At 43.4% G+C, this 71,402-nt stretch overlaps 3 protein-coding genes across 7 annotated transcripts in view; 1 reads left to right on the top strand and 2 right to left on the bottom strand.

Moving 5' to 3' along the window:
* Window positions 1–8,087, top strand: part of RAB6A (RAB6A, member RAS oncogene family) — a 79,026-nt gene extending 70,939 nt beyond the window's left edge. For all 3 annotated transcript variants that reach the window (XM_044919208.1, XM_021704609.2, XM_021704607.2), the window contains 2 exons: window positions 4,788–4,854; window positions 6,072–8,087. In XM_044919208.1, the coding sequence (XP_044775143.1) occupies window positions 4,788–4,854; window positions 6,072–6,136 (132 nt within the window). In that variant the 3' untranslated portion in view covers window positions 6,137–8,087. The remainder of the gene's footprint in view (window positions 1–4,787; window positions 4,855–6,071) is intronic.
* A 22,134-nt stretch (window positions 8,088–30,221) lies between these two features.
* PLEKHB1 (pleckstrin homology domain containing B1) lies at window positions 30,222–44,941 on the bottom strand. Of its 3 annotated transcripts, none has more exons than XM_021704626.1 (8): window positions 44,924–44,941; window positions 42,362–42,437; window positions 40,845–40,997; window positions 40,149–40,251; window positions 39,031–39,070; window positions 36,362–36,466; window positions 32,126–32,225; window positions 30,222–31,565 (listed from the first exon to the last, which is right to left on the bottom strand). In XM_021704626.1, the coding sequence occupies exons 1-8, from the start codon at window positions 44,939–44,941 to the stop codon at window positions 31,429–31,431; spliced, it is 732 nt and encodes a 243-aa protein (XP_021560301.1). In that variant the 3' UTR covers window positions 30,222–31,428. The 3 variants fall into 3 exon arrangements, with proteins under 3 accessions (XP_021560301.1, XP_044775184.1, XP_021560302.1); XM_044919249.1 differs by lacking the exon at window positions 44,924–44,941 and adding an exon at window positions 43,665–43,720; XM_021704627.1 differs by lacking the exon at window positions 36,362–36,466.
* A 22,289-nt stretch (window positions 44,942–67,230) lies between these two features.
* LOC123326215 (10 kDa heat shock protein, mitochondrial-like) lies at window positions 67,231–67,527 on the bottom strand. Its single transcript, XM_044919634.1, has one exon. It carries the CDS (start codon window positions 67,525–67,527, stop codon window positions 67,231–67,233), a length of 297 nt encoding a protein of 98 aa, XP_044775569.1.
* Window positions 67,528–71,402: the final 3,875 nt, after the last annotated feature.

The following is a 71,402-nucleotide window of genomic DNA, read 5'->3' as shown; positions in this document are numbered from 1 at the left end:
ATTCCATTCAATATTTCATAGCAAAGTAGCCTATGTGGGCACCTTGGTGGATGAGTCAGTTAAGCATCCAACCCTTGATTTCAGCCCAGGTCATGATCTCAGTGTCCTGAAATCAGTCCCCATATTGGGCTCTGCACTCAGCAGGGAATCTGCTTGAGGATTCTCTCCTCCTTTCTCTGCCCTTTGCCCTGTTCTCTCTCTCTCTAAAATGGATAAATCTTAAAACACACACACAAAAAACAGATAGCCTGTGGTAAATATTTTAACCCTTATTTTTCTGTTTTTTAAAATGCAGTAATATTGCTTTCTTTTGTGAAAGTGGTATGGTGCTTAAATTGCTGAGGGAAATGGTAATGAGAAGGTAATTAGTTAAGGCTTCATCTGACTTTTCATCTGAGAATTAATACACTCTTTTAGTGAAGTATTAAGTGTGTGGATGTCACCTTTCTTATTATATTCTCTAATTTTACAGTACTGGCAAAATTTTACAGTACTGGAAAAGAAGAGAAACACTTCTTGATCTTTAACTTCTAAAATCATCAGTGCTTGTCAGAAGAAAAAGATTTGTTTGAAAGAAAATTAGTGATAGCTGATGTACATCAGTACTAACAGATCAATGAAAGCTTACATACATACAGTGGGGTTGTGCACACATGCACATGTGTGTGTAAATTATGTTATACCTGCTGAGAAGCATATGTACTTTAAGCATTGGTAGGGATAGTGACTTTTCTACACCATTATATCCCATGTCTGCCATAGTTCTTGGCTCATAACAGTTCTTCATCTTATACTTTTATCATGTTCCTGAATTCACAAGTATCAATTACCTACAGTCTGTAAGACCATTATGGTTTCTTTGGAGAATTTAAAGTTATGTAAAATATGATTGTTAATTTCTAAAAAGCTTATGCTATAGTTGAGAAGAGTCACATTCTCATGAAAATCATGTAGTAAAGGGTAGGTAATACATGATAAATGCTTAGCCAATACTACAGAGACAGTAAGATCCACAGAAATTGGGATATAAAGTCAGTGCTGTCACAAGGAGGTATATTTATTGAAGAAATGAATAAGATACATATAGATAGGATGATCAGGGGAAGCCCCATCTTAGTCATCTGTGTTCCTAATAAAGCAGAAGCTTCTGTTAGTGTATCATTGGTATTTAAGAAATGGATTTTCCTCTAATGATTATTTAAAACAACTTAATCCCCTAGGGTCTTTTCCTTCCTGTCTTACATATATTTCTGTAAGGATAGAACTTTGCTTTTTGTAAAACTTTTACTTGGCTCATTTTAGGGTGTCCTGGTTGAGTTTCGGTTAGTGGCGTTGATTCCTTTACTCTAATTGAAATATTTTGAGGGAACACCAAGTTTTTCAAATATACTGGTTAAAGCTATAGATAAAATGTTTAAGTCCTAAGAAAATGGATTAAGTTTTTATGTCTGTGATTTGTGTGTGTGTAATAGTATTTCACAAAGCAAATTCCTCTTACCCAGGATTGTTAGCTGTTTCTTCACACAGGCCTTTCCGCAGTGCTTTTCCATCTAGAAAAAACTTCCATTTATACTAAGCAGTATAAGGTAGTAGAAAAAAATATGAACTTTGAAATCTCAGTTCTGCTATTTATTTGGTATATGGTACATATTCTTTTTAGCCTTAGATTTCTATAAAATGAGGGTATTAATATCTTCCTCACAAGTTACTGTGAGGATTAAAATGAGAAAACGTGAAGATTCTGACAAAGTAAGCACTCAGTATTAGCTTTTTGATTACTTTAAATTAGTGTTACAGCATAGGTCTTTGACCATGGCTGCACATTAGAATCATCCAGAGATCTTTTCATGAAACACTAAGGGCCCCGCCCCACCCCAAGTTCGTTAAATCTGTCTTTGCACGTGGGACCCAAGTATCTGGTATTATTGTTTGCTTTTAGTTTCCTGGGTAATGCTGATGCATGGTAGGTATTGAGAACCACTGGTATAGAGGGAAGGACTTTACACATAACCATTCAAGGAAACATCCCTAAAATATTTCTTTCTGATTACTTTCAAAGGTAAAAATAAGTTGAACTTCACAACTATAGCCCCCTTTTTATTAAGAAGAATCTAAAGATTAGGGAAATATCCTTGAGGTTACAAAGCAGAGCTATAATAATGGGGTAGTTAGTACTACAGTTTCTTGATTAGAATTTTATATTCTTTCTAGAAACACATTAAATACTGTGTTATATTATGAGAATAGGTAGGTAAAAATATAACAATACCATCTCTGAAAGACCTCTTTATGTACTTTTTTTAAAGCATCAAAACTTGTAAACCATTTTATTCCATTTTCACAGAAAGTAAACAAACCTTCCCAATGCCTCCATTTTTAAGCTAGTCTATAATAAACTTTGATATCCTTAAGAGCTGAAGATGGTGCATTTTTAAACAGTTTAATAAATATTTAATGTCAGAAGCAAACTATGAGATCTTGGGAAGATTTCTAGATATTCTTAAGAACATTTCAGTTCTGCCCTAATATTTTCAGAAGGTTTTTCCCAACCCCCACACCTTTCCCAACAGTTTTAAATAGCTTCTTAAAGCAGAATGTTACACCTATTGGCATCTTGTTATAGTCCTATAATTCACTCCATTTCATAACATTTGGAAAAATTTTCTTTTCCCCTAGCCCACAGGACCATGAGTTATTATGACTAGTCTTTAGTAGAAATAGAGCTACTGTTTATTACAGACTTTCTGTATAACAGATCGGTTCTAAGCAGTTTACCTCATGATCTCCCTTAATTTTCACAATAATCTAGTCAGTTAAGTATACTATTATTGTAAGCCCATTTTACAGATGAGAAAACTGAGAAACAGAAAGATGACCTGTCACCTAAGTGGCCTGCCCAGAATATAAACTTCACACTTCACCTTTTAGTTTTTAGGTTTTTGCCATTCTGCCCTATATTTAAAGCACTTTCAATATGTGATTTGTAGATCTTTGTAGCCATAGTAAAACAATTAGAATCACCGATAAAAGTCCTAATGCAAACTATTGTTTTTAATGCCTTCCTTTGCCCATAGGACAAAGTTTGTCTCCTTTCCAGGTCTTTCTTAATCTGGCCTTTAATATATAGAGCTTCTTTCTAATCCTTTTACATATTTTGTACTCTAGCCAGTCTGGACTACCTAAACTGACTATACCTTGTGCTTTTCTCTGAACATGGTTTGGGCATTTGATTGTCTAGTAGTGACAAATGTGGCACTGTGTCCCAGATGGGATACAAATGGGCACTGTGCATCCCAGAAATTCATTCTATAATAGTGATATTCAATCTTGGCTTTAGTAATTTTAACACTTAGGCATCTAGCCATAATGTACAGTCAGCACATTTCTGATTTCAGTAGTTTCAAGGACAAGGGAAAAGAATATTGAAGCTAATGACTAACTTTGATACATCTCTAAAATGCTACTAAACCTTGTAGAACCAAAACAATTACACTTTTTCTCAAATCTTCCCTAATCCTACCCCACCAGGCTACTGCCTACAGATAAAAACTTGCTCCTTTTCTATATTCCTTTCCCTTAACAGATTATGTAGAGTTCTAGTTTTCATCAATAGATCTTCTATTGTTTCTATTCCTTCTCATTTTACCTCAGCAACATTTGTTAAGCACTTAAGTTCCGAGCACTTTTGCATAGTATGTTTTTCAGCCAAGTGAAATTTTTAAACTGCCTTTAAATCCCAGCTGAAATGTCACCACCTAAAGAATTTTTCCCAGTGTCCTGAGAAGGGCCTTCTTATATCTGTGTTCTCATATCATTTTGTATTTCCTTGGTTTATGGCACTTATCACACTGTAACATAATGAATTGTTTGCATCTGTCTCCCTTACCAGACTGCAAGCTCCCTTGAATTAAAAAGCTACATCTTGTTCATTTCTCTGTCCCTAGAGAACCTGAGACAGTGACTCAAACAAGCAGGTATTTAGTACAAGGGAGTTATATCACACGTGCATTTAACTTGTAGGAATTTTATACTGCATGCCAAAAAGAGAAATGATTGAAATAATCAGCCAATTTCACCTGCCATTCTACCCAGTGAGTATATGCCTAGTACTGGACACATAATAGGGGCTATGCGTCTGTTGTTCCTTCGGTCAGTTTCTGTTCCCACATGCCTCTCAAAGTGACCATCTCGTCCTTGAGTGTGAATCTCCGTTTAAAGAAACTTCATAAGTCATACCTCAGACACGAGCCAACTACTTCCACTGGTACTTTTTCTATTGATGGAGGAAAAGCCATGTGCATTGGATTTGAGAGGTGGTGTGTTGGTCTCTAACATAGTGATTTCCTAAGGAATTACCCAGGGTAATTTTGACTAGACTGACTTTTACTATATATTACTGACTTCAGAAACTGTTTATGAAAGATAGGAATGCCACTTTATACGGTTTTCCTAAATGAGCAATCTTCTGTCCTTACTCTGAATTGTTATAGTAGGTTTTTATGACTCAGATCACATTTTTGCTGCTTATTTCTTAGCTGTTTGTTCATGTCTGATCTTACCAGTTAGAAAGTAAGGATCATATCTTTATACCTCTTTGTATATGGCATACAGCATATAGTACTTATAAAATAAATAGACATTTTAGTATGCTTTCATTATGCTAAGGTCTAAGTGAGAAATAATCCAGAAGCCATATCTTTTAACTTACCATCTAGTAGTCATCCACTTTCACTTGATACCATTTGCTAAATTTTCCCTTCCAATTATCACATTTCTTTTCTCCACAGCTCTTTCGACGTGTTGCAGCGGCTTTGCCTGGAATGGAAAGCACACAGGACAGAAGCAGAGAAGACAGTATCCTTTTTGTTTCATCAGAAAATTTTATTGTTAACTAGTCTTTAGAGCTCCACTTGGTTGGCTAAGGATTATGCTATTGCCTTTTACAGCCAGGAATTAATGGCTTAGGAGCATAGAAGCTCCAAGGTTTTCTATGGCAAAGAGATCTGGTAGTTCACGTGTACCCTTTGCGGCCTGTTTCTCACAACAATTAATCAATGAGAAGGTTTGTGTTTGTTTACTTGCTTGATTTTTTTTTTAAGATTTTATTTTATTTATTTATTTATTTATTTGGCAGAGAGAGCAGGAGAGCACAAGCAGCGGGAGCGGCAGAGGGAGAGGGAGAAACAGGCCCCCTATTGAGCAGGGAGCCCAGTGGCGGGGCTCGATCCTAGGACCCTGGGATCATGACCTGAGCCGAAGGCAGTCGCTTAAACAACTGAGCCACCCAGGCACCCCTACTTGCTTGATTTTTAATGAACAGGAAACTTAGAATCCAAGCCTTCTGCCTTTTAATTTTGAGTCCTGTTGGCTCTAGGCTTTTTCCCTACAATATATATCATATTTTCCTCCCTTGCTTTTTCTAACATTCAAGCTTTCTGCTTGGCACAGGCAGGAAATAACTCAGTCTGGAGTTTTATTGTGGCCTCTGCTTTCAGAAACAGGACATAATGAAGCACATCTAATAATAGTTATTTTAAAGGATTTTTAATTTTAATTGTTTTATATTTACCTTTAGTGTTTTTCCGTATACATTTTTATTAAGCCATAGAATTCATAGCACTTTGTGTTCAGCTTTTCCCACTGCTAAATGTTTTATGTTTTCTAAGCCTTTATTACTTTTAATAGGATAATATGTTCTACAGAGTTGAAGTCCCATCATCTATTAAATTCTCTTCCTTTGCTAGAACTCTTTTTGTAGGCTATTTTCAGATTTTTATTATAGATAATTCTGTAAGGAGCATCATCTTTCATCTGGTTTCTTGCTCCTGTAATTTCCTTAGAACAGATTCCCATGAATAGGGCTTAACCTTATTCTGACCCTTGTTGCATATAGTAGATATAGGTGAGTTTATTTCATTTGAGCACCTCGTACAGTGAACTAGCTGTATAGGAAATAATGGTTGTATCCACTCTGAAACCAATAGGAATTGAAAGGGCTTGCAAGAGATGTCAGTGTTCGGCAGAATTGGAATTGTACTTTCCCATTTATAGCTCCTTAACTTTTGTTTCAGTGATTGACATAAAACTGGAAAAGCCTCAGGAGCAACCAGTCAGTGAAGGAGGCTGCTCCTGCTAATCCCCCATGGCATCTTTAACTTTTCTCCAGAAGCTCACTGCTTTGGCCCCCTTACTCTTTCATTGACTGCAGTGTGAATATTGGCTTGAACCTTTTCCCTTCAGTAATAACGTATTGCAATTCATCATTGCTGCCTGTCTCGTGGAGATGATCTATTAGCTTCACAAGCACAAAAAAGTCAGTGTCTTCATTATTTATATTTTACAAAAAGCCAAATGATTCCAACATATTCCACTTTAAAAATTAGATACATTTTCTCAACTTTTTTTTTTCCTTTTCAATGTTATGATAATGTACTTTAAAATGATGGAAATTTTAACAGTATATGGTTTGGTTAAGGAACAGTTGTTCATAGCAGCACTTGCCTACCTACTTGATCTCTCTGCTTTTCTCACCTCTCCCTTACTGCATTCCCTATTCTTTCTCTCTCTCCCTAAAAACAGACGAGGTATGACAAAGCAGCAGTCAGACCAAGCCCATTGGATCCTTCAAATTTAGCGATACCACTTGCTCGAACCTTGGGCCAGAATGTCCAAAATTATTATTGAGCAGTGATATAAATTACTTAGACTTTATTTGAGGTCAAAACTCAACTATTACGGTAGGCAGTGCTTGAATAAGACAAGGGTTCTGTTGCATCTTCAAAATGAGTCCTAATGAACACACTGAGTACTTAATAAGTTAAGTGAACATAAAATGTGTTTCAGACCAAATAGATGACCCTTTCACATGTTAGTCTCTGGGAGAGAAGGGTAACAGTGCTTCAGAACATGTTTTTAATACTGAATTCTTCTCTGAACTGTTTCTCCCAGGATTTAAAATTGTCAAGATAAAGTTATTCTCTTTGTTTAAAAAAAAAAAGAAGAAAACTTTTGTAAGCAATAGATTTCTCTTGGGTTTTCTTTCTTCAAAAAATGCTATGTAGGCAAGGCACTATAGAAATCAAATTCCTTTAAGAAGAACCAGTGGAAGAATTTAAACTTGGCACCTTGATCAAAACTACAATAACCAGTAGAAACAATGATATCTAAAGTTTACCAACAGAAGAATCCTCAACAGAATAGCAAATACTTTGCTCAGGACATTTGAGGTCAAATTGAAAATAGAAACAGGTTTCTTATAAGCCCCTAGAGGCAGATCTGGAAAAGCATACATAGAAGAGGGAAAGGAGAGAATGGAAATAAAACTCAATATTATGCAGATTTATGCCTTATTTTTTAGCTTTTTTTTTTAATGTTGGTTTTGCTTTTTATTAGGTCTGTGTAGTTTGGTAATTAACCAGTGATTTAGTTTTATATTGAAGCTAAAATTAATCTTTTTTCTTTGGTGATATTTATTTCTTTGCCTTCTTTTTTTAAAACTACTTTCAATTTTTAGATGTTTTGTCCAGTCTGTTTAGAGCTTCATCACCATGGCAATATATATTTCCCTTAAAACACGGTAAACAAATATACTAGGAGTGCACCATTTTAATCTTTACTAGTTATTGTGAGATTGCTGTGTAAGTTAATAAACACATTTGTAAATACATTGTTTGCAGGAAGAAAATTTCTGAGTTACAGCTCAGGAAAAGCCTGCTGAATTTACGTTGTAAGCATTACTTAACACAGTATAAAGATGAAAAGACAACAAAAAATAATTCATACTTCTTCATCCCCTCATTGCAACAAAACCCTTAACTGGGAGAACCTTATTCCCCTCTCTTTCCTCTTCCTTCTCCAATTCCCACTTATTGTCACCTTGTAATATTCAGAGAGCACTTGGATTATGGGTCTGAATAGAGAAATGCTTTCAGATAATCATTAGCCCACATACCACTAACTTATACTCAAAGATGGGATGGAGTTGTAAAGTGCTTTTATATAATACGATATTATTGTTAAAGGCGAGGGTTGACTCTTTTGTTTCATTTTGACATGGCATGTCCTGAAATAAATATCAATTCAATATGGCAGATGGGTCATATTCTTTATTTGGAAGAAGTTGTGATTTCTGACATGGGGGTGATTGTCTTCCTACACTGTAGTGTTTGACTCTTTATGTATCTATAAAACAGTAACCAGTTATGCTGCTTTTTAATATTGGTCCTTTTATTTGGCTTGGGGTTCTTCAACTGAAGCAGTGAAGTGTGTTCATAGTCCAGATTTTTTTTTAATAAACAATTTTGCTGCCAAAAATATATAAATAAAACACAAACGAAAACAATTACTGACTTGGTTTTCTATTCCTGCCAAGGTAGTAAATTAGCATGAGTTTCCTACTTCCTCCTTAGAACTGTAAAGGGAACTTGAAATCCAGAAAAATAACAAAACAACAATAATAAGAAACCCCTGGGGTTTCAGCTGTTCAGAGTGAGGGAGAGTGGCTACAACTTGAAAGACAGGGCCACTGGTGGAGGCAGTAATATAATATATTAAGAAACTTGGTTTATGTTCTGCTTTTGCCTCCTCCTAACCCACTTTGTCCTAGAGACAGGGACAGCAAACTACTGCCCTCCCACGAAATCCATCTTGCTTCTTGTTTTTAAGTTAGGTTTTATTGGAACTCACTACAAAGGTGGAGTTGAGTAGTTGTGACAGACCTTATTGCCCCAAAAGCCAAAAATATTTACTGTAAAGGGCCAACTCTTGCCTTGGCACAAATGATAGCTGTTGCCCTTACAGAAAGGGAGGCCACAGGTCAGACTACTGGTATAGTGTCCACAGGGGTAAAATATCAGGGCCGTGTAAAATCCCTGATAAATGAGGAGTTGATGAAATAGGGGGGGAATGACCTGCCTGCCTGAGACCTTCACTCTCTTAACCCTTCCCTTTAAAAACTTCAGTTAGTGGTCTGTAATCTAGGTCACTGCCTCCTGCAAGAGCTGCTGCTTCCCAGATTAGTTTAAAGGTAAGTCTTTCTAAAAAAACAGTGTGGTTTAGTGGGATGTGACTGAATGGGAGCAGTTACATGTGGTTTTGTGGTTCCTGCAACTCTGTCCCACTGTTGTCCCCTCCCTTCCTAAAACACTTGACATTCTGGTCTTTGACCTTTGCCTAGTATACCTTCCCAGACTTGTAACACATACCCCCAGGAGAATTTGGACCCACAAGCCAGAATAGTTGGCTGAAACTGTCTCAAAAGAAAAAGTGAATATCATCTGAAGCAGAAATACTTGAAAAGACCAAAAATTTTAGAGAAGGTATTAGCAATATGGAACAAGAATCATAAAATAAATATAACTATTAAGTGTGAAAAATATAATAGTTGAAATAAAGAACACATGCGATCAATGGTAGACTACATTCCACTGATTAATGAGAACATTAAAATGAGGAGCTCTTTCCCTAGAAAGCAAAGAAATAGAAAAGATTGAGGATAATAGTATACATAACAACATCTGGTAGCAATTGCAGAAAGATAAAACAAGAAGAACCTCAAGTACTGAAAATGAAGATAGTATTTATGATAATCATCTGCATATCTTGTGAATGCAGCTTCTAAAATGGTTCCTGATCCTTGCCTCCTGGATTTCATGCCTTTGTACAGTCCTTTTCCTCTCAGTGTAGGGTGGACCTGATAACTTGCTTCTAAGGAATAGAATACAGCAAAAACAATAAGATGTCACTTTGAAGATTGTGTTATGAAAAACACTTGTTTTGTCAATCTGTCTGACTCATTTGCCTCAGTGCAGCAATCTGCTATGTTGTGAGCTGCCTGTGGAGAGGCCCACGTAGTAAGGAGCTGACAGCAGGCTCCAGCAAGTGAGGAACTAATGTCCTCAGTAAAACAGACTGCAAGGAACTGAATGAAAAACAAGCCACAGACAGAAAATACTTGCAAATTTCATGCTTCATAAAGGGCCAGTATTCAGAATATATGAAGAACTCTCATACTTGACAGGAAAACAATCCAGTGAAAAGGTAGAAAATTTGACCAGACACTTCACTAAAGAAGATATACAAATGGCAAAAAAGACATGAAAAACGTTTGACATCATTAGTCACTAGAGAAATGCAAATTAAAACCACAGCAAAACACCACTATGCACATATTTAGAAAGACAAATTTTAAAAGACTGACCTTATCAAGTGTAGGTGAAGATGAGCAACTGGAACTCTCATACACAGCTAGTATGAGATTGTGAAAAAACAGTTTGGCAGTTTTTTAGAAAGTTAAACATACACTTAAATAACATAGCTATACATGCTTAAGTATTTACCCACAAGAAATGAAAGCATGTGGCTCAGTCGTTAAACATCTGCCTTCGGCTCAGGTCATGATCCCAGGGTCCTGGGATCGAGCCCCGCATTGGGCTCCTGCTCGGCGGGAAGCCTGCTTCTCCCTTTCCCACTCCCCCTGCTTGTGTTCCCTCTCTCGCTGTGTCTCTGTCAAATAAATAAAATCGTTACAAAAAAAAAAAGAAATGAAAGCATGTGTCTATACGAAGACTTGCACACAAATATTCATAGCTTGTATTAGCCAAGAACTGGGAACAACCCAAATGTCCATCAAAAGGTGAATATATAAACATGATACATGGCATATGCAGTGAAGCAGAATAAACTGTTGATACATGAATCTCAATATAACCTAAGTGAAAAAAGTTGGACCAAAAAGTACATATTTTATGTTTTCATTTATGTAAAATTCTAGGAAGTGTAAATTAATCAAAACTCTCAATTTCAGCCCCTAGTAATCTCTATTCTGCTTTCTGTTTCTGAATTTGCCTATTCTAGGTACCACGTGTAAATGGAATTATACAGTATTTGTCCTTTGTATCGGGCTTCTTTCACTTAACATGTTTTCAGTGTTCATCCATGTTGTAGCATGTATCAGAATTTCATTCCTTTTTATGGCGGAATAAAAGTCCAAATTATGTATATACTACATTTTGTTTCCACATTCATCTGTTGGTAGACATTTGGTTTGTTTCCACTTTCTGGCTGTTTTAAATAATGCTGCCAAGAATATTGGTATACAAGTACCTGTTTGAGTCCCTATTTTCAGGTTTTTTTTTTTTGGTACAAATCTAGAAGTAGAATTGCTGGATCATATAATTCTATGTTTATGTATCTTTTTGAGGAAATGCCAAACTGCTTTCCACAGCAGCTGCACCATTTTACATTCCCACCAGAAATGACTGTATCAGGGTTCCAATTTTTCCACATGCTCATCAACACCTTTTATGTTCTGATTTTTTTGATAATAGTCATCCTTATGGGTGTATAGTGATACCTATTTCATTGTGATTTTGATTTGCATTTCCCTAATGATTAGTAATGTTAAACATGCTTCCTGGCCATTCGTAGAATTCCTTTGGAGAAATGTCTAAGTCCTTTGCCCATTTTTAAATTGGGTTGCTTATTGTGTTGTTGAGTTATAGGAGTTCTTTAGATATTAATTCTGTAATAGATCTATGGATTTACAAATATTTCATCTTGTTCTGTGGGTTGTCTTTTCACTAGAGTCCTTTAATGCACAAAAGTTTTACATTTTGATCATTCAGTTTGTTTTTTTTTTCTGCCTGTGCTTTTGGTGTTATATGTAAGAAATCATTGCCAAATCAATGTCATAAAGATTTTCCCCCAAGTTTTATTTTATGAGTTTTATACTTTTAGCTCTTGGGTTTAAGTCTTTGATCCATTTTGAGTTAATTTTGTATACTGTGTAAGATAAGGGCCCAACTTTATTCTTTTGCATGTGGGTATCTTTTCCCCAGCAACATTTGTCAGAAAGACTGTCCTTTCCCCATTGAATGAATGGTCTTGGCACTCTTGTTGAAAATCAATTGTCCTCACATCAGGCTCCCTGCTCCTTGGGAGCCTGCTTCTCCCTCTGCCTCTCTCTCTCTGTCTCTCATGAATAAATGAATAAAATTTTAAAAAAAAATTAAAAAAAAAAAAAAAGAAAATCAATTGTCCATATATGTAAGAGTTTATTTCTGGGTTGTCTACTCTGTTCCATTCGTCTCCATGTCTGTCCTTATGCCGGTACTATACCGTTTTGATTACTGTCGCTTTGTAGTAAGTTTAGAAGTCTGGAAATGTGAGTACTGTACTGCAACTTGTTCTGATTGCTTTGGGTAGTATTGTTATCTTGCTGTTAAATCCTCCAGTCCGTGAACACAAGATGTCCTTCTGTCTTAGTTCATTTGGGCTGTGATAAAATACCAGACTGGGTAACTAATAAACAACAAAAATTTATTACCCATATAGCTCTGGAGGCTGCAAAGTCCAAAAGCAAGGCACTAGCACGGTCACCTTCTGGTGAGGGCCCTTTTCCTGATTCGTTGCTAGCTCCTTGCTGTGTTCTCATGTGGTGGAAGGAGCGAGGGATCTCTCTGGAGCCTGGAGCCCCTTTTATAAAGGCACTAATACCATTCATGGGGGCTTCACCTTTGGGAGGATTTCAGTATATGAATTTTGGAGGGACACAAACATTCACACCATAACATTATGCCTCGGACCCCAAAATTCATGTCCTCATATGCAAAATACATTGATTCCATCCGAAAGGCCCCCAGAGTCTTAACCTGTTCCAGTGTCAACTTCAGAGTCTCCAAAGTCTCCTCTAAATCAGATATGGGTGAGGGGTGCCTGGGTGGCTCAGTCGTTAAGCGTCTGCTTTCAGGGCTCAGGTCATGATCCCACAGTCCTGGGACCGAGCCCCGCATTGGGCTCCCTTCTTGGCGGGAAGCTTGCTTCTCCCTCTCCCACTCCCCCTGCTTGTGTTGCCTCTCTTGCTGTGTCTCTCTCTGTCAAATAAATAAATAAAATCTTCTAAAAAAAAAATCAGATATGGGTGAGGCTCAAGGCAGATTCATCCTAAGGCAATGGGTCTCCAGTTGTGAACCTGGGGAAGTCAATGTGCTTCCAAAATACAGTGATGGGACAGGCATAGGATGAACACTCCCAATCCAAAAGGGAGAAATAGAAAAAAAGGAGTAGTAGGTTCCTAGCAAGTCCAAAACGTTAAGGCACACTGAGGCAGGGTTCTGCATTCTGGAATAATGGGTGGCTCTGCCCCAGTTCTCATAGGTTGGAGTCGGGTACCTGTGGCTCTCTGGAGGTGGAATCTCACCCCAGTGTCTCTACTGGTTTGGTGTTTTGAACGTAGCCCTGCCCCCATGGTTCTACTGGGCATCGCCCTAGTGGTAGTTGTCTGCTATGGCCTGACTCCAAAGCAGACCTCAATCTGGGTTGCATACCACAGGCTCCTGGACGATCCATCCTTTGGAAATTAGGTGAAGATAGTCACATCTGGCACTGTGGATGCTACCAAGATTTATCATTTGTGCCCTCTGAAGGGGATGCCACTGAGCCTGCCCTACTCCTAAGGCAGCTGAAGTGCTATGCGCTGGAATTTGGGGAGCAGAGCCTGCTATGTGAAGGGGTGCCCGGCATTGGAGATCTCCTTTGAAATCCTTCTGCCCTGCAGGCCCATGCTATCTGCAACTGCAATGGGAGGGCCAGCCCTGAAGATTTCTGAAATGCCTTAGAAGTCATACTTTTATTGCTTTGGAGAATAGGTCCTGGCTTCTGTTTAGATGGCCAGCCAGTTCTTAGCTTCTGTGAGATGGTAGTCTCACACCAATCTTATCAAATCTGGCCACACCCTTCGTGTACTCTCCAGAAATTAGCTTTCTTATTCTTTCAATACTGTTAGGCTGAGAATTTTCTAAATTTTAAATTTCTGTTTTCCTTTTGATTAAGAATTCCACCTTTAGGAATTGTTGAATCATTACTTAGTGCTCATCACAATAAGTGTACTCTGAAACTAATATAACACTATATGTCAATTATACTTCAAATAAAAAACAGAAGTAGATATAAATGTAGAACAAACTTGTTTGGGGGATAGGCAAAAGAGTTGAATGGGATTAAGAAATACGAACTTTATAAAGTAATTCACAGGGATGAAAAGTACAGGGTAGGAAATATAGTCAATAATATTGTAATAACTTAGTATAATGACAGATGGTAACCACATTTGTGAGCATTTTGTAATGCATATGATTGTTGAATCACTATGTTGTACACCTGAAACTTATAATAGTGTATGTCAATTCTGCAATTAAAAAATAATTCCACCTTTAAATCATTTCTCTCTTACATTTTACTGTAAGCATTCAAGAGAAGTCAAGCTACTCCTTCAGCATTTTGCTTAGAAATTCCTTCAGCCAAATATCAATTCATCACTCACAAGTTCTACCTTCCACAAAAAACTAGGACATGAACACAATTCAGCCAAGCTTTTGGGCACCTTATATTAAGGATTGCCTTTTCTCTGTCAGAGACCTCATCAGAATGGCCTTTTCCATCCGTATTTCTACCACTACTTTGGTCACAACTGCTTAAGTGTTCTCTAAGATTGAAGCTTTCTCTATAGCTCTCATCTTCTCCTGAGCCATCAAGAGAATTATCCTTGACAGTCCATTCACGGCAATCAATGTAAGCTTTTTCTAGCATGCACCTCCAAACTCTTCCAACCTCAGCCCATTACCAAGTTCCAAAGCCACTTCCACATTTTTAGGTATTGGTTTTAGGAACAATCCCACTTCTTGGTACCAATTTTTCTTAGTCCTTTCGGGCTGCTCTAAAAAAATACCACAGACTGGGTAGCTTATAAGCAGCAGATATTTATTGCTCAGAAGTCCGATGGAGCCCAGAAGTCTGATGAAATTAGGGTGCCAGCATAGTCATGTGAGGCCTCTTTTGGGTCACAGACTTCTTGTGGTATACTCACATGGCAGAAAGGGCAAGGGATCTCTGTGGAGCCTCTTTTATAAAGTCACTAATCCTGTTCATGAGGGCTCCACCCTCATGATTTAAGGACCTCCCTAAGCCCCACCTAGGAATACCATCACCTTCAGGGGATTAAGATTTCAGTGTATGAGTTTTGAGGTAGACAAACATTCAGACCATAACACATTGCATTTATTCACATCTTTAACTTCTTTCAGCAGTGTCTTAGTTTTCAGCATACAAGTCTTTCACGTCCTTGGTTGTTAGGTTTATTCCTAAGTATTTTATTCCTTTTGGTGCTATTTTAAGTGGAATCTTTTTAATTTCCTTTTTGGATTGTTCAGTGCTAGTGTATAAAGTGCAACTGATTTTTATGTTGATTTTATGTCCTGCAACTTTGCTAAATTTGTCTTGTTAGGTCTAACAATTTTTTTGTGGAATATTTAGGGTTTTTAACATACAGTTGACCCTTGAACAATGCAGGGGTTAAGTGCACTGACTCTGCAGTCAAAAATCTGCATATAAGAAACAAGTGTTGGTGAGGATGTGGAGAAAAAGGAACCCTCATGCACTGCTGGTAGGAATGCAAACTGGTGCAACTACTGTGGAAGACAGTATGGAGTTTCCTCAAAAAGTTAAAAATAGAACTACCCTGTGATCCAGTAATTGCACTACTGCCTATTTACCAAAAGAATATGAAAACACTAATTCAAAGGGATACCTATGTTTATTGCAGCATTATTTACAATAGCTAAACTATGGAAGCAGCCTAAGTGTCCATCGACGAATGGATAAAGAAGCGATACATATGAGATATATATATGTATATGTATATATATATATATATATACATACACACACATACATACAATGGAATATTAGCCATAAAAAGAATGAAATCTTGCCATTTGCAACAACATGGATGGAGCTAGAGAATAAAATGCTAAGTGAAATTAGAGAAAGACAAATACCATATGATTTCACTCATATGTGGAATTTAAGAAACAAAACAAACAGAAAAAAAGAAACAAAAAACCAGACTTATCTATAGAAAACAAACTGATGGTTATCAGAGGGGAGGTGGGTGAGGTAATGGGTGAAACAGGCGATGGGGATTAAGGAGTGCCCTTGTGGTGATGAGCACTGGGTAGTGTACAGAATTACTGAATCACTATATTGTACACCTGAAACCAGTATAACACTGTATGTTAACTATATTGGAATTAAAGCAAATCTGCATATAACTTTTGAGTCCCCAAAAACTTAACTACAAATACTGTTGACCAGAAGCCATACCAATAACATAGCCAGTTAACACATATTTTTCATGTTGTTGGTATTATATGTTGTATTCTTACAATAAGGTAAGCTAGAGAAAAGAAAATGTTAAAATCATAAGGATGAGAACATATATTTACAGTACTGTACTGTATTTATTTGAAGAAAATCTGCATGTAAGTGGACCCATGCAGTTCAAACCTGTGTTGTTCAGGGTCAACTGTATGAGATCATGTCATCTGTAAACAGAGATGATTTATTCTTTTCCAATTTGGATGCCTTTATTTTCTTTTTCTAGCCTAATTCCTCTGGCTACAACTCTCAGTACTATGTTGAATACAAGTGACAAAAGTGGGCATTCTGTCTTCTTTCTGATCTTAAGGGAAGCCTCACTTTGTTCTCTATAGTTAAGAGTCTGTTTCTGGTTTGTCTCTTTTTTTCTTTGTTTTGTTTCTTAAATTCCACATATGAGTGAAATCCTATGGTATTTGTCTTTCTCTGACTTTTTAAAAAAGATTTTTTTTATTTGTTTGTTTGTTTGAGAGTTAGTGGGTGGAGGGCAGAGGGAGAGGGAGAGATTACCAACCAAACTCTGCACCCAGCATGGAGCCTGACGCAGGGCCCGATCCCATGACCCCGAGATCCCAACCTGAGGCGATACCAAGAGTCAGATGCTCAACCAACTGAGCCAACCAGGCCCCCTCTGACTGACTTATTTCACTTAGCATTATACTCTCTAGATCCATCCATGCCGTTGCAAATGGCAACATTTCAATCTTTTTTTATGACTGAGTAATATTGCATTGTGTATATATACCACATCTTTATCCATTCAACAATCAATGGACACTTAAGCTGCTTCCATAGTTTGGCTATTGTAAATAATGCTACAATAAACATAGGGATATCTGTATCCCTTTGAATTATTGTTATATATTCTTTGGGTAAATAGCCAGTGGTGTGATTATTGGATCATAGGGTAGTTCTATTTTTAACTTTTTGAGGAAGCTCCTTACTGTCTTCCACAGTAGCTGCACCAGTTTGCATTCCCACCAGCAGCAGTGTACGAGGGTTCCTTTTTCTCCACATCCTCACCAACACTTGTTTTTTGTGTTTCTTATTTTAGCCATTCTGAGAGGTATGAGGTGATATCTCATTGTGGTTTTGATTTGCATTTCCCTGATGATTAGTGATGTTGAGCAGTTTTTCATGTTTCTTTGGGCCATCAGTGTGTCTTCTTTGGGGAAATATCTGTTCCTTTCTTCTGCTCATTTTTAACTGGATTATTTGGGGTTTTTTGTGTTGAGTTTTGTAACTTCTTTATATATTTTGGATACTAACCCTTTATGGGATATGTCATTTGCAAATGTCCTCTCCCATTCAGTAGGTTGTCTTTTGGTTTTATTGATTGTTTCCTTTGCTGTACAGAAGCTTTTTATTTTGATGTAGTCTCAATAGTTGATTTTTGCATTTGTTTCCCTTGCCTCAGAAAACATATCTAGAAAAATATTGCTGTGGTCAATGTCAGAGAAAATACTGCCTACAGTCTCTTTTAGAGTTTTTATGGTTTCAGGTCTCGTATTTAGGTCCTTAATTCGTTTTGAGTTTAATAATTCTTTAAGTGTTTGGTAGAATTCACCACTGAAGCCATCTAGTCTAGTTATGGGCTTTTCTTTATTGGGAGGTTTTTGATCATTGATTTGATCTACTTACTAGACATAGGTCTATTCAAATTTTCTATTTCTTTATGAATCATTTTGATAGGCTGTATGGAATTTGATTTCCTCTTGGTCATCCAATTTGTTGGTGTACAATTGTTCACAGTATTCTTTTATAATTGTTTTTATTTCTGTATAATCGGTAGTGATGTCCCCAGTTTCATTTCTGAGTTTAGTAATTTGAGTCTTTCCTCTTTCTTCTTTTTTTTTTTTTAATATTTTATTTATTTGACAGAGAGAGACACAATGAGAGAGGGAACACAAGCAGGGGTAGTGGGAGAGGGAGAAGCAGGCTTTCCACTGAGCAGGGAGCCTGATGCGGGGATCCACCCCAGGAACCCGGGATCATGACCTGAGCCGAAGGCAGACACTTAATGACTGAGCCACCCAGGTGCCCTCTGAGTCTTTCCTCTTTTTTCATGAGTCTTTTTTTTTTTTTAATTAGCTAAAGGTTTGTCTTTTTTTTTTTTTTTTTGAGATTTTATTTATTTATTTGACAGAGAGAGACACAGTGAGAGAGGGAAGACAAGCAGGGGGAGTGGGAGAGGGAGAAGCAGGCTTCCTGCAGAGCAGGGAGCCCGATGTGGGGCTTGATCCCAGGACCCTGGGACCATGACCTGAGCCGAAGGCAGACGCTTAACGACTGAGCCACCCAGGCACCCCTAAAGGTTTGTCAATTTTGTTGACCTTCTCAAAGAACCAACTTTTGGTTTCATTGAATGTCTCCATTTTCTTTTCTTTCTTTTTTTTTTTTTTACAATCTTTTAAAAATTCTTTTTAATTTAATTTTTTATATTAACATATAATGTATTATTTGTTTTAGGGGTACAGGTCTGTGATTCATCAGTCTTACACAATTCACAGCACTCACCATAGCACATACCCTCCCCAATATCCATCACCCAGCCACCCCATCCCTGCCACCCCCCACCACTCCAGCAACCCTCAGTTTGTTTCCTGAGATTAAGAGTCTGTTATTCTTTGTCTCCCTCTCTGGTTTCATCTTGTTTCATTTTTCCCTCCCTTCCCCTACAATCCTCTGTCTTGTTTCTCAAATTCCTCATATCAGTGAGATCATATGGTACTTGTCTTTCTCTGACTGACTTATTTCACTTAGCATAATACCCTCTAGTTCCATCCATGTCGTTGCAAATGGCAAGATCTCATTTTTTTGATGGCTGCATAATAATCCATTGTATATATATATACCACATCTTCTTTATCCATTCATCTGTTGATGGACATCTAGGCTCTTTCCATAGTTTGGCTATTGTGGACAATGCTGCTATAAACATTGGGGTGCATGTGCCCCTTCAGATCACTACCTTTGTATCTTTGGGGTAAATACCCAGCAGTGCAATTGCTGGGTCATAGGGTAGCTCTGTTTTCAACTTTTTGTGGAAGCTCCATACTGTTTTCCAGAGTGGCTGCACCAGCTTGCATTCCAACCAACAATGTAGGAGGGTTCCCCTTTCTCCGCATCCTCGCCAACTACTGTTGTTTCCTGACTTGTTAATTTTAGCCATTCTGACTGGTGTGAGGTTGTGTCTCACTGAGGTTTTGATTTGGATTTCCCTGAGCAATGTTGAGGACTTTTTCATGTGTCTGTTGGCCATTTGGATGTCTTCCTTGCAGAAATGTCTGTTCATGTCTTCTGCCCATTTCTTGATTGGATCATTTGTTCTTTGGGTGTTGAGTTTAAGAAGTTCTTTATAGATTTTGGATACTAGCCCTTTATCGGATATGTCATTTGCAAATATCTTTTTCCATTCTGTCAGTTGTCTCTTGGTTTTATTGACTGTTTCTTTTGCTGTGCAAAAGCTTTTTATCTTGATGAAGTCCCAATAGTTCATTTTTGCACTTGCTTCCCTTGCCTTGAGCGCTGTTTCTAGGAAGAAGTTGCTGCAGCTGAGGTCGAAGAGGTTGCTGGCTGTGTTCTCCTCAAGGATTTTGATGGATTCCTGTCTCACATTGAGGTCTTTCATCCATTTTGAGTCTATTTTTGTGTGTGGTGTAAGGAAGTGGTCCAGCTTCATTCTTCTGCATGTGGCTGTCCAATTTTCCCAACACCATTTGTTGAAGAAATTTTTTTTTTCCAATGGACATTCTTTGCTGCTTTGTTGAAGATTAGTTGACCATAGAGTTGAGGGTCCATTTCTGGGCTCTCTGTTCTGTTCCATTGATCTATGTGTCTGTTTTTGTGCCAGTACCATACTGTCTTGATGATGACAGCTTTGTAATAGAGCTGGAAGTCCAGAATTGTGATGCCATCAGCTTTGCTTTTCTTTTTCAACATTCCTCTGGCTATTCGGGGTCTTTTCTGGTTCCATACAAATTTTAGGATTATTTGTTCCATTTCTTTGAAAAAAGTGGATGATATTTTGATAGGGATTGCATTAAATGTGTAGATTGCTCTAGGTAGCATAGACATTTTCACAGTGTTTGTTCTTCCAATCCATGAGCATGGAATGTTTTTCCATTTCTTTGTGTCTTCCTCAATTTCTTTCATGAGCGTTCAATAGTTTTCTGAGTACAGATTCTTTGCCTCTTTGGTTAGATTTATCCCTAGGTATCTTTTTTTTTTTTTAGAAGAGTAACTTTTTTGGGCGCCTGGGTGGCTCAGTTGGTTAAGCGACTGCCTTCGGCTCAGGTCATGATCCTGGAGTTCCTGGATCGAGTCCCGCATCGGGCTCCCTGCTCGGCAGGGAGCCTGCTTCTCCCTCTGACCCTGCCCCCTCTCATGTGCCCTCTCTCTCTCATTCTCTCTGTCTCAAATAAATAAATAAAATCTTTAAAAAAAAGAGTAACTTTTTTTTTTTTAAGATTTTTTTAATTTATTTATTTGACACAGAGAGAGACAGTGAGAGAGGGAACACAAGCAGGGGTGGGGTGGGAGAGGGAGAAGCAGGCTTCCCGCCAAGCAGAGAGCCCGATGTGGGGCTCGATCCCAGGATCCTGGGATCATGACCTGAGCCGAAGGCAGATGCTTAACGACTGAGCCACCCAGGTGCCCCTATTCCTAAGTATCTTACGGTTTTGGGTGCAACTGTAAGTGGGATCGACTCCTTAATTTCTCTTTCTTCTGTCTTGTTGCTGGTGTATAGGAATGCCACTGATTTCTGTGCATTGACTTTATATCCTGCCACTTTACTTGAATTCCTGTATGAGTTCTAGCAGTTTTGGGGTGGAGTCTTTTGGTTTTTCCACATAAAGTATCATATCATCTGCAGAAAGTGAGACTTTCACTTCTTCTTTGCTGATTTGGATGCCTTTTATTTCTTTTTCTTTCTTTTTTTTCTTTTATTATGTTATGTTAGTCACCATACATTACATCATTAGTTTTTGATGTAGTGTTCCATGATTCCTTCTTTGCATATAACACCTACTGCTCCATTCAGTATGTGTCCTCCTTAATACCCATCACCGGGCTAGCCCATCCCCCCACCCCCCTCCTCTCTAAAACCCTCAGTTTATTTCTCAGAGTCCATAGTCTCTCATGTTTAGTCTCCCCCTCCGATTTCCCCCCTTCATTTTTCACTTCCTACTATCTTTTTTTTTTTTTTTAACATATAATGTATTATTTGGTTCAGAGGTACAGGTCTGTGATTCATCAGTCTTGCACAATTCACAGCACTCACCATAGCACATACCCTCCCCAATGTCCATCACCCAGCCACCCCATCCCTCCCACCCCCACCACTCCAGTAACCCTCAGTTTGTTTCCTGAGATTAAGAATTCCTCATATCAGTGAGATCATATGATACATGTCTTTCTCTGATTGACTTATTTTGCTTAGCATAATACCCTCTAGTTCCATCCATGTCGTTGCAAATTCGGATGCCTTTTATTTCTTTTTTTGTCTGATTGCTGAGGCTAGGACTTCTAGTACTATGTTGAATAGCAGTGGTGATAGTGGACATCCCTGCCATGTTCCTGACCTTAGGAGAAAAGCTCTCAGTTTTTCCCCATTGAGAATGATATTCACTGTGGGTTTTTCATAGATGGTTTTTATGATATTGAGGCATGTTCCCTCTATCCCTACAGTGTGAAGAGTTTTAGTCAAGAAAGGATGCTGTACTTTGTCCAGTGCTTTTTCTGCATCTATTGAGAGTATTATATGGTTCTTGTTCTTTCTTTTATTAATGTCTTGTATCACATTGATTGATTTGCCAATGTTGAACTTAAGTTGCAACCCAGAAATAAATCCCAGTTGGTCTTGGTGAATAATTCTTGTACTATTGAATCCTATTGGCTAGTATTTTGGTGAGAATTTTTGCATCCATGTTCATCAGGGATATTGGTCTGTAGTTCTCCTTTTTGATGGGGTCTTTGTCTGGTTTTGGGATCAAGGTAATGCTGGCCTCATAAAATGAGTTTGGAAGTTTTCCTTCCATTTCGGTTCTTTGGAACAGTTTCAGAAGAATAGGTAGTAATTCTTCTTTAAATGTTTGGTAGAATTCCCCTGGGAAGCCATCTGGCCCTGGGCTCTTGTTTGTTGGGAGATTTTTGATTACTGCTTCAATATCATCAGTGGTTATGGGTCTGTTCAGGTTTTCTATTTCTTCCTGGTTCAGTTTTGGTAGTTTATATGTCTCTAGGAATGCATCCATTTCTTCCAGATTGTCTAATTTGCTGGCATATAGTTGCTCATAATATGTTCTTATAATTGTTTGTATTTCTTTGGTGTTGGTTGTGATCTCTCCTCTTTCAGTCATGATTTTATTTCTTTTCTTTTTGATAAGTCTGGCCAGGGGTTTATCAATCTTAGCTCCTAGTTTCATTGATCTGTTCTACTGTTCTTTTGGTTTCTAGTTCATTGATTTCTGCTCTGATCTTTATTATTTCTCTTCTCCTGCTGGGTTTAGGCTTTATTTGCTGTTCTTTCTCCAGCTCCTTTAGGTGTAGGGTTAGGTTGTATATTTGAGACCATTCTTGTTTCTTGAGGAAGGCTTGTATTGCTATATACTTTCCTCTTAGGACCGCCTTTGCTGCATCCCAAAGATTTTGAACAGTTGTTTTCATTTTCATTTGTTTCCATGAATTTTTAAAATTCTTTAATTTCCTGGTTGACCCATTCATTCTTTAGTAGGATGCTCTTTAGCCTCCATGTATTTGAGTTCTTTCTGACTTTCCTCTTGTGATTGAGTTCTAGTTTCAAAGCACTGTGGTCTGAAAATATGCAGGGAATGATCCCAATCTTTTGGTACCAGTTGAGACCTGATTTGTGACCCAGGATGTGATCTATTCTGGAGAATGTTCCATGTGCACTAGAGAAGAATGTGTGTTCTGTTGCTTTGGGATGGAATGTTCCGAATATATCTGTGAAGTCCATCTGGGTCCAATGTGTCATTTAAAACCTTTATTTCCTTGTTGATCTTTTGATTAGATGATCTGTCCATTTCAGTCAGGCGGGTATTAAAGTCCCCTACCATTATTGTATTATTGTCAATGTGTTTCTTTGATTTTGTTAATTGGCTTATATAATTGGCTGCTCCCATGTTAGGGGCATAGATATTTACAATTGTTAGATCTTCTTGTTGGATAGACTCTTTAAGTATGATGTAGTGTCCTTCCTCATCTCTTATTATAGTCTTTGGTTTATTTTTATTTTAATTTTATTCAATTATTTGACAAATAGAGGCATAGCGAGAGAGGGAACAGAAGCAGGGGGAGTAGGAGAGGGAGAAGCAGGCTTCCCGCTGAGGAAGAAGCCCAATGTGGGACTCAATCCCAGGATCCGGGACCATGACCTGTGGTGAAGGCAGACGTTTAACGACTGAGCCACCCAGGCGCCCCTATAGTCTTGGTTTAAAATCTAATTTGTCTGATATTAGCATATAGATGGGTCTTGTTTTTTTATCCAATCTGATACCCTGTGTCTTTTGATTGGGGCATTTAGCCCATTTACATTCAGGGTAACTATTGAAAGATATTAACTTAGTGCCATTGTATTGCCTGTAAGATGACTGTTACTGTATATTGTCTGTGTTCCTTTCTGGTCTATGTTGCTTTTAGGCTCTCTCTTTGTTTAGAGGACCCCTTTCAGTATTTCTTGTAGGGCTGGTTTGGTGTTCACAAATTCTTTTAGTTTTTGTTTGTCCTGGAAGCTTTTTATCTCTCCTTCTATTTTCAATGATAGCCTAGCTGGATATAGTATTCTTGGCTACATATATTTCTCATTTAGTGCTCTGAATATATCATGGCAGTCCTTTCTGGCCTGCCGGGTCTCTGCGGATAGGTCTGCTGCCAATCTAATGTTTCTACCATTGTAGGTTACAGACTTCTTGTCCCGAGCTGCTTTTGGGATTTTCTCTTTGTCTCTGAGACTCATAAGTTTTACTATTAGATGTCGGTGTGTTGACCTATTTTTATTGATTTTGAGGGGGGATCCTCTGTGCCTCCTGGATTTTGATGCCTGTTTCCTTCCCTGAATTAGGGAAGTTCTCCAGTGTAATTTGCCCCAATATACCTTCTGCTCCTCTCTCTTTTTCTTCTTCTGAGATCCCAATTATTCTAATATTGTTTCATGTTATGGTATCATTTATCTCTGAATTCTCCCCTCGTGATCCAGTAGTTGTTTATCTCTCTTTTTCTTAGCTTCTTTATTCTCCATCATTTGGTCTTCTATATCACTAATTATCTCTTCTGCCCCATTTATCCTAGCAGTTAGAGCCTCCATTTTTTATTGCACCTCATTAATAGCCTTTTTTTATTTTTACTTGGTTAGATTTTAGTTTTTATTTCTCCAGAAAGGGATTCTCTAGTATCTCCTGTGCTTTTTCAAGCCCAGCTAGTATCTTTATAATCATCATTCTGTACTCTAGTTCTGACATCTTACTAACGTCCATATTGATTAGGTCCCTGGCAGTCGGTACTGCCTCTTGTTCTTTTTTTTTAGGTGAGTTTTCCTGTCTTGTCATTTTGTCCAGAGAAGAATAGATGAATGAGAGAACAAAATGCTAAAAGGGCAACAACGACCCCAGAAAAATATACACTAAACAAATCAGAAGAGACCCGAAATCAGGGGGAAAATAAGAAAGAAAAAAATATATATAATCAGGCTGGTGAATATAACAGAGCCACACACTAGATTTTGGGTGTGTTTTGGTTTGTTAGAAGAAATTGCCTCCCAAAATTAGACAAACTTATATATATACAAAAATAAGGATAAATTCAATGAAGGGATGGAATATGACTGTAAAGATGAAAATTAAAAAAGATTTTAAAAAAGGGATTTGATAAGAAGTTGGTTGAAAAAAGAAAGAAGAAAAATTTTTAAAAAAGAGAGAATGTGATCAGGTGAGAGACTAGAACAAAGCTATACACTTGATTTAGGGTATATTTTGGTCTGTTAGAAGACACTGTATCCCAAAATTTTAAAGAAAGAAAAACTTATATATATATACAAAAAATAAGGTTAAATACAATGAAGGGATAGAATATGACTGTAAAAATGAAAATTAAAAAAGATTTTCAAAGAGTGATAAGATGTTAGTTGAAAAAAGAATAAAAATTAAAAAAATAGGAAAAGGAAAAAAACAAAGAAAAATTTAAAAATTAACTTTAAAAGATGAAAGCATAATGGGAAAAAAGCCATGAATTCTATGTGCTGTATTCCGCTTGCACTGGGGTTTTGGCGTTCTCATTGATCGGTAAACTTGGTCTTGGCTGGATGTTCTTATTGATCTTCTGGATGTTCTTGTTGATCTTCTGGGGGAGGGGCCGGTTGCAGTGATTCCCAAATGTCTTTGCCTGAGGCGGAATTGCACTGCCCTTGTCAGGGGCCAGGCTAGGTAATCTGCTCGGGTTTGCTCTCGGTAGCTTTTGTTCCCTGCAAGCTTTCCATACAATTTTGGAGAACAAGAATGAAAATGGTGGCCTCCCAGTCCCTGGCCCCAAAGGAGCTTGGGGCCCCAGTCCTCAGTGAGGCCCCAGAGAAAAGCAGTCAATCACTCCCGTCACCCTGGTCTCCGGCCGCACTCCATGCTCACCCAGCCTGTGACCCAGCATTTCTATCTCTGGCACATGACCCCGTGTGGAGTCTCCAAACCCAGCAGATCCCTGTGGTGCGCTCCCGTGCCACTCCTCCTGGGGGAGGAAGGGGAGTCTCCCTAGATCTGCCACTTGTTGGGTCCCTTCTGGAAGAGCAGTGGCCCGACTGTGCCGTGGAGCACAGTTTATGGCAACCCCGAGCTGTGAGCCCACCTCGGCTCTGTCTCTGCATCCGGCTTCCCTACTATGATACCTGGGAGCTCTGCCGCACTCAGGCACCCCTGGTCTTTCTGTGACCCCGAGGGTCCTGAGACCACACTGTCCCAGCAAGGGTTCCACCCCCACTTTGCCACTGGAGCAACATCCCTCAGTGTAGCATACTTCTAAAAGTTCCGATTTTGTGCTCCACGGCTCTATCACTTGCCAGTAGCGGCTGACAGAGGCTCCCCCCACACCCCGCGGTCTATCTTCCCAAATATCGCCTTGGATTCACTTCTCTGCAAGTCCTACCTTCCAGAAAGTGGTTGCTTTTCTGTTCATAGAATTGCTGCTATTCTTTTCTTCAATCTCCTGTTGAGTTTGTAGGTGTTCAGAATGGTTTGATAACTATCTAGCTGCGGGGCGCCTGGGTGGTTCAGATGGTTAAGCCTCTGCCTTCAGCTCAGGTCATGATCTCAGGGTCCTGGGATCGAGCCCCACATCAGGCTCCCTGCTCCACGGGGTGTCTGCTTCTCTCCCTCCTTCCTGCTCAAGCTCTCTCTCACTATCTCTGTCTCTCTCAAATAAATACATAAAATATTTAAAACAAACAAAACAAAATAAAACAAAACAAAACTATCTAGCTGAATTCCTGGGACCAGACAAAATTTAGGTCTCCTACTCCTCTGCCATCTTGCTCCTTCTCCATTTTATTTTCTATACTCTATTTATCTCTGCAGTCTGTATTATTCCCTTCCATCTACCAGCATTTCTTCTTTTTAGTTATATCTGTTTTAATTCTTTTAATATTTTTAGTGGACTTTTTTTTTTTTTTAAGTAATCTCTATACCCAATGTGGGGTTCAAACTCATGACCTCAAGATCAGGAGTTGCATGCTCTACCTACTGAGCCAGCCAGGTACTCCATTCCTTCTGCCAGCTTTGGGTTTGGCCAGAGCACATGAGTTTAGTTTGCTCTTTTTAAAATTCCTTTAGGTGTACAGTTACGTTACTGATATGAGATCTTTCTTTTTTAATGCATGCATTTACAGCTATAAATCTCTCATGTGACACTACTATCATCTTCCTGATATACTCACCCTTTGTCTTTATGAAATGCCTCTTTAGTTCCAATAATTTTTGTCTTGAAGTCTGTTTTGTCTGATATTAAAATAGCTACTCTATCCTTCTGATGCTTACTCTTTACATGGTGTATCTTTTCTGTAGAAGGACAGAAGCCTATCTCTGTATTTTAAAGTACATCTTTTTTTTTTTTTTAAAGATTTTATTTTTTGACAGAGAGACAGTGAGAGAGAGAACACAAGCAGGGGAGTGGGAGAGGGAGAAGCAGGCTTCCTGCGGAGCAGGGAGCCCAATGCGAGGCTCGATCCCAGGACCCTGGGATCATGACCTGAGCCGAAGCAGACAGACACTTAATGACTGAGCCACCCAGGCGCCGCTGTCCACTTACATTTAATGTAATTATTAATATGTTTGGATTTAGGTCTGCCATTTTGGTATTTGTTATCTATTTGCTGCATCTGTTTTTAAATTCCTCTACTGACATTTTTACTTACCCTCTTTGCATTATATTTTCAGTGGTTGCTGTAGGATTGCAATGTGCATCTTTTTTTATAGTTAATTTTAATTCCAGTATAGTTAACATACAGTGTTATATTAGTTTCAGGTGTAAAATATAGTGATTCAACAATTCAATACATTACTCAGTGCTCATCATGGTAACTGTATTCCTTAGTCCCCATCATTTATTTCACCCACCACCCCACCTTCCTCCCCTCTGATAACCATCAGTTTGTTCTCTATAGTTAAGTCTGGTGTTTGGTTTGTCTCTTTTTTTCTTTGGTTTCTCAAATTCCACATATGAGTGAAATCCTATAGTATTTGTCTTTCTGTGACTGACTTATTTCATTTAGCATTATACTCTCTAGATCCATCCATGTCGTTGCAAAATGGCAATATTTCATTCTTTTTATGGCTGAGTAATATTCCATTGTGTATATATGCCACATCTTCAATATCCATTTGTCTATCAATGGACACTTAGGCTGCTTCCGTAGTTTGGCTATTGTAAATAATGCTGCAACAAACATGGGGGTACATGTATGCCTTTGAAATAGTGTTTTGTCTTCTTTGGGTAAATAGCCAGTGGTGTGATTACTGGATCGTAGGGTAGCTCTATTTTTAACTTTTGAGGAACCTCCATACTGTTTTCCATAGTGGCTGTGCTAGTTTGCATTCCCACCAGCAGTGCATGAAGGTTCCTTTTTCTCCACATCCTCACCAACACTTGTTTTTTCCAGTGTGTATCTTTGACTTACCAGCATATACTTAATATTGTACTACTTCACATAAAATTCAGAAAACTTGCCACAGTATAACTCTATTTTCCCATGTCCCCTTCATTCCCCTTGTTCTATTTTTTTGATTCACTCCCAATTTTGCATATACTTATGGGTAATTAGTTCTCATTGAACATTCCATTTTGTGAATAGAATATACCATAAATCCACCTATTCTAGAATTTGAGGGTTTTTTCCACTGCTTTTATACTTTTGTACCTATTACTTTTTGGTAAACATATGTACACATTTCTGTTTGGTGTACCCGAGGAGTATAATTCATGGATTATAAAGTATGCATATACTTGTCTTTACTGATTAGTTTCCAAAGCAGTTGTGCCAATTTACACTCACGTGAGATTTCGATTTGCTCCACATCAGTACTTAATGCTATCTTTTTCACCTTTAGCTATTTAGGTGGGCATGTAGTAGTATCACATTTTAATTCAAAACTTCTTAAAAACACTGTGTTGACCAAACAAAAGAATATGTGAGCCAGATGTGGTCCATAAGCCACCTCTAGGTCAGACTGTGTTTTCTGAGAATGTCTTAATTTTTGTGTGAATAATTTAATAATTGTCTACTGGATAGCTGGAAGATTAAAATATCATGCTATGATCCTATTAGTGGAGAGATTTTGAAGCAAACTGCATCTGAAGCATCCATTTGTATTTGTCTTGCCCTGTTCAGTGGGGTGAGTGGGAAGAACCAGGGTCTCATTAGGATTATGATAAATGGTAGCCCTGAGGCTGTAGGGGCACAAAGAGCCCTTAACCCAGCTGTGGGAGGTTCTCTATAATACGGCCTCATCTACCATCCCTCCTCACCATGCAATCTGCTGTGACATCAGACTGAACTCCACAGTGTTCTCAAGACCAAAGTCTTCTAAGGCCATTGCTCATGCCATTTCTTCCATGTGTTCTTTCTGTGTGGAAAGCTCTCCTTCCCTTCCCTGCTTGGCAAACTCCTACTCATCCTTCAAGGCTCATCCTAAATTTCTACTTCCTGTCCCAGAGCTTTCCCATTTCCTTGGCAGAGTTGGATACCTCTCCTCAGAGCTCCCACTGTCCCATGTTCCTCACCTACCTTACCTCATTGAATCATTGGTGTTTATGTCTCCCTCTAAGTTGGTGTCTCTGGGGATATGGCTGGGGCAGACACCCTATGTTTTTGCCACTTCGTTCTCATCTATTCATCCTACTTCTGGCAACGGTGCCCCAAACTTCAAAACAAAGTCTAAGGGACACTGTTTGAATCCCTGCATCAAACAGTCTCTGGACTTCTCAGTTATATAACCCAGTGCTTTCCCTTCTTTGGCTTAAATCCATTTGAGCAGGAGGTTTCTGCTACTTGCAGCCCCAAAAGGCCTGATGCAAGATGGTTGTGTTTCCTTCCCTAGACACCTGCTTTCTATGAGACTAACTCATTGATTCACCTCTAGAAGGATGGGAACCTACTGGAAAAGACCTCTACACCACCAGACTCTCAGCAGACAGGGCACAACCTGGATCACCCATCAGATCAGATAACAGAGACCCTGATACAGCCTCTCCCTTTGAGCCCTCAGGGATGGCCACCTTCAACCTATCACCTATGGGTGGGAAAGGCAAGACCCAGAAAGGTTAAGTGAGTTGCCCCCAAATTGCTCAGTTAACATGCTGTCACCAGTTCTACTTGCCCTCAGAATCCACACACTCTTCCCACTACACCAAAGAAGGCACTAGTAGGTGCTGAGTCACTGAGATGTCCCAAGGAAATAAGGCCCATGGGGCAGGGGTGGGGGTGGGGTGGACAAAAAAGCCAGAGCCAGGGCTAGAGCCAATCACATCTTTATTAGTCTCTGCAGCAGGGTCACTGGAGCCCCTGCCTACAAGGGAACTTCAGCAGGCTACTCTGGCTACTGGGTAGGAATGTTAGCATTTCTGTTAGGACAGGATGGGAAAAGAAATTGGAAGGGAGCCAAATGGAGAGACTGCTGGGCCACCCGACAGGGAGGCACACGTGGGGCTTCCCAGTAGATCAGGCCCGAGAGGTGAACACTGCCATCTCCCCCAGAGTGAAGGAAGAGACAAAGCCCGAGATGGTGACAGCCACAGTTATGGCCAGAGGTCCAAGTTCCTGGGAACCAGGAATGCATTTCCTGATGGAGGCACCATCCTAGGGCTGGAGGTCTCAAACAGAGCTCATCTGTCCCCCAGCAGGGGGACCCCAGGTTCAGTTCAGTTGCTGCCCCAGGCACCCTAACATGGGGAACAGATGTTTTCTGAGCACTGAAGGAACAGGGGACCCAGGAAGGTGGTAGTGGAAAGGATGGGGCTAACTTCAGAGAGTGTTTTGGATTTGAGTATGTGTCAGTATTAACAAAACAGGCAATATATTCATTATAGGCACATTCATGAAACTTCCTTCCGAAAAGCTCATATCTCGCCTTTACCCAGCAAGCTCTTTAGCCTGGAGGGCCATCATGATCTGATCCCAGTCCTCACCCCAGCCTAAATGAACTCTTAATTCCTTGGACATGCCATGATATTCACCACTCTGCACTCTTGCCGACAACCCTACTCCTAGCCCACCTTCTTCTGCTCTTTACCCTCATGTGTCAAAGGATGGATAACTCTGCCTTGTCAAGTGTTTGTTTACTTCTGTTTTTCCCACCAACCCTGGAGGAGCTGGAGGAAAGAACCTGACTCCTGTGTCTCCAGCACATGGGAACTTGAAGTCACATGAGCTGTGTTTTCTGTGTCCTGGTATATTTGGGGGAAACATGTCCACGTATGTCTATAACAAAATCCTGGGGTGTCTGGTAGTAGATATAAGGATTTTGACTATGTTTGTGCCTGGGATGATAGCTTCTTCCAGTATAGAGGGTGGGGGAGTGGGATGGATGATCCAAGTCCAGAAGCAGCTAATGGAGAAGAAGGAGCCCAAGTACGGCAGGGCTTAGATAGCGGAGGGCCGGGTCAAGTAAGAACAGGGGTCTGTTGGTCTATGCACAGGGTCCACGCTCCGAGTCCCAGGGCTCAGAACCAGCAGGGCGACCACATGAGCGAGCCCAGCGCTGCCCCTGTGGCGGCCCCGGCGAGCATGCCCATCGCCAGCGGAGCGCCAGCACTGTAGCAGGGATCCTCCCGCACTACCACGTGTGTCACGCCAGGGCCTGTGGAGAGAGCCGTGAGGGCTGGGGACTTGAGAGCAGAGGGATCTTCGTCCCTCTCCTCCCCTCCCCTCACGCCCAACCCAGGACAAGGGGCTGAGCCCACTCTCCTACACCTCAGTTGGAGAAACTGAGGCCTTGATGCGGGAAGGGCTTGCGCTCTCTCCCCGGGGCTTACAAGCTTGAATCTGCCATGGACGTTCTGGGGCTGTGGATCTAGGGTGCAACAGCGAGGAAACTCCCGGGATCTCTAAGAACCTCCAGGCCACACCAGAGGATGGGCGTTCCCAACCGCCAGCCCTTGGGGCAGGAGGTGGCCGTTCCCGCATTTAGCCACCAGGGGTCGCCACCAGCTCAGAAACGGGTATTGCAGGACAGCCAGTGAAAAGGGGCCGGCCTTGAAAGGAGAGGTCAGCTCTATAGAGCGTAGAGAGCCGCTGGTCCAAGAGTCTCCGGATGGGGAGGGCTCAGTGGAGGGTCCCTCCTGGGAAAATCCGTGGTCACTACAAGAGCGGGGCCTGGCGCCGGATAGGGGCAGAGGGCGGACCAGGCGGGAGACTTACCTGCATAGGGCGGTCCGTAGTAGCTGCGGATGTATGTGGCTTCGTGCGCGTTGGGGGGTACCACCTCATAGTAGTCCTGGTACGGGCTGTAGACACGCACCTGGGGAGCTCCACTGGGTTAGCTGCCCGGGAACTCTCTGGCCCAGGTTTGGTCTCCTACCCAACACACCCAGCTTAGGTCCTTCTGGGCCCACAAAACCACTTCCCCAAGTTGAGAAATGGTTCCCCAGGAACCAGCAAGCTCCTGGAAAAAGGCCCTGCCTCCCCACATGGTCCATGGTCCTTGTCCTCTAAAACCTTAGCCCCTACATCCAGCTCCCAGTGATCCCATTTTCCTGCCCTGGCCTCCTAGCTGGCACTCCCCTGATAAAAAATTCTCCATGGCTCCCAACTTCCCTACACAGTCTAGTATTTGCTAGTCGCTCCAACGGTCCCATTTGGAGAAATCCAATGGATTTCTCTATTCTCCTAGTCATGGGGTGGGGCACCTGGCCAAGCCCCAGGCCCAGAAGTAAAAGCAGGTTGGGGAGGAAGGAAAGGAAAGGAAGGGTAGGGATGGAAAGTAAAGTATTATCGAGCATCCATCATGTACCAGGTCCTGAGGGAAGTGTCCATATTGTGTTACTTCCTCTAGTCGTTACTGCAGACATTATCGTCGCATTACCATGGAGCTGGGGACGGGGGCTCAGAGAATGGTCATTGCTCTGTCTGGGAGGGAGGCATGCAGTCTCTCCATTAGAATTTTATCAACCCCTCAAAGCCTAACTCAAAAGTTACCCACTCCAGGGGCGCCTGGGTGGCTCAGTCGGTTAAGCGTCTGCCTTCGGCTCAGGTCATGATCCCAGGGTCCTGGGATCGAGCCCCACATCAGGCTTCCTGCTCAGCAGGAGCCTGCTTGTCCCTCTCCTCCCCACTTACGCTCTCTCTCCTTATCTCTCTCTCTGTCTCTCTCAAATAAATAATATCTTTAAAAAAAAAAAAGTCACCCACTCCAGGAAGCCCTTCTGGTTTCAGAAAGAATCCTTTCTTCCTGAGTTCTCTATGGACTCTGCTTGTGCCTTTTGTTCCTGTCTTTCTTCCTGGCCTTTCCTGCCTGCACCCCAAATGTGAGCTACTTATAAGCAAGGACTCTGATTAATTTCTGTTACATGCAAGGCCTAATGAATAGCAAGAACCAATAAATATATGCTGAATTAAATGGAAGCTCCTAATCCAAGCCTCTCATTTTATCCATGGGGGAGCAGACCTGGAGAGGGGGCAGGATCCCCTTCTCTCCTAGCCCCTTCTTCTTAGCTCCCCCCCCCTCAACTTTATATCTCTAACTGGGTGTCACACCTGAATGGTCCAACTCCCTTTAGAAGTCCAGGTGTCTTAAACTCCAGTTCCAAAGTGATGTCATCACCCTTCCATCTCCCAAACTTGCTCTTCTATAAATGCTTTTACTCTAAATGCCACCACCATGCACTCAAACCAAGACATCAGGTTGGCACCCCTTGACTTCACACACTTGTCTTCCACATCACATCAGCTACCAGGCAGGTCTCATGATTTTAACTTCTAAATATGCTCTTCTGTCCATCTTTTTGGCCAGTGTCAAGAGAATAAGCCATTGGTTTTGGCAACTTGGAAGTTGTGGGTGACCTTGAAAAAACATTTTTTTTCAAGGAGTGGTTGAGGTAAGAATCCAGACTATGAAGAATTGAAGAATGATTGAGAGGTGAAGGATGGAATCAACATGTCATCTCTTTCAAGAAGTTTGGCTGTAGGGGCGCCTGGGTGGCTCACTCGGTTAAGCATCTGACTTCGGCTCAGGTCATGATCGTGGGGTCCTGGGATTGAGCCCCACATCAGGGTCCCCGCTCAGCAGGGAGTCTGCTCATCTCTCTCCCTCTGCCCACCCCCCACTCATGCTCTCTCTCTCCCAAATGAATAAAATTTAAAAAAAAAAAAAAGAAGTTTGGCTATAAAGGGGAGTTCTCCAAGCACACCTGTGATTTCAAATCTCCATGCCATTTCTCTTTGATGGGGTTGCCTTTCTCCCCATTTTTCATCAAACTACCTAATTTATCTTTCAGACTGAACCCAAGTATCACCCTCCCTGAACCTCAGGTTCTGATGGGGTCCCATCTGGGGCCCTTAGACTCCCTTTACCACAGCACCAATCACTCTACAGTGTCATTGTTCATATCCCTGTGAGTGTGTATCTCTCCCATCAGACTTGGAGACCCCCATCCCATGAAGTGGGGTCTATTCAGGCCTCACTGGAACATGATAGGTGCCTAATGGACTGAATTTATCTCAAGTGAGTCAAATACCAGTGAGTGACCCAGCTCTAAGTCCAACCTCAAGTTAGGGACAATGACCAGTCGCAGGGTAATGCACGAGGCTCAGACAAGCAATGCTCAGTCTCAAGTGACTTCCCTCACTGTGCTCTCCCCTAAAGGTGATCCAATCAGGCTTTCTGGTAAGGGTGGCCAGGAACTGAGCTCCATGCCTCGAAGGGCCTAGAGAGAGCCAAGCACTCAGATCCCCACTTTTATTTGTAGAGAACTTGAGGTCTAGAGCCTGCACCCGCCCAGCAGCTGCATAGTGAGCCAGTGGCCCTGTTGGGCCTGAGAGAGAGTGGAAAACACCACCTCATACCCCTTGTGGCACCTGTTTCTACCCTCTGGTCTGGGAGGCCCAGAGGTAAACTCATGTGGGTCACCTGGCAACAGGGCAGGGGATCCTCCAGAGACCTCATGGATAGAACCTAAGGGCTTGATTCCTGATCCTCTCCTTCTCTGTAAGCCCAGCCCCTTTGCAAGCACAGGGTCACCCAGTCAGGAGGTCACATACAAATAGATCCCCTCCCTCAGAAAAGCTGTTGTTACTTGGCTTACAGCTTTTTAAATCCCATTTTTAGGCATCTCCACTTTAAACAAACTTATATCCTCATTTGGGCAAGGGGGAGGTCTCAGAACGCTGGGATAGAAGTCCTAGTCCTGCCACTGATGAATCAAGTGACCTGGTCAAGTTATATCACCTCTCAGAACCTCAGTTTTCACATCTGCAAATGGGAACAGTCTTTCCTACAAATGCCCATTCTAAGGCACAATAAGAATCCAGCTGAGCCACGTCTATGCAACTGGACCTAGGTGGGCCTGGCACTTCTGGGTTCAGTGGTTCTGCACATCAGAATTACCTGAATAAGTTTTTTTTTAACCACAGATTTCCAAGGCCACACTCCAGACCTACAGAATTAGAGCATCCAGAGAGAAGTAGGCTCTGAATGTTCGGATTTTTTTTTTTTTAAGTCCTGATGTGATTCAAAGGCAGAACCACATTGAACACCACGGTGCCAGAAAAGGAGTTCCGAGTTGGCTATAAGAGGACAGGCACTCTAAGACAAGCCTCCCCTGAACCCACCCCATGCCCTGCTGATTACTGGGGACAGAGAGAGGATTCATCCCCCGATTCCTGCTTTTCAGAGATTCTGGGGTGGGGAAGGGAGCCAGATATGGACTAAATTATGATACATGGTAGTGATGCCATTAACAGAGAGTTTTCACTCCTCCTTCCTCCCTTTAGTCATTCACTCATTCGCTCATTTGGTGAACAAACACTGCCTGAGACCCACTTGTGCCCTAGCTCCATGCACCAGGAATAAGGGATCAAAACAGACTGTCCTTATCACTGAGCATTCATTGAGCACCTGCTGTATACCCAGCATGGTGCCAGGCACCTTAGGGGCAGAGCTGATCAGACCTGGTCGTTACCTTGGAGGAAGTCCCAGGTCTCCTGGGATAATAGAGACCAGGCCTAGTAAGACAGTACTAAGCATTAGTGCAGCAGGCTGTGAGTGGACGTCTGGGAAGTCCTCCCTGAGGAGGGGGCAGCCTTTGAAGTGGCTCTTAGGGGCTAAGCATCAGTTTGTCAGGTGAATAAGGAAACTAAGAGTTTTCGCAACAGAGAGAATGGCACGTGCAAAGCCTGGGAAGAGGGAAGAGGTCTGGTGCAGCTGAGAACAGAGCAAACAGCAGAGCACTGGGAGCACAGGGGAGGAGGGGGATGTGGTAGACGAGACTGGCCCAGGCCAGATCCTGAGGGCCTTGAAAATGGGGCTGTGGGTGGTGTCCTGTGGGTGACAGGGAGCCATGGAATGTTTGTGAGCAGGGAAGGGATGTGACTGGGCCCAGTTCTGGAGGCACAGCCTCAAGGCCAGAACAGAGGCAGGGAGGGCTGAGCCCCACTTACCCAGATCCGCCTTTCAACCTTACAGGGGCTCCACGAGCGGGTCACACACCTGACCTTGGGGCAAACTCGGCGGCTCCTGGGAGGGACGGTGGCTCCAGTTGGGGCCTGCTCAAGCCACAGAAACCCAAGAAGAGGGAGGGAGGGAGGGAGGTGTCAGAGGCCCTCTACATCTGGAGAAACTCAGAGCTTTTGACAGGCCCTACCAGAGCCCTCTGCCAGCTGGGCATGGGAAAGAGTTGTCCTCCTCCTCCTCAGCCCATGGTAATGGAGGGAGGCTCAGAGGGGGTAGTGACTTTGCCAAAGTCACACAGAGAAGGATCAGTAGTGTCTCTCCAGAATTAGCCCACCTTCACGTCTTTTAGGCTGCTGAGGCTCCCAGTCTCCAGGGAGACTGAACAGTTCTGATCTGCCCTCCCACCCACCTGCCCCCGGCTGTGTCCCTGGCCCCGTGCTCCCTGGAACAGCCTCCATCCAGAAGGGGGTATAAATCTGCAGGACATGGAGGGACAAAGTGCAGGTCCCTCCTACACAGGCAGAGGATGGAGAGAAGCCACACACAGGCATGAACACTCAGAGCCAGGCAGACCCTGGTACAGAGACAGAAGCACAAACACATTCCACTCGAGCAAGCCTGGGGCCAGAGGGGTGGTGTGAAGGGGGGTAGAGGGAGGTGCAGAGAGCACCAGAGCAGGGAGCTGTGGTAAGCAGGGTAGCGGGAAGGTGCGCAGGCAGAGAAGGGGCACGGTAGCTTCATAGAGTCACAGAGCACAGAACGGTCAGCCCTCACCTCCTTCCGCCTCTTTTGGGTGGGACTGATTTGCCCTGCGGGGGGGGGATGATTTGGAGCTCAGAGTCAAGTTAGCCAAGCCTGCTGACTGCTGCCCCAGCCTCCTCACTCCCAGAGTCTAATCCAACCTCCACCCGGAAGCCTCAGTCTGCTCCCCAAAGTCTGGCCACAGTCCTCCCTGCTTAATGCCCTTTATTGCTCCTCAGAGGTCATCTCTCCCATTTCTTTCCCTCCATGTATTATCATCCCGCCGGGCCAGACTCTGGGCCCTTACACACACACACACACACACACACACACACACACACACGCACATCTCACTTCTCCACCTTCTGCTCATGCAGTTCTTTCTGCAGATAATGCCCTTCCCTCCCAATCTCACTGGCCTTGGTTCCAGTACAGGTTCTTCCACTGACTTAAGACTATGAGGATTTGGGTAAGTCACTTCCTCTCTGAACGTCAGCTTCCCTATCTGTAAAATGGGACTAAAAGTACCAACCCGACCAAGGCTATGGGAAGATTAAATGATATAAGCAATGGCAGGTACTGAGCATGATGCCCAATCCTCAGCAGGTGCATGCCCAAGAAGGGTTCTAAATGCAAATGTGGTCTTCTGCTGCTTCCCAGCAGACTTTCTCTCTAGATGAGATTGGGCTCCACCGTGCCACAGACAGAAGGAGCAAGCACAGAATGTGGAGTCAGGCAGAGGAGCCAAGCTGGGCCATCCTTGAGCTGTGGGCTTTGGGCGGCTCCTCAAACCCACACTTTCATCAATCACTAAGCTCCGTTGACTCTACCTCCTAAATATGTCTTATCCTTATCAGCTCAGTCCAGTCCTCCAGCCAGTCCCCAGGACTCTGTCCCAGCCTTCTAACTGGTCTCCTGGCATCTACTCTTAACTCCCTGTTGTCTATTCCTGACCTACCAGCCAGACTATCTTTTTAAAAAAATACAAATCTGGTCTGATCTGTTCATCTCCTCCTGCTGCTTAAAAGCTTTCAATGACCTCCTGGTATTCTTAGCAGAAACCAGTGTCAGTAACACAGCCCAAAATGCCTGGCCCTACCAACCCTCCTTCTCCCCTGTTCTCCCTCCCTAAGCTCTAGCTGCCCCAGCCTTCATTCTGTTCTCGAACTTGCTAAAGTCATAACCTTTCTCAGGGCCTTTGCTCATGCAGTTCCTCTGCCTGGAAAGCTGTTCCCTTCACCCCACTCTACCCCTTTCACCCAGTCGATTTCTGTTCATCCTTCAGGTCTCATCTTTAGCCTTGTCTGAACTCCCACCGGGATCAGGCCACCAAGGTGGTCACACATTGAATGCACCCAGCACGTCTCTGTCAGAGCAGTTACCACGACCGCAACAGAATCATGAACGGTGATTAGTTGCTTCACACCCGGCTGCCCACTAGGCTGAGTCCAGGAGGGCAGGGCCTACATCTCGTGACTTAGTTCACCTCTGATCCCTGCCCTTTGGCACGGTGCCCGGCACATAGTAGGAACTCGGTAAATATTTGTTGTGTGGATGAATACAGCTCAATCTTATCATCTGCAGAGAAGGACAATCATCCCCTCCTCAAAGGACTGCTGCGGGGAGCCGCCAGAACTACCCGTGACATGCCGGGCATACAATAGGTGCTCGATAAAAGGCAGTTCCTTCCCCCCAGCTCACATGCCACCTCCTTCTTCTTCTCTTTCCTCCAAGCACCAATTGTCTGTCTTCTGTCCTTTTCCACTCAGGACTCAGAGCATTGGAGTCCACACAAACCTATTCGCTCACATCTAGGGGAATTAAGAACTCCTGCAGGCAGAGACCGAGTCTGAGTCACCCATGATTCCATGGCAGGAAGGGGTGGGGAGGGGAGAAGGAGAGAATGGGGGCTCACCGGGGTGGAATTCGCCTCCAGCAGTGCCGTCTTCCATGCTCTGCAAAGTGAACCCACCAACCATGAGGAGGGAGGAGGGAGATTAGGCCCCTACATGTAGGCCCCTACTTTCCTCCTCAACCCAGTCTCTTGTAAAGGGGGGAGATTCCCTTGACTCCCTTGGGTAGACAAAGGTGGCCCCCCCTCCCACCCCAGTCACATGGACAGAGCCCTCACTTGAGCTAGAGCCTCGTAATTCACTCTTAGCCCACAGTCTTCCCCTCTTCCAGTTTCCCTGTCTAGACGATAGACAGCTGGGCTTGGGTGGTCTCCTCGGGGCCTTCAGATTCTGGCATGCCTGGGCTGGTTCTCTCGCTGCAGCTCACCTCCACACCCCAAACCTACCAACACAGTCCCCCAACACTCTGACCCAGAGCCCGTGAAGGCCCAGTGGACACCGGACAATCGGGCCTTTGTTGGTTGCCATGGCACCTGGCTGGGGTGGACAAGGCGGCTCTGTGCTTTGTCTGCCCAGAGCTCAGCTTCCCCCACTCCCACACACCCCGTCTCTTTCACTCTCCTACAATGCAAAGGCCGACTGAACCTCGGCCAGAGGGTAGGAAGGGAAAGAATGTGAGGAAGCAGGCACAGTCTCGCAGTGTGGATCTGCATCCGACATTGGGTGTCCCCGCAACAACAGTGGGCTGCCATTGTTAGGCGGGTCAGGGTCTGTGCCTCAGATTGAAGGCCACCTGCCAAGGCATCTTCTCAGAACATAGTGGGAAGGAGGGTCCTTTATGGATGTCACAGAGCTGTCTCTTCCTTTGTATCACCCCCAGGTGAGGGCTCATCTCCGAGCCGGCTAAATACATGACTCTGTAGGATCAGGGACCACACACCTGAGGCCGGTGTGCACACTCCTCTCCCAACAGTCCCGAGTTCCATCACATGCTGTGTGAGGACTTTCTTGGGTACCCTACCAGTCACCATCAGCCATTCAAATCCACTCCGCCCAACCTCCACCCTGATGACTAATCTTTGTCCACCCGCCCCCCTTTGGGAATCAGAAGGCCCAGCGAAGAGGAAGCATCTGGTTACATTCTCCAAGAGTCCACCCTATCCTCTCCTGGAGGACTCACATGGCATCATCCTTGGTCTCTGCACACAAGTGCAGGCGGGAGCCCTCCCGTAGGTTCACGGTCAGCAGGCCATCTCGGCTCCGGCCCTCTGGGGGCTGCACGTCTAAAGGCAAACACACATATATGGGGTTTCCACGAAGCACAGGCCCAGGTCCCCCAGTAAACCAGAAACCAGAATAGGAACCGACCTCTGGGTCCTGCTTCTTGGCCATTGCCAACCTCCTCTGATCCCACACAATTTCTTTGGGGATTCTGCTTTACTCTTTAGAGCCTTCCAACCTTTCCACATTGCCCATTGCCCTAGTTAGAGACATCTATCAATTACCCTGTTATAACTGTGGCCTGAGTCTTGGCTGAGGAGATTGGCTGTGTGACTCTGGGCCAGTTACTGAACTTCTCTGATCCTCCTTATTTCTTTTCATCTTTATCCCGTTCCTGGCACCTGGAGGGCAGGAACTGTGTCGGACTCACCTCTGTGATCCCAGCATAGGACACGGGCCCAGCACAAGGTAGGAACTCAATAAGGAACTCATTTCTTAAGTCACACCCACATGAGCTGGAGTTGATAGAGGCCCAGAAGCAATGGCTGTGGAAGCCCTCTGAAGCTGCAAAGAGCCTGATGCAGGTGTTCCCAGACAGACACAGTGGGAGGGCCATGGCCATAGTCACAATGCCAGAGGGAAAATGGCTTCTCACCGTGGCACTCTTGGCCAATCTTTATGTCGCGGATGTTGAACTGGATGAGCACACGATCCTCCTCGTCCTGCGCCGTCTCGTCATGGTAGTAGCCCAGGGTCCCATCCAACCACAGGGCGAACCAGTTCCGCTTCCAGCGGCGAAGGATGGAGCCTGTGCAATATTCCACCTTTGCTATGCAGGCTGGCAGCACAGCCTGCTGGGGGGCGGCGGGGGGGGGGTGCAGGAGCCCCAGACAGGCTCCCAGAATCCCCTTATCCCCAACCCCCAGTGTTGTGACCACCCCTTTCTTATCTATCTACCTCCTGAAATAATGGCAGGGCCTCTTTCTGTCTTGCTCACCCAGTGCCTCCCATTGGGCCTAACACATAACAGAGACCCCATAACTGTGTTGAATGGTAAATGAATAACCAGATTCCTTCCTTGGGGGCTTCCAAGGCCAAGCCCCAGGTTTCTTCAAGGACAAAGACCTCTCCCTACACTGAACCTCCCTCCATCTTACCTCTTATCTCTGACTTGTGTGACAGTCTTTTGTGTAGCTACCAGACTGGGGGGCCCACAGCTCCCTATACTGGACCTGGCACCCAGCAGGACCTGGGCTCAGTGGTTGCTGAACCGAATGAACTGAGCGTGGTCATGGGTCGTTGGGGAGCTCCTAACCCAAGATAGCTCTTGTTCAGATCACGATTCGGGCCAGAGGTGGGTCTGAAAGCCTGAGCCCTACCTTCAGACATTTTACAATTGAAAATCTTTTTTTTTTTTTTTTTTAAGATTTTATTTATTTTTCAACAGAGAGAGAGACAGAGAGAGAGGGAACACAAGCAGGGGGAGTGGGAGGGGGAGAAGCAGGCTTCCCGCTGAGCAGGGAGCCCGATGCGGGACTCGATCCCAGGACCCTGGGATCACGACCTGAGCCGAAGGCAGACGCTTAACGACTGAGTCACCCAGGCGCCCTACAATTGAAAATCTTAACACAAAGGGCAAAGACATAAGGCAGCTTCTTAGGGCTTTACAGATTCCAAAGCACAGAGGTGTTTTCATTTTATTCTAAGCCTTGTTCTGTGGTCAGCGCTGGGCTAGGGTGCTGTGGATACGCAGAGCATCAAACCTGGCCCCTGCTCTTGAGCAGCTCAGTCTGGGGTCAGTATGGGGTGTGGTAAGACCCATAGGTAAAGGCGGTTCTGTTGTAGGGGGTCAGTGCTATCACGGAGGTATGTATGAAGCGTTGGAAACAGCGTGGGGGGCTCCAACCCAGCTTGGTGCTACCGCAGAGGCTGGAGCGGGGGTTAGGGGAGAAGTCAGAGAAGGCTCCTCACAGAAGGGGACATTTACCAGGCAGTCAGGAACAGGGAGGACATTCCCAGCAGCAGGAAGAGTATGGACAAAGGAGGAGAGGGGAAAGAGGGTCTTGTTTCTTGGGAGAGTGGTTCACTGGGGCACATCCGACAAGCCACTTCCCTCCCCCCTGTCCCTGGACAAGGTACAGACAGACAAGGATTTGGCCCAGGGTCACTCACTCTGTCTCCACAGCCAGCCGCCCTTCACCAGGGCCATTTCTTCAAAAGGACTTTCCAGGGTGGGGTCAGGCGGAACCTGTGAGAGGAGCCACAGGACACACAGGCCTCATCAGCAGCTCCCAGAGAGAAGCCCCAGCCCGGTCCTCGCTGGTCCTCCCTGGGGGAGCCACCGAGGAAACGTTTACGGGAGTGTTCGCAAACAAACAAGGGCAAGCCTGCTTGTCTCCTTCTCCTTCCCTGCTCCAGCAGGATAATGGGCGCACTGTTCTTGTGGGGTTAACAGGGCAGCCACCCATTGTGCGAGGGTGGGAGTGGGGGTCGGGAGCCTGGATTCCAACCTCAGCTCCATAACCTTGACCTTGTCCCTTCTGCCTGGCTTCCATTTCTAGATCCGTGAAAGTGTGTCTATGAGGCCGGTAGAGGCTGGGGTGAGGAACGCTTACAGTGTTAGAAACCCTGGAATTTCGAAATGCTGGCAGCACAGAATATTAAAATCATGGCAATGAATGAGGGACTTTCATGATAAGAAAAGCCTCCCTCCCATTTGCACCTCTCCTGAAGCATTTACAAAGTATCTAAAATGATAGTTCAAAAGCAGCTCTGATTGCCTGAGCATTATGTGCCAGGCACGCTTCTCGGTGTTGGCGTCTACTATCTTGGTGAAGCCTCACAAAAATCCTTGTATTACCAGAAAACAGGCATGGTGAGAAGGTCAATCACTCATGCAGATCCCCCTGATTAGTAAGCAGGGGAGGCAGCCTTCACACCCAGCAGTCCCAGTTTCTAACCATTACAGCAGTAGGAGCTTTAAAAACTCTCGATCCCCAGGTCATACGCCATACCAATGAGATCAGAAGGTCTGGGGCTGGGAGGCGAGGGCTGGTAGTCTCTAAAGATCCCAGGTGATTCTAATGTGCAGCAAAATTCGGAAATCGCTGCACATCCTATGCTACTTCACCTTGTCCCCACTGTAACTCCATTAGATGGGTAGAATCTTTCCTCCTATTTTACAGATGGACAAACTGAGGGACAGCAAATGACTTGTCCATGTATGTGAAGGAGCTTGGACTGGAATCCAGGTTCCCTCTGTTCCTGAGGGCGACTTACTTGCGAGCAGGTGCCTCTGCCCCTCCCCCACCCGCTCACACCTGTTGCTGCGAAGCAATGGCTGGCACACCTGAGTGGAAGGCCCGACTTTGTCCCTGCTTCTCCTGCGGCTCCCTCCCTTCTCCAAGCCCTAACACTGGCCAGACTAGAGGGTCAGTTGCAAACTCCCTCTCCAGCCTCGCCTGCATGCACCCACCTGTCCACACCTCTTGCGGAGGCTGCTGCCGAAACGGCCGCTACTTGCTGCTGCGGCTGCTCCCCAAGCTGCTGCGCCTGCGCTTTGTGTGCCCCAGAACGCCTGGGGCATTTCAATCCCCAGGCTGCGCCCTGGGCCAGGCTACCCCTGGGCCCCGCCCTTTGGCCCCGCCCCACCTCCAGGGAGGGGATGGGCGGGGAGAGATGCGCGCCCACGAGGCTGCTGGGACTTGTAGTCTGCAGCCCTAGAGCTGGGCTCTACAAGGCCTCTCCTGGGTGCTAACCCTGAGCGGACCGGGAGCACAGGTGAGAAGCTGCACCTGTGGTTTTATTTTGCCAAGACATTTGTGCTCTCATTTATTATGAAATTCATTTCCTAAGAATCATTAATTCACTCTCTAAAAGAAGTAAGTTTGCAAGGAGGAGCCAGGCTCCTAGTTTTGTCATGTTTTTTCAATACTCAGTTTGTGCCTGGCACTGTAGTGGGTGCTAGTGGAGGGCACAAAGGAGCATCCGACAAGACCTTTCCTCCTTCCTTCCCCAGCTTCCAGTCTGGTGGGGGAGACTAAATGTAAACACAATTAGAGCACAACGTATGATTTAATGGTGGGAGAGAAGAGTCTCACTTTGCCCAAGAGGTTCAGGAAGGCCGCCCGAGGAAGCTAAAAAGGGTTCTTGTGGGTTGAGTAGGAGTTTCCCAGGGGAGAGCTAAGAGAATCATATGAGCACTGATTAGGAAGTTCAAAAGTGTGCCCAGTATTTCAGTGTGTTTGGAAAACAGAATGCCGGGGCAGGGGAGGGGAGAGGTCATGGGGAGTGGCAGGGGATGAAGCTGCAGGGTTTGCAAGGACGTAACATGAAGCCTTGGATGACAGGCTCAAGACTTGCTTGCCTCTTATGACAGAGTGGCTGGAGCCTGGGGAGTAGGGGTTTCAAGAGTTAGGTGGTCTGATTTGTGGGGTGAAAATATCTCTTTAGGGCATAGTCCAAAATGATTGAAGGAGGCCTGACTGGAAAAAGAACACCGTTTCTGTATCTACCACCTGGGTCTGCCCCTCCAGGATCACTTCCTTGAATAGTTCAAACCCATCTGCCTCCCCCCCGCCCCCCCAACCCCGGCAGCTAAGGGCAGACCCAGGATGTCATTCAGAGAAGAGGGACTGTCGGGGGCCTGAAGGACTCTTGGACACAAACCCTATTTGAGAGGGGCACCCACCCTGCCTTGGGCCCTTCTTCCTGTCCCAGAGACCTGTTCCTTACCGGGGCTGCAGGACTCATGGTTCCTGGCCGGCCAGGGTAGCATTTCCCAGAAGGCTCCCGCATTTCCCTGAGCGCCTTAAGAGATAAGGGGATCAGGAAGATGCTACCAAGTGGGAGCCGGAAGGGGGAGGCAAAGAGGGGGCAAACAGATTCCAGAGAAAATCGTCCTCTCTCCCGGCACTCCCCAACCTTCCGGACTTATCTCGACCGCCGACCCCGTCATTCAGTTCAGTGGATAACAAATCATCAGTGACTCAGCCGTGGTCTTGGCCTCGTATCTTTTAAGATTCCCGGAGCGGAGGGGCAGGGCTAATCCTCCTCCCTCGGTTGCAGTGGGGCTAAATCTGCCTTCTCCCGCCTGGCTGACAGTGCCATCACCCTAGTCCTGGCAGCACAGCCTGGCTCTTTAAGCTTCCCTCTAGCTTCGGAGTTTCTGTAATCCTGACCCTGAGTCACCCTGGGGCTTCGCCTCTTCGTGCAGTGCGTGCCTTGCTGGGGGTTCGCCATGGCCAATCCTATTAGGCGCTGAGCTCACAGTCTCTCTGCAGCCCCAGGAACCAGCTTTCCCAAACCACGCTGTTTCTGACCTTTGCCTTTCTGTCCCTGGAATGTCCCACGCTTGCCTTCTGGCTGAAATTTGAGCCTCACAGTGCAAGGGAGGAAAGGGGGGAAGACAGAAAGACGGTAAGGAGGGGAAGGAAGAGAAGGAAGGAGAGGAAGAAAGGACGGAAAGAAGGAAGGAAGGAAGAAGGGAGGGAAGGGAGGTAGAAGGGAGGTAAAGAGGGGAAGGAGAAGGAGGAAGTGTGGAAGGATAGAAGGATGGAAGGAAGGAAGGAAGGAAGGAAGGGAGCTGGCCTCAGGAAATCTGGACCTGGATCCTGCCCCTCTCCCCAGCTCTCCCTGCTCCCCTCTGAAGGACTTTTGGTGTCCATAGAGCAATGGGGGAACAGTGCAGACAGGTTCTAGATGACATTCTCTGGATTTAGTAACTAGATGAAAAAGGGAAGATTCTCCAGCAGCAGTGTGGAATTCAGAGGGAGGACTCCCCCACCAAACTCCCAAAGAGGGGGTGCTATGTCAAGAAAAAAGGGAATGGTACATGGTAAACTAAAACCACAGATCCCATTACAGAATCTAAATGCAGCCCCATCTGGCTTGTGTCTCTAAAATATGGGTCCATGACCCTCTCTGAGACGCTGATAAGAGGTATAGACTCTGCCCAGGGAAAAAATGCACACACATTATCACATTTTGCGTATAATTCCTGGGAGTTCGTAGACCTTGAAGCCATGACGATTACTGCTGAGATTATTTTTTAATTTCCAGAGCTGTGTAGACCATTGGAAAGAGTGTAGGTTGACAGGTGAGAGACTCTGAAAGCATAGCAGGAATCCCAGCTCCCAAAGTCTTGGCTTTGAGAGGTGGTTTGTTTAATCAACTAAAATGTATTGAGACCAACAAGCTAACAAGTAACTCAGGTTTCTCCTGTAACTAGTGCATAGAGCCATTGGCAGAGGGAAAAAAAGTATTTTGCTATTTCAAATTGTCTCTAGTGGATGAACAGCTCATACAATATATTGTTTAGAGAATAGTGGACTGGCTCATCAAATTAAAATTTGCTACTTATATTTTCTAGAGTATAATATAATGAGAATAACATGCTATCTCTAGTCTAAAATTCTGAAATTTATATTAAGGTGCAATTTGAGCAAAAGTAAAAACCAGTTATGTAAAAGGTTTTTTAATAATAATTTAGTGACAAACATACCATAAAATTCAGTATTTTAATTTATTTTTAAATATTTATTTATTTATTTGAAAGAGAATGAGCGGGAGGGGCAGAGGGAGAGGGAGAGAGAAACTCAAGCAGACTCAGTGCTGAGTGGGAGCCAATGCCAAACTTGATCCCACAACCCTGAGATCATGACCTGAGCCGAAACCAAGAGTCGAATGCTTAATGGGCTGCACCACCCAGGCACGCCTCAGTCTTTTAAAGTGTACAATTCAGTGTTCTAATATATTCAGAGTTGTGCAACCATTACCACTATCTAATTTCAGGACATTTTCATCCCCCCAAAGAGAAACTCTATACCCTTTAGCAGTCACTCTCAAACCCCTTTCCCCCCAACTTCTGGCAACAACCACTATCTACCTGGTCTCTATGGATTTGTTTATTCTGGACATTTCATATAAACAGAGTCATGCAATATGTGGTCTTTTGTTAACGGGCTTCTTTCACTTAACATGATGTTTTCAAGGTTCATCCATGTTATAGCATGAATCAGTTCTTCATTCCCTTTCATTGACAAATAATATTCCATTGTATGGATATACCGTATTTTATTTATCCATCAGTTGATGGACATTTGGGTAGTTTCCACTTTTTAGCTATTATAAATAGTGCTGCTAAGAACATTGTGAGAATTTTTGTGTGGATATATGTTTTTATTTCTCTTGGGTGTGATATTGCTGGGTCATATGGTAACTCTATGTTTAACATTTTGTGGAACTGTCAAACTATTTTCCAAAGTGGCTGCACTATTTTATAATCCCATCAGCAGCCTGTGAGAGTTCCAATTTTTCTGCATCCTCACCAATGTTGTTATTGTCCATCTTTTTTATTATAGCTGTCCTAAGTAGGTGAAAAGTGTTATCTTGTGGTTTTGACATGCATTTCCTTAATGGCTAAGGATGTTGAAAATCTTTTCATGTGCTTATTAGCCATTTGTACATCTTCTTTGAAGACACGTTGATTCTAACCTTTTGTCCACTTTTAATTGGATTATTTGTTTTTTATTGTTGGGTTGTAAAAAGTTGTTTAAACTAAAAAAAAATGTAGGTAATTCAAAAATAATTTTGAAGAAAAATTAAGTGAAATGGTGTAAGGTCCTTCGTGTTTCAGGAGTTTGAGTAGAAGGGTTATGCGGAGGCTCAATGAGCCCAGAAGGTGACATACTTCCATTTCTTGGATGGGAGTGTCCAAAGAAAAACCCAGCCCTTGAGTGAGGATAAGGAGCACAACAACTTTTTGGTGGAAAGCCACCTGGGGAGGAGGAGGGGGGTTCATCCAGTCTTTGTGGAACAGAGGGGTTCGTTTTATGTGTCAACCTGGCTAGGCTATAGTACCCAGTTATTCAATCAAACACTAATCCAGGTGTTGCTGTGAGGTGTTTTGTGGACGTGGTTAACCTCTATAATCAGTTGACTTTAAGTAAAGGAGATTATCCTCAATGATCATCCAATTAATTGAAGGGCCTTAAGAGAAACACCTAGGTTTTCCTGAGGAAGAAGACTGCATTCATAGTCAGTCTATGTATTATAGCTTAAGCCCCTGCCTGAGAGTTTTCAGCCTGCATGCCTGCCTTACACATTTCAGACTTGCCAGAACTCAAAGTCATAGAAGCCAATTCCTTGAGATAACTCTTTATATATGTATGCATAGGTAGGCTACTGGTTGTGTTTCTCTGCAGAACTCTCACTGATACAGGGAGGAAGTACATGTCTTCTTGTCCTGAACTTCCCATTTGAATCTATTGGAAACACCAGATTTGTCTGACAGGAAGGGGCACAAAGACCCTCCCATCTCAGAAGACACAGCACCCCACGCCCAGAGCAACTGCTCCCTGAAAACTGCTCCAACTGGATCATCATCTAGAAGCTCAAGTTTAATTATTGCTTCCATTGTTCTTTGTCTCATGCTTGCAATCTCTTGTCTTGAGATAAAAAGGTTTCTTTCAGCCTCCTGTGCTCTTGTCCAATGATCATGACCTTTTAGTTCAAGGGAAGTAATTGGGTTTTGAGAAGGATAAATGATGCTTTCCAGCTTTTCTTCAAGGTCTTTGACTTGCACTCTGAAGGTCTTCAACGCTTCATTTGCATGCTCATCTTGTCATTTGCTTTAGGACTTTCCTTCTCTTGCTCCAAGTAATGATCTTCCTGGACTGATAATTTCTCAAGAGACTCCATTTCTTTCTCTTGACAGGTTCAGTCATTTCATTTCCTCTCCCCTGAAGATTTTGATCTGCACTTTTTCAGTGGAGGTTTGCTCAGCCTGAAGAATTTTTTTTTTAAGATTTATTTATTTATTTTAGAGAGAGAGCAGCGAAGAGGCAGAGGGAGAGGGAGAGAATCTCAAGCAGACGTCCCGCTGAGCCCGACGCTCAATCCCATGACCCTGAGATCATGACCCAAGCCAAGATCAAGAGTTGGATGCTCAACCGACTGAGCCACCCAGGCGCCCCTCATCCTGAAGACTTTTAAGATGATCTGTCATGTTGGCTTTTCTGTTCCCTTCTTCAGCAATGTTGATGTAGAATTAATGTCTCTCTCCATCTTGTATGTTTAAATGCACACTCGACTTTTCAACATCAGTCAGTATCCTCCTGGCTCCTCTTGTCTGGTCATAAATACTGTTTCCACCTCCTGATTCCAACCTATTACCCATGTTCCTTTCTCCAAGGTGAGCTATCAGGTCTTTCATCTTTAGCTAACATTCCTCCAGAGACTTGATCTGACTCGTCACACATGCTGTGGAGTTCTGTATGAAGGTCCTGAGTCTTCCTTTTGTTGCCCGTATGGTTTTAAATTTGCTTTTGCGTTTTCCACCTGTACTTTTATAGATTTGGTTTCTCTGTATGGATTTGGCTTTTTATGGATTTTGGATCTTTCTCATGATATAAGAGATTGGCTTATCTTGATCTGAATATTGAGATTTTTTTTTCCTAGCTGGTTTGCTATTGGGCAGAAGATGGACCAAATCATGGGGTTAGATGTACCAGGGCATCAGGCACTTCTGGGCTTTTATCTTCTTTCATCTCAGGGTGAAACTGACAGGAACTTTCATTTTACTAAACTATGCTGAATTGTTAATGCTGTGTTCCTTGACTCTAAGTCCTCCTCCTCCTCCTCTTTCTCTTCCTCCTCCTCCTCCTCTTCTTCTTCTTCTTCTTCTCCTCCTCCTCCTCCTCCTCCCCCTCCTCCTTCTCCTTCTTCTCTTCCTCCTCCTCCTCCTCCTTCTTCTCCTTCTCTCCTCCTCCTCCTCCTCTTTCTTCTTCTTCTGGAATTGACAAAGGAAGTATGAAAAATAAGAACAGGGGAGGAGACTTGCTCTCCAGAAAACAGGATTGCCTAGAAAGCCAATGTAATCAGAGCAATATGTGGCAGAAACTGCTAGTTTACCCCCAATATACATTTTTCTTTTTTTTTTTTTTTAAGATTTTATTTATTTGACAGAGAGAGACACAGCGAGAGAGGGAACACAGTGGGAGAGGGAGAAGCAGGCCTCCCGTGGAACAGGGAGCCCGATGCAGGACTTGATCCCAGGATCCTGGGATCATGACCTGAGCCAAAGGCAGACGCTTAGCGACTGAGCCACCCAGGTGCCCCACATTCTTCTTCTCATCCTTAGTAGAACCCTAGATTTACACTGGGACACATAGCCATTTGGAATTAAGACCACCTCTCTCAGCATATCTTCCAGCTTATTGTGGCCATGTGATTAATTCTGGCAAATGAGATATAGGTAGAAGTGTCCTGTGCAACTTCAGGAAGTGTCCTTTGAGGGAGAGACATAGCTTTCTTTGTCCCTTTCACCTTCTGTTGGTTGAGAGGCAGCCATATGGCTGAAGCTTAAGCAGCCATCTTGGATCAGGAGAGAAAAGCCATCTGTTGAGGATGGTGGAACAAGAGAAAAAGAGCCTGGGTCCCTGAAACTGTGGAGGGTCAAGTCAGCTCTAGATTACTTATCTCTGGACTACACTTATGTGAGAGAGAAATAAATTTTTATTTAGTTTAAGCCACTACCACTTTAATTTTTCTGTCAGTGGTAAACCTAATTCTAATTAATGTTGTATTTGGTATCTAGAAATAGGGCACTGCAAGTGACAAAACTGAGGTGCTTAATTAACGAGTGCATTGGGTTGCAGATGGCAAGGACTCAGGCATTGCAGACTGGAAAGCTTGTGACTCTTGTTATACAGTAGCAAAACATTTGATCAAAAAATTGTGTGTTAGTTGCATATTACTGTGAGGCAAACCATCCCCGAACTTGATGGGTTAAAACAATGAACATTTTACTACCTCTCATGATTCTTTGGGTTGACTGTGATGGTTCCAACTGGGTGGTTCTTCTGCTGGTCTCACAGGGGTCTTTGATGAGTCAGATGGTGGCTGGTGATGGAATATCCAAGGACTTCATTGCATATTTGAGTGGGATGCCTGGAAAGGCTGTGACCTCTTTCTCCATGTGACTGAGCTTGGGCTTCTTTACGTGGTAGCTGTATCCCAATTAGGCAAACGTGAAAGATGCCAGACCTTCTTAAGGTTTTAAAGTTAGTCAAGGACAAGCCCAGATTTAAAGGGAGGGTACTACATGGTTGTGAATACTGGAAGAGGTGGTTTATTGGAGGTAAGTTTCAGGAAACAGCTACCTCACCTTGAAAGGCAAATCATAGACTACTTGAGGTAGCAATGCATCATAGCAATGTAGAAAGATGGGGAAATTTAGTATGTTGATGTTTTCTGGCTCCTTCTTGCTACTTTTAGCAAAATCCTACTAGAGAGAAAGAAATACAGAAACTCAAACTGGAGCTAACTACCCTGTAGAGCTTTACTAAGGGAGGAACGCTTTGCTATTACCTATAATCTGGGTTGACCAAGACTCCTTTAATTTTGAGTTTTGTAGAGTTTTTGCAGGAGCCAATTGCTTCCGCACCGAAGCACTTAAGAGGGTTAACTGCAAAGTGACAGTCATAGGAGGAGTTAAGACAAGTGCCCTCTTCAGAAAAGCAGTGGGCCTGTTGGCAAGGAAGGATGGTGCTTTCCCACCCAAGTGTGTTGTTTCAGATGGTCTGAAGAGAGCCATCATCCAGTTGGGAGAATGGCCAATAAGGAAAAGTTCAGAGTTTTCAGGCTTGAAAAGCATGTCCAGATAAGGTCTTTGGCTGTGGTTACTCACATTGGAACTGACTAGAACCAAATAGACCAAAGGTCTACTAAATTTTTAAGGAATTGTGCTATCAAGGAAACCTCAAACCCACCCTGTAGAAGCCTCTGATTGCTCAACCCTCACAATACTCCTTGGGTCCTTGAACTTGCGCTAGGCGGAAGTAGACTTGGATGACTGAATTTTTCAAAAAGGGTAGGCTCTCTCATGTTCTTTGTGGATGTGGCTATCCAGCCCTGCATGTATGCTGCTTCTCAGAAATGTGGCTGATCTAGGAATTAAGTGAGGACTACTGATTTACTTATTAGTTTAATCAAGTTTTACCAAATGCTTCTTTGTATCAGATATTACATTAGTGCGGGGGATGCAGTTGTAAAAGAAAGGAGAGGCAGCTGAGAGTCCAGAAGGCCTGGTAGGACCCATATTCACTCAGACTCTTCATCTATGGCCATGTCTCCTCAGTGAGGCCTTTTTGAAAGACTCCAGAAGTTCCCACATCTGTCCCTTTTGCTGATCTCAGTGATGTGTATCCCAGCTGCACCAGCTTCCTTGGTCAGTCTTGTTGGATTTTTCCAGGTCATGTCTGTATCTGGGTCTGCCATTGACATTTCCAATACACTGGTTGGCTAGGGTGCAGAGGTTAGGACTCATGGTCCTGGTGTTTTCTAGGCAAAGGGTGACAGTGGACTCTGGTGTCTTGAAAAAGACATCCCCTCTTTTTACCCCTTGATCTGGTTCCTGGGAAGGAAGCAGAAAAATTCACCTTCCAGCCAAGAAACCTCCCAGAAGCAGTGAAGTCACATCATTACAACATTCTTAGTTGATGGAAGTGGGTACTAACTGAGCTCTGCCTGCAAAAAAAGACACCAAGGCCCCAATTCCCTCGCTATGAGGACATGGGTCGCTATCCTGCCACAACTCATGGCTGGAGTTAGAGCTCTGTACTCCCTCTCTCCATGTAGAGAAGATTTATGTGTTTTGACAGGGCACCTGGGTGGTTCAGTTGGTTAAGCATCTGACTCTTGATATCGGCTCAGGTCATGATCTCAGGATCATGAGATCGAGCCCCATGTTGGGCTCCACACTGACTGTGGAGCCTGCCTAAGATTCTCTCTCTCTTTCCCTCTGCCCCTCCTTCCCCGCTCACATGTGTGCTCTCTCTCTCTCTCTTTAATATGTGTGTGTGTGTGTGTACGTGCATGTATGGTTTTGAGAACAGTAACTGAACATGAGAAGGGAATGCAAAGAACTCAGTGTGCCCATCAGATTCAGAGTGACACCAGCAGGAGGGCCTGACCCCTTGAAAGGTCCCTGTGGCCTGTGTAAGGATCTGAATCAGCATGAGTATCATGCCAGCAACAGTCAAGGGTGCCTTCACAAGCACAAGAAAAGATGGTGAGAAGTGGATGGATTTCGTGTGTATTTTGGAGTTTTATTAGCTTATTGATGGACTGGATATAGATCTTGAGGGAAAGGGAGAATTTAGGAAAGGCTCTTAGTTTCTAACTTGAAGTGGAAGCATTTGCATATATATGAATTTATGTATACATTTGCATATATATGAATTTTATATAAATATTATATACATATATATATATACACATACATATATATATTGGGGCACCTGGGTGGCTTAGTTGGTTAAGTGTCCGACTCTTAGTTTCAGCTCAGGTCTTGATCTTGGGGTCATGAGTTCAAACCCTGCATTGGGCTCCATGCTGGGCATGGGGCCTACTTAAAAAAACACAACATATATACATATATATACACACACACACATATATACATATATATGTATATATGCATTTGTTTAAATATATGCAAAATACTTCTAGAGGGCTGTATAAGAATTTCCATGGGAGATGTGATAGATTGCAAAAAGATGGCCACAAATTCCTCCCAATCCTTGTGTGTCTGGCCTTTTGCAATTTGACTTTGCTGTTCCTCCCATCAAGAGGTGGAGCCTGCTTTTTCCCACTCTCAAATCTGTCTGGCCAGGTAACTTGCTTTAACCAATAGAATGGAACTGAAGTGATGTCAGAGCTCTGGGCCCAGGGGGCCTTGCAGTTTCCCTTTCTTACCACCAGGCAGAGAAGCCTCCTTGAGGATGAGAGATCACAAGGAAAGAGAGGCCCGCAGAAAGCCAGCCTGAACAGCCACACATGTGAGTGAGGCCATCTTAGACCTTGTAGCCCCAGTCCATCAGCCATCGGAGCGAAGCAGCATGATTCATGCCAGGCCAGGCCAGACCAGCAGAAGCACCGCCCAGCTGCGTCCAGCCCAAATTACTGACCCAGAGAATCGAGAACAAATACGGTGGTTGTTGCGTTAAGCCACTGAGTTTTGGGCTACTTTATTGCACAGTAATAGATAACTGTTACAGGAGGCAACTGAGTGGCTGAAGAACAGGAATAGGAGAGATTTTCATTTACCCTTTTGTATCATTTGAGTTTTGAAACTCGTGAATATATTACCTATTAATCTTCAAGCACTTTTGTCACATTCGATGAACAAATCTCTTATTTTGAACATGAAGAGTATAGTGTTTGACTCATCATTACCATTGATTTTTTTTTTAAGATTTATTTATTTATTTTAGAGAGAGAGAGGAAGGAGGGTGTGCATGCAACTGGGGGAGGGGCAGAGGGAGAGGGAGAGAAGCCTAAGCCCACTCACCACTGAGCATGGAACCAACTTGGGGCTCGGTCTCACCACCCATGAACTCACAGCCCAAGCTGAAATCATGAGTTGGATGCTTAAGGGTGACCTGAGTCACCCATGTGCCCCACCATTGATTTTTAAATAAACTTTTCTTGAGGCATAACATACCTACAGAAAAGTACACAAGTCATAATAGTACAGCTTGATGAACTTTCCCAAAGTGAACATACCTGTGTAACTGGCACCCAGATCAAGAAACACCACCAGTCTCCCTCAGGCCCCTCCTAGTTGCTACCCACGAGGAGTGTATGTGTATGTGTGTGTGTGTAATATATATATATTTACTTCTATTTATAAATGTATTTACATATATTGCTACTCACAAGGATAAATATATATGTATATTTACTTATATTGCTATCCACAACGGTAAACATATATCTTTACTTCTATTTATAAATGTATTTACATATATATATATTTTTAAAGATTTTATTTATTTATTTGAGACAGAGAGAATGAGAGACAGAGAGCATGAGAGGGAGGAGGGTCAGAGGGAGAAGCAGACTCCCCGCCGAGCAGGGAGCCCGATGTGGGACTCGATCCCGGGACTCCAGGATCATGACCTGAGCTGAAGGCAGTCACTTAACCAACTGAGCCACCCAGGAGCCCTGTTTTTTATTTGTTTAGAAAAACAGTTTCTTTTTCTCACCACTAAATATATTTGAACAAATATTTAAAGAATGTCATTTTAAAGGCACATGGAGTTATCTGCCTTCACGAGAGCACCCGCAGATCACCTTCTGGCCCTTCTGCTTTAGCCATGTGAAAACCTCGGAGCTGTTCCTGGTTGAAACCAAACCCCTGCCCCTAGGAAGATGCGTTCCTTCCCTCTTGTGGCCATATTTGGCTACTGCACCCAAGCTAGGCACCCAGGTCAGCCGAGGACTTTTACAAAGCTTAAGCCAGGGTGCAGAACCAGATAAGCTGGGCTCCGTTCTGGGCTGGCATTTTAGAGCAACTCTTTTGGCGAAGTGACCTGACCGTCCCCAGCTTGGGTAGCACCTACAAGGTTGCCTCTGTGGTTGGTAGATGGTTTCACGGGGAGGAGATGGTTAGAACGGGGAGTGGGGAGGGGCAGCTGAAGGTTCCTCCTGAAAGACAACCAGTTGTTAGAGATTGAGGCCTTGGCATTCTCAGAACACAGTATTTGGGAGGCCCCTGGGTGTCCCTATGTGGCTGAAGCCCTGAATCCCTGCTTCTCCGGAGTTTCTCCTGCCTGCCAGGTGCCGTGGGAGAAGGCAAGGTGTGTGGGAAGCTTCGGTAAGAACCAGGGGCCTGCTGCCGAGACCTGGGACTTCTAGGGTACGGCCCACCCGGGTGAGCCAGCAGAGGCGGGAAGACAGGACCTAACACAGACTGAGTGTGATGGAAAGCTGGCAAAGAAATGACATGATGTGATTCCTGTCTTTAAAATTCTCATTTGGGAGAGAGCTCACTCTTTGGGGAGGTGGAAGGAACTGGTGACTTCTCCAGAGGAGACCTGGTAGAGGAGGGCCATGAGAAGTGGACCCGCCGGGGAGGTCTCCACAAGCAGGCCTCGCCTCCCACCGCTCACACCTGGGGCTGGTCCAGAGGACAGAACCAGTTGCAATCTATAAATATTGACGTTGGTCAATTCTAGTTTATGTCTGTTTTACTGTCCCGATCTTTCGGTTTCCTCCTTGTGTAATATTTTGTCATGTATGGGACACGCACCACTAGCCCTACTCAGGAGTGCAGCTACAAATAGGGTATGAGAGGGGGACCCATCCAGGCCAAGAGTAGGGCACGGGCAGCCCCTGGAACTCATTTCCCACGGCACTGTCGCCAGAGTCCCAGTAGAAAGGGTCCTGTTCCAATAATGTTGAAATGGAGGAGGAACGTATTTTGATGATGTTAGTGATTTAAAAAAAAAGTGGGGGGAGCTTTTAAATAGAGTGGGTATGGGGAGGAAACAGCTAGGTGACTAGGCCACCTTGGAAGTACTACTGTCTAGCAAATAGCCTAGTTAGAAAGGGGGCGCCCCTAGAACCTAGTGGCTGATATTACTGGGCTAATTCACACATACTGAGCTTGCTGTCTGGGAAGATGAATGAGCCTCTAAGGTCACCAGATACATCTCTCCTCACACTTGAAAAAATATTCTGCATCAATTAGGATGTTTTTGGCTGTAATTGAGTCTTCCTAACCAAAATTGACTTAAGGCATGTCTGGCTCGCTCAGTCAGAAGAGTGTGTGATTCTTGATCTCAGGGTCGTGGGTTTGAGCCCCAACTGCATGTAGAGATTACTAAAAAAATAAACTTTATTTATTAAAGATTTATTTCTTCATTTGAGAGAGAGAGAGAGAGCATGAGTGGGAGGGGCAGAGAGGGAGAGGGAATCTCAAGCAGAGCCCCACGCAGGGCTCCATCCCAGGACCCAGAGATCATGACTGAGCCGAACCCAAGAGTTAGAAGCTTAACCGACTGTGCCATCCAGGTGCCCACAAAAATAAATAAACTTTAAAACAAAACAAAACCAACTTAAGCTGTAGAATTTTCATAATCTTGCTTAATAAGAAGCCAGCAGAACAGTCCCTAGATTGACTCAGTGGCTTAGCCTGTCCCCCAGGACTTTGCCATCTCTCCCCTCAGCCACCCTCCTTGGCAACATCTTCCCTCAAGGTTGCAAGGTGGCTGCTGCAGATCCAAATATCACACTATTGTGCAACAACATCCCAAATCTTCCCTCCTTCTCTCCTCTTTTTTCTTTTTTAATCACAGAGGGCAATCTTTCTTAAAAGCCTACCCCCACCTCCCACCAGGAGACGTCCCCTTTCACTTCACTGGTCAGAACTGGGGCACACAGGCTCCGCTGACCCAGCTGCAGGGAACATGTGGTGGCGTGGGCCATGATTCATCCTATCAACAGGGAAGAGGGAATGCTTGCTGGGAAGTGACCCCCTGTGTCTGCCATTACAGTTTTGTTCTTTTCTCTGATTCCAGGAGTCATATATGTCCAGTGTAGACAATTTAGGAAATCCAGAGAAGGATGAAGTAGAAAATAAAATCGCATACTCTATCACCTGGATCCAAGCACTGTCTTATCCCTTTGCACTGCTTTTATCCCTCTCTGCGCTCTGCTCCGCCCCGGCCCTCCATCCTGCTCTTGCACCAGCCCTTCATCTCTGCCCACCCACTCCCAAACCACCTTCGGTTCAGCATGGAAACACTTGCTGTTGGCATTGACCCCAAATTCCTCCCTCGCTTTTTTTTTAAAGCTGTGAAAAAAAATCGTAAATAACAGAGTATGTAAAATGGACGCGTATGGTTTAAATAATGATGAACCCACCACTCAGTCTGAATGCTTTGAAGCCCTCATCACATCCCCTCCTGAAGTGGCTGTTACTTATTGCATTAATCATTTGTGGCCACAAAAATGCCACGTATTGCCTCAAAACTCAACAAGCATTCATCTCACTCTCATGGTCTGCAGGTTGCACTAATCTAGATTGGGTTTGGTGGGGTGGCTCTGCTTCAGGTGGTGGGTTGTCTGGGTTTGGCTCCAGACTGCAGGCTGGACCCAGGTCTGCTCCACATGTCTCTCATCCTACTAGGATCAGAGTCTACCTGGTGTATATTCTCCTCCTGGCAGCTCACTGACATGGGAGAACCACGTCCAACAGCAGCATAAGCACGTTTAAGGCTGCTCAAGTCACGTTTACTAACATTCTACTGGCCAACACAAATCATATGGCCAAGCCCAGCCTCAGTGGGACAGGGAAGTGCGCTCCCTTCACAGCAGAGGGAGGGACCCTGAACATTTGCTAAACCATAAGCCAGACTGCCACAAACATGCCTTTGGTTTTCTTTATGGTTTTGTCAGAAAGGGATGTATCTCTGCGTAATATATTAGTTGGTTTCCTCTGGTTTTGAATTTTATTTTTTATTTCTTATTTTTTATTTTTTTAGAAGATTTTATTTATTTATTTGACAGAGAGAGACACAGTGAGAGGAAACACAAGCAGGGGGAGTGGGAGAGGGAGAAGCAGGCTTCCCGCAGAGCAGGGAGCCCGACGCAGGGCTCGATCCCAGGACCCCGGGATCATGACCTGAGCTGAAGGCAGACGCTTAACCAACTGAGCCACCCAGGCGCCCCTAATGGTTTTTTTTTTTTTTTTAAGATTTTATTTATTTATTTGACAGAGAGAGAGAGCACAAGCAGGGGGAGCTGTAGGCAGAGGGAGAGGGAAAAGCAGGCTTCCTGCTCAGCAGGGAGCCCAATGCGGGGCTCGATTCCAGGACCCTGGGATCATGACCTGAGCTGAAGGCAGACGCTTAACGACTGAGCCACGCAGGCACCCCTGGCTTTCAATTTTATATAAATGGATTCTGAGTGGATATATTTTCTCAGAGTTATGTTTCTCCTCCCTTCTCCTTACTTTGTTTTCTCCCTGTTTATCAGTCAGGAAGTTTGGTTGTGAAAACAGACGCCAGGGTGCCTGGGTGGCTCAGTTGGTTAAGCGACTGCCTTCGGCTCAGGTCATGATCCTGGAGTCCTGGGATCGAGTCCCGCATCGGGCTCCCTGCTCAGCAGGGAGTCTGCTTCTCCCTCTCCCTCTCCTCCCTCTTGTGCTCTCTCTCTCTCTCAAATAAATAAATAAAATCTTTGAAAAAAAAAAAAAAAAAAAAAACAGACGCCAATTCTGGCTCACTTAAAGGAAAGGAATTTATTGGAAGGTTGGGTGGTTAACAGAATTGATGGGAAGGTTGGATGGAGAACCAGGCTCAGGAAGTGGACAGGATACAGATGAGTAGTTGCCTGGGGCTGGAGATGGAGAGTCCCTCTACAGGGAACTCCCTGTAAAGGGGCACAAAGAAACCTTTTGGGTTGATGAAAATATTTTGTATCTTGATTGTGAGAGTGGTCATATGGTATTAGTCAAAACTCATCAAAACTATACACTTCAAATGCGTGCAGTTTATTATATGTAAATTATACATCACCTCGATATAAAAAAGAGGACCTGCTTCATTTAATAATAATTTTTAAGTCTGTAGTGGCTAGTGCTTGAGAAAACAACTGTGGGGTTCTCCCCAGACCAGTTTTACATGATTTGGGTGCTATTTCTGGCTCTATACCTGGTTCTCTAGGCCTCTTGTTGATTCTGTGAGCTCCCCAATAGCACTTTTTGTTTTTGAAATATAAACAGATATATCTCAAGAAACAATTCATTAATTTGAGTATATTCACAGAATTGTGACACCATCACCACAATCAATTTTAGAACATTTCATCACCCCAAAAAGAAAGGCCATTACTCTGGCAGTCATATAGTGCTGCCATAACGAAGTGTCCGGGTGGCCTAAAGCAACAGAAATGGATCCTCTCACAGTTCTGGAGGCAAGGAGTCCCAAACAAGGTGCTGGTAGGACCATGCTCTCTCTGCAGGCTCTCGGGAAGAATCTGTTCCATGCCTTTCTCTTAGCTTCTCATGCTGCCAGCGTTCCTTGGTGCTCCTTGGCTGCCAGGCACATCACTGCAAGTTGCTGCCTCTGCAGCCACGTGACGTTCTCCTCTGTGTCTCATGGTTTCACATGTCCTTCTTTTCTCTTTGTGCATCTCTCTGTGTGTCTGTCCTCTTCTTATAAAGACATCAGTCATATTAGATAAAGAACATACTCTACTCTCATATGACCTTATCCTAGTTTACATCTTGATTATGTTTGCAAAGACCCTATTTCCCAAAAAGGCCACATTCACAGGTACCAGGGGTTAGGACTTTAGTATACCTTTTCGGGGGACATAATTCAGCCCGCAACACCTTCTCATCCCTAGGCAGCCACTAAGCTGCGATCTGTGTTTATGGATTTACCTACTCTGGACACTTCATATAAATGTAATCATACAATATGTAGTCTTTTGTGACTACTTTCCTTCACATAGCATAATGTTCTCAAGGTTCATCCATGTTGTAGCATATTGTATTAGTACTCCGTTACTTTTTATTTGAAATAACATTCCATTGTATAGATATACTGTATTTAGTCTCTTCATTCCTTAATTGATGGACATTTGGGTTGTTTCCATTCTTTGGCTATCACGAATGGTGCTGCTGTGAACATTCTTTTACATATTTTTGTGTGAACATATTTTTTTTTAAAGGTTTTATTTATTTATTTGACAGAGAGAGAGAGACAGCGAGAGAGGGAACACAAGAAGGGGGAGTGGGAGAGGGAGAAGCAGGCTTCCTGCAGAGCAGGGAGCCCGATGCAGGGCTCAATCCCAGGACTCCCGGATCATGACCTTAGCTGAAGGCAGCCGCTTAACCAACTGAGCCACCCAGGTGCCCCTAATGGTTTGGTTTTTTTTTTTTTTTTTTTTAAGATTTTATTTATTTATTTGACAGAGAGAGAGAGCACAAGCAGGGGGAGCTGTAGGCAGAGGGAGAGGGAGAAGCAGGCTTCCTGCTCACCAGGGAGCCCGATGCGGGGCTCGATTCCAGGATGCTGGGATCATGACCTGAGCTGAAGGAAGGCAGACACTTAACGACTAAGCCACCCCAGCACCCCGTGAACATGTTTTAATTTCTCTTGGATATATACCTAGGAGTGTAATTGTTGGGTCATATGGCTCCTCTATTTAATTATGAGGACCTGCCAGTCTGTTTTCCAAAGAAGCTACACCATTTTACATCCCTACCAACAATGTATGGGGTTTCCAATTTCTCCACATCTTTGCCAACACTTGTTATTATCTATCTTTTAAATTATTAGTCATTCCAGTGAGTTGGAAGTATTTCGTTGTGCTTTCGATTTAGCATTTCTGTAACAACTAATGATGTTGAGCACCTTTTCATGTGCTTATTCTCATATTCTTTTTTTTTTTTTTTAAGATTTTATTTATTTGTTTGTCAGAGAGAAAGGGAGAGAGAGAGAGCACAAGCAGGGGGAGCGGCAGGCAGAAGGAGAAGCAGCAGGCAGAAGGAGAAGCAGAATCCCCACTGAGCAAGGAGCCCAAGCAGGACTCAATCCCAGGACCCTGGGATCATGACCTGAGCTGAAGGAAGACAGTTAACCAACTGAGCCATCCAGGTGACCTTCCTTTTTTTTTTTTTTTTTTAAGTAGGCTCCATGCCTAGCATGGAGCCCAATGCGGGGCTTGAACTCATAGCTGTGAGGTAGAGACCTTAGCTCAGACCAAGAGTCGGATGCTTAATGGACTAAGCCACCTAGGTGCTCCTCCCATATTCTTTTAATGAATTCCTTCTCTTAAATCAGCCAGAAATTTTTGTCATGTTTTTGTTGCTTGACACCTGCAAACAACAAAACCATGAATCCCTGAAACTTTCCTGAAAGTCTCCTTAAGAGGTATCTGTCTTCTGAGTTGGTTGTGGGTCTAACAAAGGAGTTCTCCAGGGGTCCTTTGAGTTTTACTTTAAGGTCCCTTGAAGACCCCAAGGGTCCAGGAGTTCCATTTCACAGGGGCCCTCAAAATTCACCAAGGCCCTCAGGGGTGAGAGGTTGCTTCCAAACTCATTAAATCATTTAGAAAACACTCATTCACAGTCCCTACTTGTCCCAGGCCTGGCTTGGTGCCTAGGGTCCTTTAGGGAGCTCATCATCTGCTACAGAAGGCAGACATGGACACAGCCAGTTTCTGCTCAGAGTGACCAGTGCTGCTGCAGAAGAAAACAAGGTCTCTCTGTCCCTGGGAACAGGATGCTTCTTAGAGATGGCAATAGCTGAGATAAGTCCTGGAGGTTGAGTGGGAGATAGCCAGGTGAAAGGTGGGATGTGTGATGATGCTCGAGAAATGGCTCAGTCAAAGGGACAGCTTTGTATTAGTGATGATGTAAGTTCAACTGCTATAACAATAATCCTCTGTGATGTAAATAGGTATAGATCTTTAAAGTTCAACTGTGAGCTATCCTAGTGGGAATATAAATTATGTTTACCAAAACTTAGTGGCTTGAAACAATGGACATTATCAAAACTTAGTGGTTTGAAACAATGGACATTTATTGTCTCACATGTTATCTGTGGTCAAGGATTTGGAAATGGCTTACCTAGGTGGTTCTTACTCAAGGTTCTCATGCAGTTGCAGTCAAGACATGAGCCAGGGCTGTGGTCATCCAAAGGCTCGACAGGAAGCTTGGTTATTGGCAGGAGGTCTTAATTCTTCATAATGTGGATCTGTTCTCATGACATGGCAGCCGGCTTCTGCCAGAGCAAGTGATCTAAGAAAGAGTGAGGCAGAAGCCACAATGCTTTTTATTATATAGTCTCAGAAGTCACCCTCTGTCAGGGATATGAGTACCAGGAGGTAAGAATCATGGGGCCCATCTTGGAGGTTGGATAACATAATCTGCCTTTTAAAAAATATATTTTATTTATTTATTTGAGAGAAAGAGTGAGCGAGAGAGTGAGAGAAAGAGAGGGAGAGCATGAGCAGGGGGAGAGGGAGAGGGAGAAGCAGACTCCCCGCTAAGCAGGGAGCCCAACATGGGGCTTTATCCCACAACCCTGGGATCATGACCTGAGCTGAAGGCAGACACCCAACCGACTGAGCCACCCAGGTGCCCCTATAATCTGCCTTTTTGACCCCAATGATTTATGTCTCTCCTACATGCAAAATATTCTCACCTTCCCCTAAGGCCCTAAAAGTCTCATCCTGTCACAGCATCAACTTGAAATCCTGAATTTTGTCACATTACTCAAGTTCCGATGAAAACAAGTCTCCTTAGAAGTAGTTCCTTAAGTATTCTCATCAACTACAGAGTTCTGCTTTATCCAAACACCTGCAAATGAGAGACAAGTTATCTGTTCTCTACCCGCCCAACACACAAGCAGGCCCAAGGTAACTGCTATGGACCCTCCTGCTGAAATAGGGAGGAAACAGGCGTACAGGAGTCACTGTCCATAGCAATTCTGAAATCAAGCAGTTCTATGATTCAGATCAAACTTAGGACTACTTCTCTGTGGGTCTTGGTTCTGTCCTCTGAATCATCCTTCCTTTCTCATGAAAGGTGGCCAGTGTTTGCAGCTGAGTAGTTGTTTCAGCCTATTTCCTAGACTGTTGTATAAGTTAAGGAATCTGCAGTTCTCTTTTCATTTTATATTGTCCCTGGCCCTTTCAAATGTAGACATTTGAGTTTGTGACACATGGTTTAGACAAAGTCCTTATAGGGAAAAACAAAATCTGTACTCAGGGAACATCCAGGAGTTCAGTATGACCAAAATATTGGGTGTTCCCTGGGTTTCTCTCTGCTCGAATGTCTAAACACATACCCACAGTTATTGTAGAATTATGTGTTAACCCTCATATCTGACTGTGAGAACCTCTAGGGCAGGGCCTATTTCTCAAGAAGAAATAGACAAATCCATTATGCTGGGATATTTTAATACAACTCTCTCAGTAACTGATAGAATATGCAAATAAAAACATCAATAAGAACACAGAAAATTTGAATAACATGCTTCAAGACTTTGACCTAATTGACATAATAGAACACTGGATCCAATAACCATAGAACACATAATTCTTTTCAAGTGCACATCAAATATATATCGATATGCTCAGCCATAATGTAAGTCTAACCAAATTTCAAAGAGCTAAAATCGTATAGAGTATGTTCAATGACCACAGTTGGATTATGCTAATCATCAAAATCAAAAAGAAAACTAGAAAATCCCAAAATATTTGGAAATTGAATAGCACACTAGTAAATAACCCAAAGGTCAAAAAAGAAATCACAATAAAAAGTAGAAAATATTTGGTTCAAATGTAATGAAAATATAATATGTTAAAACTTGTAGAATGTAGCTAAAGCCATGTTTAGAGTGAAATTTGTGGCTTTAAATGAATATATTTCCCCAAAAAATGGCTGAAAATCAACTATCTAAATATCTACCTCAAGTAGTTAGGAAAAACATTCAGAAATTAAATCCAAATAAAGTAGAAGGAAGAAAATAATAAAGTTGACAGGATAAGTTATTAAAATAGAAAATGAAGATATGGGGGCACCTGGGTGGCTCAGTTGGTTAAGTGTCTGCCTTCGGCTTAGGTCATGATCCCAGGGTTCTGGGATCAAGCCCCACATCGGGCTCCTTGCTTAGTGGGGGGTCTGTTTCTCCCCTCTCTCTCTGTCTCTGCCCCTGCTTGTGCACGCTCTCTCTCTCTCAAATAAATAAATAAAATCTTTTAAAAAAAAGAAAAAGAAAATGAAGATATGAAAGAGGAATCAAAGAACCAAAAGTTAATTTTCTGATAAAACTACTAAAATTGATAAACTTTTGGCTAGACAGATGAAGGACAAAAACAGGAGACACAATTATCACTTTAGAAATGAAAAGAGTGCCATCACTACAGATCCCACATGAATCAAAAAGACAGTGAGAGGATATTGTAAATAACTATATCCCAACAAACTTGAAATTCAAATGACGTGAACAGATAACTAGAAAAACACAAACTGACACAGGAAGAAATAGGAAAACTGAGTAGTCCTGTTTCTATTAAAGAAATTGAATCTTTTGTTAAAAAAAAAAATCTTCCTGGGCGCCTGGGTGGCTCAGTTGGTTAAGCGACTGCTTTCGGCTCAGGTCATGATCCTGGAGTCCCTGGATCGAGTCCCGCATCGGGCTCCCTGCTCGGCGGGGAGCCTGCTTCTCCCTCTGACCCTCCCCCCTCTCATGTGCTCTCTGTCTCTCTCATTCTCTCTGTCTCAAATAAATAAATAAAATCTTTAAAAAAAAAAAAAATCTTCCTACAAAGAAAACTCCACGTCCAGATGCTTCCAGGGCATAGAAAAAGTAGGAGTGCTTCTCAATTTATTTTATGTGATCAGCATTACCTAGATACAAAAACCTAACAAGGGCATTATAAGGAAGGAAAATTAGAGGCCAAACAAAGATGCAAAAATTCTAGGGGCGCCTGGGTGGCTCAGTCGTTAAGCATCTGCCTTCGGCTCAGGTCATGATCCCGGAGTCCTGGGATCAAGCCCGGCATCAGGCTCCCTGCTCAGCGGGGAGCCTGCTTCTCCCTCTCCCACTCCCCCCTGCTTGTGTTCCCTCTCTCGCTGTGTCTCTCTCTGTCAAATAAATAAAATCTTTAAAAAACAAAAACAAAAACAAAAAAACCACAAAGATGCAAAAATTCTAAACAAAATATCAGCAAACCAAACCCAAAGATCTAGAAGTAAGATAATACTACACAACCAAGTTGTGTTAACTCCAGGGATACAAAGTTGACTTGACATTTGAAAATTAATCAATATAACTCACCACTTTAACAGAATAAAGTTAAGAAACCATAGGATCATCTCAAGAGATGTAGAAAAATTTATAAAGTTACCACCCATTTATGGTAAAAACCTTTCAAACTAAGAATAGAAGGGAACTTCCTTCATCTGATAAAGGACATGCACAAAAAAACCTACATCCAACATCATATTTACTGATGAAATATAAAAACCTTCCCTCCTGAGATGGGAATGAGAAAAGGGTGCCCACTATCATCTCTTCTATTCAACACTGTGCTGTCCCTTATGAAATAACAAGAAAGAGTGTAGGACCAGAAAAAAATAATTAAAATCATAATTATTTGAGGTCAGGGGCTTGGCTTGATTTTTCTGCTGGGACCCGGCACAGAGTAGGTGTTTGTTTGGTGGGTAATTGTTGAGTGGACAGATGGAGCAATGGATGTTAAGCAGTGGGGCCCCAAGGCAGGGCGTATGCTACAGGGACACTGACCACTACATAATCAACAGAAAAAGTAAAACAACAGTGAAGTTGCACATGGCGGAATTTTTTTTTTTTTTTAAAGATTTTATGTATTTATTTGACAGAGAGAGAGATAGCAAGAGCAGGAACACAAGCAGGGGGAGCGGGAGAGGGAGAAGCAGGCTTCCCGCCTAGCAGGGAGCCCGATGCGGGCTCGATCCCAAGACCCTGGGATCATGACCTGAGCCGAAGGCAGACGCTTAACGACTGAGCCACCCAGGTACCCATGGCGGAATTTTTTATTGATAAAAAACTGATGGAAGAATCAGGGAAACCTTCCTGATAAAATATAGATCAGCAAAGTCTTGGCCACTGTGTCTATTTCTTTTTTCTCTCTAGGAGCTTTAGTAGAGAGGTAAGGATATTTGGCCCCTGCTTTGACCCTAAGGATTTAAAAATTCCTTAACAATTTTTTTTTTAATTTTAAGGATTTTTATTTTTACTTTTTTTTTTTTTTAAGATTTTATTTATTTATTTGACAGAGAGAGACATCGTGAGAGAGGGAACACAAGCAGGGGGAGTGGGAGAGGGAGAAGCAGGCTTCCCGCAGAGCAGGAAGCCCGACGAGGAGCTCGATCCCAGGACCCTGGGATCATGACCTGAGTGGAAGGCAGACGCTTAACGACTGAACCACCCAGGTGCCCCCTTTATTTTACCATTTTTAAAAAAGATTATTTATTTATTTATTTATTTTCATTTATGCATTTTTATTTGCTAATGTTTATATCAGTACACTAAAACTAAATTTTAGAGACACTGGATATCATTAGTTTGGATACCATTAGTTTATTATAAAAGAGAGACATGAAAATTATTTACATGATGAAAGATTTCACTAATTCACTGGAATGGGTAGTTTCACTTCATGCCATTTTAATAATGATTTCAGTCCACATACTATCCGAGAATGTCACCATCTCTAAATAAGAAAGAATCCTTGTCATCTAGAACTACTTCGGTGCCTCCATATTCTGGGAGAAGAACTTTATCTCCAACTTTCACACTAACTGGTTCAATCTCTTCACCCTTTCCTTTAGAGCCCGATCCAACAGCTACTACTGTTGCTTGCAACACTTTTCCTTGAGATTTTTCTGGAAGCATAATACCTCCTTTCATTACAGTTTCAGCTGCGCTCCTTTCAGCTAAAACTCGGTCAAAGAGGGGAAGAAACTTTCTAAACGCCTGCCCTGCCATGACTCCGGCCGCCACAGTTCACACTCTGCTCTGGAGCTGCTGCCGCTGCAAGGAGACCCGCAGTTCGGCGCTATTTACTTATTTTTTTTAAAGATTTTATTTATTTCTTTGAGAGAGAGAGAACACGAACAGGGGCGGGGACAGAGGGAGAGGTAGAAGCAGGTTCCCCATCGAGCGGGGAGCCCGATATGGGGCTTGATCCCAGGACCCCGGGATCATGACCTGAGCCAAAAGCAGACTCTTAACCGACTGATCCACCCAGGCACCCCTAATTTACTTATTTTAGAGAGAGAGAAGAAGAGAGAGAGACAGAGCATGTGGTGGGGAGGGGCAGAGGGAGAGGGAGAGAGAGAGAATCCCAAGCTGACTCCCCTGAGTGCAGAGCTGGAAGGGGGCTCGATCCCACAACCCCAAGATCATGACTTGAACTGAAATCAAGAGTTGGCCACTCAACTGAATGAGCCACCCAGGTGCCCCTAAAGATTTTTTTTTTTAAGATTTTTATTTATGTATTTGACACACAGAGAGATAGTGAGAGCGAGAGCACAAGCAGGGGGAGCGGCAGGCAGGTAGAGGGAGAAGCAGGCCTCCTGCGGAGCAGGGAGCCCGATGCAGGGCTCGATTCCAGGACCCTGGGATCATGACCTGAGCTTAACTGACTGAGCCACGCAGGTGCCCCATGAATACAAATTTTTGATGGAATTATATCATATTGATTACTTTTCACAGAGAAAATATTTCCCAGGACAAATCCCATTAAGTCAGTTCAATACCTTTGATTTTTCTATACAGCTATTAAATCTATTTCCAACTTATTCATTTTCCCTTAAATTGAGCTATAATTATCTTCATCTGAAAAATAATTTTCTGTATAAATTTCACAATGATGATTTGTGTTATCAGTCAATTTAAAAAATCCATATCACAGTTTAATAATTATAGCTTCTGCCATTGTAAGTTATCTTTTGTGGTCATTATTTCTATATTCTATGAAGTTCACTTTTCCTGGGATGAATTTTGCAGATCTACATTTTGTCAAGAAGACTTATTTGACTTTTTCATAAATTTTTAGTCAACAAGTAATTTCACTGTGTGCAATTTAGATGTTGTCAGTTTTATTTTTTCTGTTGATTATATAGTGGGTATGAATCTGACTCCACAAAGTTAGGGAAGTAAAAAATGACATATTACTTCATTCAATCTAAATCAAATTAAGTCCAATTCAGAACTTACGTTATATGGGCTCCTTCCCTTGCAAAGGATCCGGTCTTTTGTAGAGAAAAATATTTAATGAGTCCCCTCCCATGCTTAATGGATACTGATGTACTTCTGTCTACCATATGCTGCCCCTCCTTCGCCTCTAGAGAGTAGGCCACACATATGTCCAAGCCCCGGACCTTCCTAGTTCTGGGAATCTCCTCTATTTCACTACCCTTAAAGGCATTGGCTCCTTCATGGCCTTTCCAGAAAATAGCCTCCCAAGCTTTCTTGGGTGAGAAGCAGACAAATTTCATTTCCTGTTAATTCATCCAGGTTAGGATTAGAATATCTCAAGAGCAATTTAGGAGAAAACAAAATGCCTAGAAGAAAATGTGAGAGCTGCAAGGGATGGATTTGGTGGAGGAGCACAAACTTCTCCTCTTTGAAATCAGCTTTGACTGTCAAAGGGTGATTGTCCACAATATATGAAGATTTTCTGAAATTAGAGAAAAAAGGAACAACCCCCCCTTAAGACCACAATGAGGGCGGACTAGTGGGTAGACAGGTGGTTGCTATTCTACTCTCAGAACTTTTCCATCTCTTTCATTTCATTAACAACATGGCAGGCCGTAGGTATTTGGACAGAGAGCCTCTGCCGTTGTGGGTACCCTGACTTCTAGGCTTTCGCCACCCCCCCACCCCCGGGATTTCCTGCCTCAGTCCTGCTCTCTCTGCACTGTTTTGCTTACCTAAAGTGTATTCTCTGAGAAGTGCTAAGATCACTCTTTCCTGAGACAACTTCTCCTCTGTCTAAGCTTGTCCACTTTGCTCTATTCATCCTTGCTACCCACAAGTGCCTCCTGCCAACCTTTCTAGAGCTTTCGTCTTTCATAAAGAACCAAAACAACACAGTTGTAAACAAAGCAAAACAAAATGCAAAATCCTTGTCTCTATATAGAGTTGTAGGGTTAAAGAGAAATTTACATGAGACTCTCATAGTAGCCCCGTAGGGTCTGTGTGAATATCCACATTTTGCAGAAAGATGAAATGACTTGCCCAAAGTCACACAGCTTGTGAGGATGGAGATGGGAAGGAGGATTGGAATTCAATTCTGTCTGGCTTGTCAGTCTCTGCCAACTCCATCCCATTACCTTTTCAACCCCACACTCCATTAAAAATTGCTATCACAGACACAAGCCCCAGTCTTTGTCATCCCTTCCTACATACTCTACATTCTAGTTCAACTACTTGGGACAGAGGTTCTTAGCCTGGGGCCTGAGAGCCAGTGGGCTGTGATGATGGATGGGAGAGTTACATTTTTTTTCTTTAAAGTAAGCTTCATGCCCCGTGTAGAGACCAACTTGGGGCTCAAACTCACAACCCTGAGATCAAGACCGCAGCCGAGATCAAGACCTGAGCTGAGATCAAGAGCTGGATACTTAATCAACTGAGCCACCCAGTCACCCTGGGAGAGCTACGTTTTATATTCATTAATCTTTACAGAAATTCATTTTTCTTCCCATTTTGAATGTAGGTAACAAACCACAGATTTAGCAGTACTTGTGACTTTGTCATCAACAGAAATCACAGATGTTCCCCTATCACATTACAGTTGTTGGAAAACATCTTGAAATATTGTTTGTATTCATCACCACTTTGAAATTGTGCAGTTATTAGACAGGCAGTGAGATCTTATTATTTAATTTGTTAATGAATATATGTATTACTGATGAGATTTTAAAATATTTTGATAATAGTATTTCAGTGTAAATGGTTTCATTTGTAATTCTTGTATTTAAGTTATGCACTTAAAATCATTTTTTTAAAGATTTTATTTATTTATTTGACAGAGAGAGAGATAATGAAAGCAGGAACACAAACGGGGAGTGGGGGAGGGAGAAGCAGGCTTCCCGCTGAGCAGGGAGCCTGATGTGGGCCTTGATCCCAGGGTCCTGGGATCATGACCTGAGCTGAAGGCAGACGCTTAACGACTGAGCCACCCAGGTGCCCTTCAAATCATTATTTTGAGAGGGGCTTCATAGGCTTCACCAGACTGCTTAAAGGGTCCAGCACAAAAAAGTTTGAGAACCCCTGACTTAAGTTTTCCTGAGCTCAGGGGACGCTTCCTCTGCCCTCAAAAGGCTCCTTCACTATCTTCTGAGTTCCTCTTCATCCTTCACCGTGTAATTCACGAGTTTCCGCTTTGGTAAACGTTCCCAAAGGACCTAGGTCCAGAAGGGAATTTGATAACTAGAGTGCCAGTGACCCCTCTCTTGGCCGCTGTTCCATCCAACCCTTGGGCAGCCATTGCAGGAGTTACTGTGTGGAGCAGCCTATTTGTTTGGCAGTGCAAGGGGCTTCGCTTTGCTGGTGATCCTTTATAGAGTCCTAAGCTGGAGAAAGGTCTTGGCTGAGGCTCCAGATCTGAGAGCCTTGACTGCTTGGGGGCTCAGGTGACTGTGGACAGCACAGGGCTGGGGAGAGGACCCATCTGTCCTCTTCTGAATGGAATCTGGTGCTTTCCTGGAGCCTGCGGCTGAGCTAAGGGGACATCAACACAGGGCACAGGGGAGCTGGGCCAGGGTGGAGAGATCATGGGGATTACATGGGGAACATCTTTTGTTCTCGTAGACGTGAATTTCATGAAATCTTGTCTGTTCGGCACACAGAATCTG

Source organism: Neomonachus schauinslandi, chromosome 11, assembly GCF_002201575.2.
Source record: "Neomonachus schauinslandi chromosome 11, ASM220157v2, whole genome shotgun sequence".
Lineage (NCBI taxonomy): Eukaryota > Metazoa > Chordata > Mammalia > Carnivora > Phocidae > Neomonachus > Neomonachus schauinslandi.
Note: the sequence above shows the minus strand (reverse complement) of the source record. Positions and strands in the feature narration are given on the sequence as shown.

Coding starts and splice junctions, on each gene's coding strand:
- PLEKHB1 (XM_021704626.1), bottom strand. Junction 32,226..36,361: donor AGGTTGAAAGGCGGATCTGG/GTAAGTGGGGCT, acceptor GGAGCTCCCCAG/GTGCGTGTCTACAGCCCGTA. Junction 31,566..32,125: donor CTACGGACCGCCCTATGCAG/GTAAGTCTCCCG, acceptor CTCTCTCCACAG/GCCCTGGCGTGACACACGTG.
- LOC123326215 (XM_044919634.1), bottom strand. CDS start 67,527: ATGGCAGGGCAGGCGTTTAGAAAGTTTCTTCCCCTCTTTGACCGAGTT.